The sequence below is a fragment of the Oryctolagus cuniculus genome, chromosome 16 (genome assembly GCF_051225735.1).
Source record: "Oryctolagus cuniculus isolate XC-2025 breed Fujian yellow rabbit chromosome 16, ASM5122573v1, whole genome shotgun sequence".
In the NCBI taxonomy this organism is placed as follows: domain Eukaryota; kingdom Metazoa; phylum Chordata; class Mammalia; order Lagomorpha; family Leporidae; genus Oryctolagus; species Oryctolagus cuniculus.
Genome location: NC_142882.1, coordinates 24,600,474 through 24,672,562, shown reverse-complemented (window position 1 = coordinate 24,672,562; position 72,089 = coordinate 24,600,474). Strand labels below are relative to the sequence as shown.

Sequence of the window (72,089 nt, the reverse complement as noted above, 5' to 3'; positions counted from 1 at the left end):
ACTATTAAAAAACCCAACATTTGGGTTATAGGAGTTCCTGCTCGCATGGAGAGGGAGAAAGGCTTAGAAGGCCTTTTTAGTGAGATATTAGCAGAAAAGTTCCCAGGTTTGGAGAAGGACAGAGACATCCTAGTACAGGAAGCTCCTAGAACTCCTAGTAAATATGACCAGAAGAGATCCTCATCACAACACGTTGTAATCAAACTCACCACAGTGAAACATAAAGAAAAGATCCTAAAATGTGCAAGAGAGAAACATCAGATTACTCTCAGATGATCTCCAATTAGACTCACAGCAGACTTCTCATCAGAAACCCTACAAGCTAGAAGGGAATGGTGAGACATAGCCCAGGTACTAAGAGAGAAATCTGCCAGCCTAGAATATTATATCCTGCTAAGCTCTCACTTGTGAATGAAGGTGAAATAAAGACCTGTCCCATATCAAACAGAAATTCAAAGAATTTGTTGCCACTTCTCCAGCCCTATAAAAGATGCTTAAAGATGTGTTGCACACAGAAACACAGAAACAGTCATCAATATGAAAGAAGTTAAACGAAGGAAACCTCACAGCAAAAGATCACAGGGAATTCAAAGCATATATTAGAAAATATCTTTGGAAAATGGCAGGGCAAAGTTACCACTTACCAATAGGCACATTGAACGTTAATGGCCTCAACTGTCCAGTTAAAAGACACTGATTGTCTGATTGGCTTAAGGAACAAAACCCATCTATTTGTTGCTTACAAGAAACACATCTTTCCAACAAAGATCCATACAGACTGAAAGTGAAAGGCTGGAAAAAGATATACCATGCCAACAGAAATGAAAAAAGTGCGGGTGTAGCCATCTTAATATCAGATAACATAAACTTTAACACAAAAACTGTTAAGAGAGACAAAGAGGGTTACTATATAACGATTAAGGGATCAATTCAATGGGAAGATATAACAATTATCAATGTATATGCACCTAATTACAGAGCACCGGTTTATTTAAAAGATTTGTTAAGGCACTTAAAGGGATACTTAGATTCCAATGCAATAGTACTGGGGGACTTCAATACTCCACTCTCAGAAATAGAAAGATCAACAGGACAGAAGATCAACAAGGAGACAGTAGATTTAAATGACACTATAGACCAAATGGATCTAACAGATATCTACAGAACTTTCAATCCTACAGCTAAAGATTTTACATTCTTCTCAGCAGTACATGGAACCTTCTCTAGGATTGACCACATACTAGGCCATAAAGCAAGTCTTGACTCTTATCATATTTAGACAAGGTCATAGTCAAAGTGGAAGTTCTCTCCTCCCTTCAGAGAAAGGCACCTCCTTCTTTGATGACCTGTTCTTTCCACTGGGATCTCAATCTCAGAGTTATTTCATTTAGGTCAGGTTGTTTATTTTTTTTTGACAGAGAAGACAATCATTATTATGAAAGAAATGTGAAGGCAGAGAATCTTCCAGAAAATTACAAAGGAAATATGAAGCAAAAAATAGAAATATTTACATTAAAATTGGAGGGACAATTTGTTACCTTGAATGCAAATGGTCTAACTCTTTAATTGTTAAAAAAATGTTGGGGGCTGGAACTGTGGTGCATCGGGTAAAGCTGCCACCTGCCATACTGGCATCCTATATGGGCACCAGTTCGAGGCCCAGTTGCTTCACTTCTGATCCATCTCTCTGCTATGGCCTAGAAAATGAAAGAAGGCCCAAGTGCTTGCACCCCTGAACCTGCATGGGAGACCTGGAGGAAGCTCCTGGCTCCTGGCTTCAGAATGGCTACTGGCCATTGCAAACATTTATGGAGTGAAACAACAGATGGAAGATCTTTCACTCCGTCTCTCCTCTCTGTCTATAGCTCTGCCTCTCAAATAAACTAGTCTTAATAAAAAGGTACGGGGTAGCTGAATGGACTAAAAAACAAGACCCATCTATTTGCTGCCTGTAACAAACATCTCACCAACAAAGATATATGCAAACTAAAAGTGAAATGATGGAAAAAGAGATATTCTATGCTAACAGAAAGCAGAAATTAGCTTCTGTAGCCATCCTGATATCAGACAGAATAGACTTTAAGACAAAAATTGTTAAAAAGAGAAAGAGAAAGACACTATGTAATGATGAAGGGTTCAATACAAGAGGAAGAAGTGACTATAATAAATGCATATGGGAGAAGGCAAGATGACGGAATAGGAAGGGAGCACACTGATAATCCGGGGAGAGATAGTTTAATAAAAGTGGAGATACTGCAGGTTCAAGGAAGAGTAGGGGAGGAAACAGCAGAAGAAACTCTTCCGGAACGCGTGATTCACAGCGGACCTGCGTGGAGAGCGTGGGAGCCCACAGTTCGGGACACCAGCGGCAGACTCAATACACCAGCGCTGGAATGCGAGGTGAGCCGAACCTCAATAGCCCGAGACACCGGCAGGCAAGCGGAGAGAGGAGACTAGAGGGAACGACCCCCGGGGCGGGGGGGAAGTTCACCAGGCTAACTGGAAGAGAGAGAGAGAAAAAAAAAAAGGTGACTGGTACGGACACGGGTTTCTCTCTGCTCACCTCTCAAGGGCGAGCAAGACAAAGAGCAGGCGCCATCTTGGACATACATCATAAGCAGAGAAACATCAGGTCTGCACCGGCCCTGAGCCTAGCAGAAAAACCTGACTCTGGGCAGGGCGAATTAACAGGAGATTAGGACCTAGTAAATTTGTGGTGCTACTGAACTGAGACTGTGAAAAAAGAGACGGTGGGGGAGAGAACTCACGGAATTCACGTGAGCATTCTCCAGAGATGCTACAATTCCGTAACTTTAGCAACCCAGTGAGAGACTGAAGGAGAATTTGAGCCCACTCTGAGGGCCGAACAGATTCCCTGTGTGGTCCTTGGGAAAGAGCTTCTGATCTCTGGCTCCTGTGGGTATATCATTTGCCTGCTAACTACCTCCAACTTCGTTCAGCTGTGCAGAATTACTTCCCTTTTGAATCAAAAAAAAAGAAAGAGAGAGAGAGAGAGGTTTACCACACCTAACCTGGGAGTGTCACCTTTGGCACACCAAACAGAGCTCTCAGGCCACACCCATCTCAAGCCCTAAGACTCCATCAAAAACAGATAGTCCACTTAATCTAGAGTCATAGTATAACAAGAAAAAGCACCACAGTGAAGAAACCAAATATCTCCAATATGACAAATAACAAACGCAAAAACTGAGGTAATAAAAACAAGGAAGTAACCATGACGCCCTCAAATGAAAAAGACACCCCAATTCAAGATTATGAAGATGATGAGATAGAAGAAATGCAAGAAGCAGATCTCAAAAAATTGATAAGAACATTAAGAAGTTCTCAAAAACAAATTCTTGAACTACAGAAATCCTTAATGGACAAGATAGAAAATCTCTCTCGTGAAAATGAAATATTAAGGAGGAATCAAAATGAAATGAAACAACTAGTACAACAGGAAACTGGGATAGTGACTGAAGTGAAGAATTCAATAGATCAAATGACAAACACATTAGAGAGCCTTAAAAACAAAATGGGTGAAGCAGAAGAGAGAATATCAGATTTAGAAGACAGAGAACAGGAAAGGATACAGTCAGACCAAAGAAAAAAGAGGAAATTAGAAATCTAAAACATATTGTCAGGAATCTTCAGGATACTATTAAAAAAACCAACATTCGGGTTCTAGGAGTTCCTGAAGGCATGGAGAGGGAGAAAGAATTAGAAGGCCTTTTTAGTGAGATATTAGCACAAAATTTCCCAGGTTTGGAGAAGGACAGAGAAATCCTAGTACAGGAAGCTCACAGAACCCCTAATAAACATGACCAAAAGAGATCCTCACCATGACACGTTGTAATTAAACTCTCCACAGTGAAACATAAAGAAAAGATCCTAAAATGTGCAAGAGAGAAACGTCAGATTACTCTCAGAGGATCTCCAATCAGACTCACAGCAGACTTCTCATCAGAAACTCTACAAGCTAGGAGGGAATGGCGAGATATAGCCCAGGTACTAAGAGAGAACAACTGCCAGCCCACAATATTATATCCTGCAAAGCTCTCATTTGTGAATGAAGGTGAAATAAAGACTTTTCATAGCAAACAGAAATTGAAAGAATTTGTTGCCACTCGTCCAGCCCTGCAAAAGATGCTTAAAGATGTGTTACACACAGAAACACAGAAACACGGTCATCAATATGAAAGAAGGTAAAGGAAGGAAACCAAGGAAGGAAAGCTCACAGCAAAAGATCACAGGGAATTCAAAGCATATATTAGAACTTATCTTTGGCAAATGGCAGGGCAAAGTTACCACTTATCATTAGTCACATTGAACGTGAATGGCCTGAACTGTCCAGTTGAAAGACACCGATTGGCTGATTGGGTTAAGGAACAAAACCCATCTATTTGCTGCTTACAAGAAACACATCTTTCCAACAAGGATCCATACAGACTGAAAGTGAAAGGCTGGAAAAAGATATACCATGCCAACAGAAATGAAAAAAGAGTGCGCGTAGCCATCTTAATAAAAGACAACATAAACTTTACCACAAAAACTGTTAAGAGAGACAAAGAGGGACACTACATAATGATTAAGGGTTCAATTCAACAGGAAGATATAACAATTATCAATGTATATGCACCTAACTACAGGGCACTGGTTTATCTAAAAGATTTGCTAATGGACTTAAAGGGAGACTTAGACCCCTATACAATAGTACTGGGGGACTTCAATACTCCACTCTCAGAAATAGACAGATCAATAGGACAGAAGATCAACAAGGAGACAGTAGATTTAAATGACACTATAGCCCAAATGGATCTAACAGATATCTACAGAACTTTCAATCCTACAGCTAAAGATTTTACATTCTTCTCAGCAGTACATGGAACCTTCTCTAGGATTGACCACATACTAGGCCATAAAGCAAGTCTCAGCAAATTCAAAAGAATTAGAATCATACCATGCAACTTCTCAGACCATAAAGGAATGAGGTTGGAAAATAGCAACTCAGGAATCCCTAGAGCATATGCAAACACATGGAGATTGAACAACATGCTCCTGAATGAAAAATGGGTCATAGAAGAAATCAAAAGAGAAATCAAAAATTTTCTGCAAGTAAATGAGGATAACAGCACAACATACCAAAACTTATGGGACACAGCAAAAGCAGTGTTAAGAGGAAAGTTTATATCAATAGGTGCCTACATCAAGAAATTGGAAAGGCACCAAATAGATGAGCTTTCAATTCACCTCAAGGATCTAGAAAACCTACAGCAAACCAGACCCAAATCTAGTAGGAGAAGAGAAATAATTAAAATCAGAGAAGAAATCAACAGGTTGAATCAAGAAAAACATTCCAAAACATCAGCCAAATGAGGAGCTGGTTTTTTGAAAAAATAAACCAAATTGACACCCCATTGGCCCAACTAACTAAAAAAAGAAGAGAAAAGACCCAAATCAATAAAATCAGAGATGAAAAAGGAAATGTAACAACAGATACCACAGAAATAAAACGAATCATCAGAAATTACTACAAGGACTTGTATGCCAGCAAACAGGGAAACCTATCAGAAATGGATAGATTCCTGGACACATGCAGCCTACCTAAATTGAACCAGGAAGACATAGAAAACCTAAACAGACCCATAACTGAGACAGAAATTGAAACAGTAATAAAGGCCCTCCCAACAAAGAAAAGCCCAGGACCAGATGGATTCACTGCTGAATTCTACCAGACATTTAAAGAAGAACTAACTCCAATTCTTCTCAAACTAGTCAGAACAATCGAAGAAGAGGGAATCCTCCCAAATTCTTTCTATGAAGTTAGCATCACCTTAATTCCTAAGCCGGAAAAAGATGCAGCACTGAAAGAGAATTACAGACCAATATCCCTGATGAACATAGATGCAAAAATCCTCAATAAAATTCTCGCCAATAGAATGCAACAACACATCAGAAAGATCATCCACTCAGACCAAGTGGGATTTATCCCTGGTATGCAGGGATGGTTTAATGTGCGGAAGACAATCAATGTGATACACCACATTAACAGACTGCAGAAGAAAAATCATATGATTATCTCAATAGATGCCAAGAAAGCATTTGATAAAATACAACACCCGTTCATGATGAAAACTCTAAGCAAACTGGGTTTGGAAGGAACATTCCTCAATACAATCAAAGCAATCTATGAAAAACCCACAGCCAACATCCTATTGAATGGGGAAAAGTTGGAAGCATTTCCACTGAGATCTGGTAGCAGACAGGGATGCCCACTCTCACCACTGCTATTCAATATACTTCTGGAGGTTCTAGCCAGAGCTATTAGGCAAGAAAAAGAAATTAAAGAAATATGAATTGGGAAGGAAGAACTCAACTATCCCTCTTTGCAGATGACATGATTCTTTATTTAGGGGACCCAAAGAACTCTACTAAGAGACTATTGGAACTCATAGAAGATTTTGGCAAAGTAGCAGGGTATAAAATCAATGCACAAAAATCAACAGCCTTTGTATACACAGACAATGCCATGGCTGAGGAAGAACTTCTAAGATCAATCCCATTCACAATAGCTACAAAAACAATCAAATACCTTGGAATAAACTTAACCAAGGATGTAAAAGATCTCTACGATGAAAATTACAAAACCTTAAAGAAAGAAATAGAAGAGGATACCAAAAAATGGAAAAATCTTCCATGCTCATGGATTGTAAGAATCAACATCAAAATGTCCATTCTCCCAAAAGCAATTTATAAATTCAATGCAATACCAATCAAGATACCGAAGAACTTATTCTCAGATCTGGAAAAAATGGTGCTGAAATTTATATGGAGGCACAAGAGACCTTGAATAGCTAAAGCAATCTTGTACAACAAAAACAAAGCTGGAGGCATCACAATACCAGATTTCAGGACATACTACAGGGCAGTTTTAATCAAAACAGCATGGTACTGGTACAGAAACAGATGGATAGACCAATGGAACAGAATTGAAACACCAGAAATCAACCCAAATATCTACAGCCAACTTATTTTGATCAAGGATCTAAAACTAATTCCTGGATCAAGGACAGTCTATTCAATAAATGGTGCTGGGAAAATTGGATTTCCACGTGCAGAAGCATGAAGCAAGACCCTACCTTACACCTTACACAAAAATCCACTCAACATGGATTGAAGAGCTAAATCTACAACTGGACACCATCAAGTTACTAGAGAACATTGGAGAAACACTTCAAGATATTGGCACAGGCAAAGAATTTCTGGAAAAGACCCGGGAGGCACAGACAGTCAAAGCCAAAATCAACTATTGGGATTGCATCAAATTGAGAAGTTTCTGTACTGCAAAAGAAACAGTCAGGAGAGTGAAGAGACAACCGACAGAATGGGAAAAAATATTTGCAAACTATGCAACAGATAAAGGGTTAATAACCAGAATCTACAAAGAGATCAAGAAACTCCACAAAAACAAAACCAACAACCCACTTAAGAGATGGGCCAAGGACCTCAATAGACATTTTTCAAAAGAGGAAATCCAAATAGCCAACAGACACATGAAAAAATGTTGAAGATCACTAGTAATCAGGGAAATGCAAATCAAAAGCACAATGAGGTTTCACCTCACCCCGGTTAGAATGGCTCACATACAGAAATCTACCAACAACAGATGCTGGCGAGGATGTGGGGAAAAAGGGACACTAACCCACTGTTGGTGGGAATGCAAACTGGTCAAGCCACTATGGAAGTCAGTCTGGAGATTCCTCAGAAACCTGAAGATAACCCTACCGTTCGACCCAGCCATCCCATTCCTTGGAATTTACCCAAAGGAATTTAAATTGGCAAACAAAAAAGCGGTCTGCACCCTAATGTTTATTGTAGCTCAATTCACAATAGCTAAGACCTGGAACCAACCTAAATGCCCATCAACGGTAGACTGGATAAAGAAATTATGGGATATGTACTCTTTAGAATACTATACCACAGTAAGAAACAACGAAATCCAGTCATTTGCAACAAAATGGAGGAATCTGGAACACATCATGCTGAGTGAAATAAGCCAGTCCCAAAGGGACAAATACCATATGTTCTCCCTGATCGGTGACAACTGCCTGAACACCAAAAAGGAAACCTGTTGAAGTGAAATGGACACTATGGAAACGGTGACTTTATCAGCATAGCCCTGACTGTTAATGAACAACATAATACATTATCCCTCTTAATATTTTTTTTGTCTGTTCTACTTAATATGACTGGTTTAATTCTGTAATTAATACACAGTTATTCTTAAGTGTTGAAAATTAACTGAAATGTGATCCCTGTTAAACATAAGAGTGGGGATAAGAGAGGGAAGAGATGTATAATTTGCGACATGCTCAAGCTGACTTGCCCCAAATGGTAGAGTTAGAAACATACCAGGGGATTCCAATTCAATCCCATCAAGGTGGCATGTACCAATGCCATCTCACTATTCCAAGTGATCAATTTCAGTTCACAATTGATCATAATGAAAGGACTAAGAGTCAAAGGGAGCACATAAATAAGTCTAGTACCTGCTAACACTAACCGATAGAACAAATAAAGGGGAGAGTGATCCAACATGGGAAGCGAGATACTCAGCAGACTCATAGAATGGCAGATGTCTTAAATAGCACTCTGGCCTCAGAATCAGCCCTAAAGACATTCAGATCTGGCTGAAAAGCCCATGAGAGTATTTCAGGCATGGAAAGCCAAGACACTCTGGCAAAAGATCTCTGTGAGTGAGATCCCAGTGGAAAGAACAGGTCTTCAAAGAAGGAGGTACCTTTCTCTGAAGGGAGGAGAGAACCTCCATTTTCACTATGACCTTGTCTAAACAAGATAAGAGTCCGGGAACGCAGAGGGCTTCCATATCCTTGGAAACTCATGACTGGAGCATAGGGAGATTACTGATGCCATAGACAGGAGTGTCAATTGGTAAAGTCAACAACAGGAGTCACTGTGCACTTACTCCTCATGTAGGATCTCTGTCCTTAATGTGCTGTGCATTGAGATTTAATGCTATAACGAGTACTCAAACAATATATTTCCCTTTGTGTTTCTATGGGGGTGCAAACTGTTGAAATCTTTACTTAATGTATACTAAACTGATCCTCTGTAAAAAAAAAAAAAAAAAAAAAAAGAAATTATCAACTCCCAACTTGACTCTCACTGGGATTGAACATGACAACAGGTCTGATCTGATTTCATCATCATTTAAAAAAATCATCTATTATTTTTCACTTTATGTTTCTGTGTGGGAGCAAACTGTTGAAATCCTTACTTAATGTATACTAAGCTGATCTTCTGTATATTAAGATAATCGAAAATGAATCTTGATGTGAATGGAAGGGGAGAGGGAGTGGGAAAGGGGAGGGATGTGGGTGGGAGGGACGGTATGGGGGGGAAGCCATTGTAATCCATAAATTGTACTTTGAAAATTTATATTCATTAAATAAAAGTTAAAAAAATAAATGCATATGAATCCGATTACAGGGTGCCTGGCTATTTAAAAAAATGTTTATGTCTCTAAAGGGAGATGGAAGGGTGGGTGCTGTGATATAGCAGGTTTGCCCACTGCCTGCAGTGCTGGCATCCCATATGGGCACCAGTTCAAGTCCTAGCTGCTCCACTTCCACTTCAGGTCTTTGCTATGACATGGGAAAGCAGTAGAAGATGGTCCAAATCTTGGCTCCTGGCTTCTGGTCAGGCCAGCTTTGGCTGTTGTAGCCATTTAGGGAGTAGATTAGCAGATGGAAGACCTCTGTGTGTATATGCCTCTGTCTCTGTAACTCTGCCTTACAAATAAATTAATAAATCTTTAAAAAAAAACTAAAGGGGGACAGATTCCAAAACAATAGTAATGGGAGATTTCAAGACCCTAGTTTCATCAATGGACAGATCAACCAGATAGAAATTCAACAAAGAAGCAATTGAGCTAATCTACACTATGGACCCAATAGATCTAACTGATATGTACACAACCTTTCATCTCACAGAAGCAGAATACACATTCTTTTCATCAGTGCATGGAAGTTTCTCTAGGACAGACCACATGCTAGGTCATAAAGCAAGTCTCAGCAAATTCAAGACAATCAAAATCACATTATGCCTCTTTTCTGACCACAGTGAAATGAAGCTGGAATTAACAACTCAATAGTCTCAAGAACCTATACAAACACATGGAGACTGAACAACCTGCTGCTGAATGAACAAAGAAGAAACTGAAAGAGAAAGCAAACCAATTTCTGGAAATGAATGAAGGTGACAATTCAACATTATCCAAACTTATGGGATGCAGCAAAAGCAGTGTTAAGACATTAACAAACTGAACAAAAGCCACTTGATTATTTCAGTAGATGAAGAAAAAGCATTTGATGAAATACAACATCCTATCATGACAAAAACCTTAAGCAAATTGGGTATAGAAGGAACATGCCTCAACATAATCAAGGCAATTTATGACAAACCCACAGCGAGTATGTTATTGAATGGAGAAAAGTTGGAAGCCTTCCCCCTAAGATTTGGAACCAAAGATGCCCACTCTCCCCATTACTAATTCTTTTCTCACCATTACTACTCAATATAGTCCTGGAAGTTTTATCTAGGGCCATCAGACAAGAAAGAGAAATCAAGAAGAAAATCAAACTTATCCCTAATTGCAAATGCCATGCTTCTATACATATAGGAACCAAAAGATTCCACTGATAGACTACTGGAACTCATGCAAGAGTTTGGTAAAGTGGCAGTATATAAAATTAACACAAAAATCAACAGCCTTTGTATACAGACAATGCCATGTCTAAGAAAAAACTTAGAAGATCAATCCCATTCATGTTAGCTAAAGACAGTAATTAGATACCATGGAATAAATTTAACCATGGATGTCTTAGATCTCCACAATAAAAATTACAACACATTATAGAAATAAATAGAAGAAAACACCAAAAATGGAAAAATCCCCCAAGTTCATGGACTTAAAGAATGAATATAATCAAAATGTTCATACTACTGAAAGTAACTTACAGATTCAATGCAATCCTAAGCAAAATACCAATGACATTCCTCTCAGATCAAGAAAAAACAAGGCTGAAATGCATATGGAAACAAGAGACTTCAAATACCTAAAGCAATCTTATGCATCAAAAACAAAGCTGGAGTCATCACAACACCAGATTTCAAGACATAATACAGGGCAGTTACAAACAGCCTGGTACTGGCAAAAAAAAATTAGACACATAAACCAATGAACAGAATAGGGTGTTAAACAAACACTAGAAAAAGAAAAGAATCACACTATCAAACTTGAAATATTACAGAATTTTCATATCACCCAAAAATGATGTGTTGGAAACAAATTTTCCAGGGTGATATTTTCTGTGCTTAGGAATAGATTCACACAACTTTTTAAGTGCCTGAGCGGCCAGTACTGGGGGAAACATTGTTATGCCTCTACCTGTGATGCCAGCATCTCATAAGAGCACAAGTTTGAGTTCCAGATAATTCACCTCTGATCCAGCTCTCTGGTGATGAGACTGAGAAGGCAGCACAGGATGGGCCAAGTACTTGGGCTGCTGCCACCTACATGGAACACCTAGGTGACGCTACTGGCTCTGGGCTTCAGACTGGTGCAGCCTAGGCTGTTGTGGCCAGTTGGGGAATGAACCTATGGATGGGAGATTTCTGTCTCACCCTCATTCTCTGTAACTAAGCCTTACACATAAAATAAACCTTTTTAAGCAATAAATAAAAAGGGCCTGAGTTTGTGGGTGCCACCTGTTGCTTTCTCTCACTATGAAATGCCATATGCCATGTTATGAAGCAAAAACATCACCCCTGAAAGAAACAGCCCCTTAGACTATCCAGCCTCCAGACTGTAAAAAATAATTTCCCCTTGGAACTGTTGTATGCCACATCAGGCTATGCCACTGCACTTATGCCCAAATTCCATTTGTCAGAGTAGATCTAAGTCCTTTATGCTCCGGTTTCAGTCCAACTTTCTTGCTAATGCACCTGGGAAGGTAGTGAAAGATGGCCCAAGATCTGGTTTTCTGGGTTCCTAACACAGGTGGGGGACCCAGATGTGGTTCCTGGCTTCTGGCATTGGTCTTGCCCAGCCCTAGCCTGGCTGTTGCAGCAATTTGGTGAGTCAAACAAGGTATGGAAGTTCTCTTTTCTCACTCCTCTCTCTCCACCCCTTTCTCTCTCTCTGCCTCTCCATCACATTGCCTTCAAGTAAATAAATACATAAATCTTGAAGATATTTAGTTAATATTTTTTTAATGTGAACTAGCTCTAACCATAGTCCTAACTCTGGTTCTAACTCTAAAATTTACTACAGAACTAAATCTAACCTTAATCTTAATCTTAATCGTAAACTAATTTTAAATCTCACCCCAACACTAATCTTATCTTTCTGCTTAGGCCTAACCCTAAAACAAACCAGACTTCAGCATTAATTTGACCATACTCCTGATGCTAACTTTAATGCTGTATCTAACACTAGCCTTAAACTAACCATCATGCTAACCCAAAGACTAAGCCTCACCCTGGTGATGATGACCATAACTTCAACTATAACTGTATATTATATATATAATATATAATCACAGCTCTCTATAGTATATATATATGTAACCATATTATATATGTGTATATATATATATATATATATATATATATAAGACCACAGCTCTAACTCTATCCCTAACCCTACACCTAAACTTATCCATAACCCTAGCTCTATCCCTAGGCCTCACAATAGCCTTAACCCTATCTATAACTCTAATCACAAAGCTAATCCTAAATATAACCCTAGTCCTAGACCTAATCCTTATTCTAACCCTAAAGCTAAACATAACTCTATGTGTAGCCCTAACCTTAAGCCTAGCCCTAACCATAACCCTAACCATGGCTTTTAATCTAACCCTAGACCTAAGCCAAACTTAACAGAACCCTAATCCTAAAACTAGCCCCAACTCTTGCCATAAGCCTAACACCGACACTAGACATAAACCTAGCTCTAAATCTTACCCTAACCCCAATCCTAATAATAGCCTTAATAATAACACTCATTCTAAACCTTAACACCAATACTAGCTCTCATCCTAGTCCTAATACTAACCCTAACACTCATCCTATACCTAGCCCTAAACTTACTTCTAACCCTAAATGACAGAATTTGCATTCACATGAGCTGTCAGGGTTTATGTACACTTGAGTAACTGAAATGGTTAGAGAAACAGAAAGAGAGCCCAAGCCCATTTGTGTTCGAATGGTGCCATCATTAGTCATCAATTCTGAAAACGCCCCATTTTCAAGCAAATTGCTCTTAAACTTCTAGGTGTCACTGTGGTGATACATATGGGAAGACTTGTGGGTTAGGATGAAAAAAACTGCAACTTGGCAAAAAAATTTCAGAAAACATCAGTCAGTTATTGAAGTCTAATAGAGGCTTTGTGAATAACTGCCACAGATTGGCCCTCCAGTCCTAGTGTAAAGTTTGTAACAGGAGGAAAACAGACAAAATACCGAAAATGTATCATTTGAAACATATTAAGTGGAAATATCAAATATAGAAGGCAGATCAAATGAATTGTATTGTCTACAAATGAAGAAATGAGCTGAATGCCAACAGTGGCTGTGTTTTATGATGAAAGATAATATCTGAGTAGTACTTGTGAAAATAAACTGCACCCTCTCAGGAAGGCCTGGAAAAGTGATGCTCACAGTCAAGCATGTAGATGTAATGGCTAAAACACTCCACAGAAAAAGAAAACCTTGGATTTGATCCCAAGTCCAGCTCTAGATAACTCTTCAAAACACAAAAGAGAAAATGGCATTTTACATTTTCCCCATCAGAATAGCAGCAAAATATGCAATCATCGGAGCAGAGAGGAAGTGGAGGACTGAGAAACAGTGAGCGAACCTAAATCTGTTTGTGATTTAATGGTGCTGTGGCTTTGCACCTGACCTCAAAACTGTCCATTTTGCAGGTACCATGGCTCACTAGGCTAATCCTCTGCCTGCGGCGCTGGTACTGCGGGTTCTAGTCCTGGTTGGGGTGCCAGTTCTGTGCTGGTTGCTCCTCTTCCAGTCCAGCTTTCTGCTGTGGCCCGGAAAGGCAGTGCAGGGTGGCTCAAGTGCTTGGGACCTGCATCCACATGGGAGACCAGAAGGAAGCACCTGGCTCCTGGCTTCAGATTGGCCATTTGGGGGTGAACCAATGGAAGGAAAACCTTTCTCTGTCTCTCTCACTAACTCTGCCTGTCAAAAATAAAAATTTAAAAAAACTGTCCATTTTAAAATAACTTTGTCTTTTTATCTTCTTGTGGTGCATTGGCTTTGGGAAGTAGGTTGGCATGGGGACACAGGAAGTCACCTGGTCCACTGGCCACCTTGTGGGCTGCCTTAGATGCAGGAACTGAAGGCACCAAGATCAGCAATGTGGTCCAGTTCTGAAGATAGACCTGAGGACTCTGGGGGCTGGCTGAGGTATCTCAGCTTCCTAGCAGGTCCTGGAGGCTGGGGTGTCTCATCTTGCCAGGCTCTGCCAGATTTCCCCAGGTGCCAAAGTCTGTGCTACAGGACAGGATGCTGATGCCTTCCTGCCCCCCACTCCTGGCCTATTCCCACCACTTGCCTCATAGCAAGCAGTGCTGGTTTCTTTAATGGATTCACTATTGTGTACATGGCAGTTTAATTTTCTGACTTTGTGTTGACTCTGAAACCAGATGCTATGGAATTACAGAGATTTATTATATTTACCCAGAATAACTGAAGTGCTGTTTGTAAAAATTCACCTGAGTATTTATTTTAAATACATAATTCAAGGTTTAGATGGTTTCATTTTTAGATGCTTACTTTTGGTAGCAACCACAATATTTTGACAAAAATATTTGTAGAAATTTCTTTCAACCATAAATTCATATAATATAAAATGGGTGTTGTGACTGATATTATCATTTGCTGCTGACACTGTAAGTTCATGAAAGCTGAGGAACTCAATAGCAAAATCTGCCAATTCAGTAAGAGATGGAGCTCACTTTTGCTTTTCATTCCTTTCCAGCAGATGTCTTCCAGACTGGTTTCCATTACAGAGAAGATTCCTTGTTTGCTATGTTTTATGTTTTTAGATGGGAATGCTGCTTTCATTTTACCACCACAATGCTCTTGGCAAGGGCCTGTAATGGAAAGATTGAAGAAATGCTGAGATCCCTTTCCATGCCAGCTCAGTAAAGTAGAATAAACAGGAAATCAGATGTCATTTAAGGAAATTTTTCCCAAATGTACAAGGTTTTATATATATATATATTTTTTTCTTATATTTCTATATTATATATTATATAATATTCATTATATTATTATATTAATGCATTATATAATATTTATGTTATTTCTTTTATTATATATATAATAAAAGAACAAGCACTTGCCAAAAACAAATATAGTGGTAATCTTAAGTGGTTTGGAGTGATAGTTTGTTGTGTTTTTATCTCAGCATAACAATTATATTATTTTGTATGCATCAAATATTACATAAGAATGTAAAATGATCTTTACAAAAGAGAAGTAAATACAAGAAAAGTAAGCATTACTAATATGCAGCAGTACATATTTATTCTTTTCAAATGGTTCAAAGCTTACAAAGCCCATTATTAATAGGATAACCACATATGTGAATTATGACTTAGCAATATAGAGTGAAAAGGAAATTACATATTTATATTAAAAATATACATGCAAATGCATAACAGTCTCTCAAGTGCTCAGCATACACTGCTTCAAAAGCAGGAGGCATGAAGCTGTAGAAGTTTGAATATGCACAACATACTGAAATCTCTCAACCATAAAATCTGTACCTAATTTGCCATAATAGTTTCTTTCTTCAAATATTTGGATCTGAACTCAAGCAAAGAAAATAATTGAACACCAATGATTTTAATACTATGAAAATATAAACAGGTTAACAGTTGCAAAAATCTTGAAAACTATGGAGTTTATGAGAATGAAAAATGCACTTCATAAAAAAGGCCATAGCGGATCTATTTCATTGTGGGTCTATGTTTTTTTTTAATTTAAGATCTCTCTTCTTCCCCCTCCCTCTTTGTAACTCTGCCTTTCAATTAAATAAGTAAACCAATCTTTAGAAAAAGGATGGACAGAGATGACTGCACATACCCAAAGGAATAGATACACAAAGGGAGAATGTCAGATACATGTAGTCTCCAAGTGCAGGATTAGACTGATACTGAACAATCAGTGGTAGGATGACAGCTCCACTGCAGTTATTTTCAGATCAGTGGCAACCCTCATTTCCACAATCCAACTTGCAGAAGTTAGAATTTAGAATTCTTTTTTCCCACTCAAGGATTACCTGAGCCACATGTACTGAAAAGGAACTAACAGGGAGGATCTTCAAGCACAAATAGTCATCATTCAATCTCAAACAAAGCCAGAGCTTTAAATGCTAAGGTTAGTCTGAAAAATATCAGCACTTTTAGCTTCTTAGGGAACACACCCTATATCTTTTTTTAAGAAAGCTTTTATTTAATAAATATAAATTTCATAGTTACAACTTTTGGAATATAGTAATTCATCCCCCATACCCACTCTCCCACCCCCAAGTCATCACATCTCTTACTGCCTCTCCCATCCCATTCATCATTAAGATTTTTAATTATCTTTATATACAGAAGATCAACTCTATACTAAGTAAAGATTTTAACAGTTTGCACCTACACAGACACACAAAGTATAAAGTACTGTTTGAAGCAAGTATTACCATTAACTCTCATAGAACAATTTATGAAAGACAGATGTTCTACATGTGGAGCAAGTGCACAGTGACTCCTGTTGTTGATTGAACAACTGACACTCTTATTTATGATGTGAGTGATCACCCGAGGCTCTTGTCATGAGCTGGCAAGGCTATGGAAGCCTTTTGAGCCCAAAAACTCTGTCAGTATTTAGATAGGACCATAGTCAAAGTGGAAGTTCTCTCCTCCCTTCAGAGAAAAGTACATCCTTCTTTGGTGGCCCCTTCTTTCCACTTCAATCTCACTCACAGAGATCCTTCATGTAGATCATTTTTTTTTGCCACAGTGTCTTGGCATTCCATGCCCAAAATGCTCTCATTGGATTTTCAGCAGCTCTATGTTTTTTTAATTTTATTTAGTAAATATAATTTTCCAAATACAGTTTATTGATTACAATGGCTTCCGCCCCATAACTTCCCTCCCACTCACACCCCTCCCATCTCCCACTCCCTCTCCCATTCCATTCACATAAAGTTCATTTTCAATTCTCTTTATATAAAGAAGATCAGCTTAGCATATATTAAGTAAAGATTTCAAGAGTTTGCACCCACATAGAAACACAAAGTGAAAAATACTGTTTGAGTACTAGTTATAGCATTACTTCACATTGGACAACACATTAAGGACAGAGAAACCACATGAGGAGTAAGTACACAGTGACTCCTGTTTTGACTTAACAATTTGACACTCTTGTTTATGGCATCAGAAATCTCCTTCGTCTCTAGTCATGAGTTTCTGAGGCTATGGAAGCCTCTTGAGTTTGCTGACTTAGATCTTATTAAGAAAAGGTCATAGTCAAAGTGGAAGTTCTCTGCTCCCTTCAGAGATAGGTACCTTCTTCTTTGATGGCCTGTTCTTTCTACTGGGATCTCATGCACAGAGATCTTCCATTTGGGTCATTTTTTTCCAGAGTCTATTGGCTTTCCATGCCTAAAATACTCTCATGGGCTCTTCAGCCAGATCCGAATGCCTTAAGGGCTGATTCTGAGGCCAGAGTGCTATTTAGGACATCTGCCATTCTATGAGTCTGCTGTGTATCCCGCTTCCCATGTTAGATCGTTCTCTCCCTTTTTTATTCTATTAGTATTCACAGATGCTAGTCTTGTTTGTGTGATCCCTTTGACTCTTAGACCTATCTGTGTGATCAATTGTGAACTGAAATTGATCATTTGGACTAGTGAGATGGCATTGCTACATGCCACCTTGATGGGATTGAGTTGAAATCCCCTGACACATTTCTAACTCCACCATTTGGGGCAAGTCTGTTTGAGCATGTCCCAAACTGTACATCTGCTCCCTCTCTTGTTTCCACTCTTATATTTAACAGGAATCACTTTTCAGTTAAATTTCAACACCGAAGAATAAATGTGTGTTGATTATAGAGTTCAACCAATAGTATTAACTAGAACAAAAAAAATACTAAAAGGGATAAAATATTAAATTGTACATCACCAGTCAGGAAAAGGTCTGATCAAGTCACTGTTTCTCAAAGTGTCCATTTCACTTCAACAGGTTTCCTTTTTGGTGCTCGGTTAGTTGTCACTGATCAGGGATAACATATGATATTTTCCCCTTTGAGACTGGCTTGCTTTACTCAGCATAATGTTTTCCAGATTACTCCATCTTGTTGCAAAAGACCGGGTTTCATTGTTTTTGACTGCTGTATAGTATTCTATAGAGTACATGTCCCATAATTTCTTTATCCAATCTACTGTTGATGGGCATTTGGGTTGGTTCCAGGTCTTAGCTATTGTGAACTGAGCTGCAATAAACATTAAGGTTCAGGCTGCTTTTTTCTTTGCCAATTTCATTTCCTTTGGGTAAATTCCAAGGACTGGGATGGCTGGGTTGTATGGTAGGGTTATATTCAGGTTTCTGAGGAATCTCCAGACTGACTTCCACAGTGGCTTGACCAGTTTGCATTCCCACCAACAGTGGGTTAGTGTCCCCTTTTCCCCACATCCTCTCCAGCATCTATTGTTGGTACATTTCTGAATGTGAGCCATTCACCGGGGTGAGGTGAAACCTCATTGTGGTTTTGATTTGCATTTCCCTGATTGCTAGTGATCTTAAACAATTTTTCATGTGTCTGTTGGCCCTTTGGATTTCCTCTTTTGAAAAATGTCTATTGAGATCCTTGGCCCATCTCCTGAGTTGGTTGGTTGTTTTCTTGTTGTGGAGTTCCTTGATCTCTTTGTAGATTCTGGTTATTAACCATTTATCTGTAGCATAGTTTGCAAATATTTTTCCCATTCTGTCAGTTGCCGCTTCACTTTCCTGACTGTTTCTTTTGTAGTACAGAAACTTCTCAATTTGATGCAATCCCAAATGTTAATTTTGGCTTTGACTGCCTGTGCCTCTGGGGTCTTTTCCAAGAAGTCATTGCTGGTGCCAATGTCTTGAAGGGTTTCTCCAATGTTCTCTAATAATTTGATCATGTTGGGTCATAGATTTAGGTCTTTAATTCATGTTGAGTGGATTTTTGTGTAAGGTGTAAGGTAGGGGTCTTTCTTCATGCTTCTGCATGTGGAAATCCAGTTTTCCCAGCACCATTTATTGAATAGACTGTCCTTGCTTCAGGAATTGGTTTCAGATCCTTGATCAAATATAAGTTGGCTGTAGATGTTTGGATTGATTTCTGGTGTTTCAATTCTGTTCTATTGGTCTATCCATCTGTTTCTGTACCAGTCCCATGCTGTTTTGATAACAACTGCCCTGTAGTATGTCCTGAAATCTGGTATTGTGATGCCTCCGGCTTTGTTTTTGTTGTACAGGATTGCTTTAGCTATCCGAGGTCTCCTGTATCTCCATATACATTTCAGCATCAATTTCCAGACCTGGGAAGAATGTCTTCGGTATATTGATTGGTATCGCCTTGAATCTGTAAATTGCTTTTGGGAGAATGGGCATTTTGATGATGTTGATTCTTCCGATCCATGAGCATGGACGATTTTTCCATTTTTTGGTATCCTCTTCTATTCCTTTCTTTAAGGGTTTGCAATTCTCATTGTAGAGATCTTTAACGACCTTGGTCAAGTTTATTCCAAGGTATTTGATTGATTTTGTTGCTATTTTGAATGGGATTGATCTTAGAAGTTCTTTCTCAGCTGTGGCATTGCCTTGTATACTAAGGCTATTGAGTTTTGTAAACTGATTTTATATCATGCTACTTTGCCAAACTCTTCTATGAGTTCCAATTGTCTCTTAGTATAGTTCTTTGGATCCCCTTAATAAAGAACCATATCATCTGCAAAGAGGGATAGTTTGACTTCTTCCTTCCCATTTTGTATCCCATTAATTTCTTTTTCTTGTCAATTTCTTTCTCATACCTGCCCCTTAGGTAGTCTTCTCTACTTGAGTTAATGGCAGCTTCTTCAGTTGCTCTGCTGAGATCCACGGTGCAATTCTTGATTAATATCTCTTTCACAACTCCTCTCTTGTCTGTAAAGAAATCCTATCAAGTTTACTTCAAAAATGGGTCCAGAGGCTAGAAATATCTACCTTTAATTCACCAACAGCTGCAGTATATATTAATAGGCTAATTGCTTTTCTTCATTTTTAATAAAATACTTAGTTAATTGATTTTAATGCAGGAGTCTGCTACAAGTGAATGATGAAAACTGTTTATGTGATCAGGATAAAAAAGATAAACTATAAATTCTTCATTTTCTTTTGCAAAAATGTTAGCAGTGATAACATTTGCTGGAAATAAAACAGGATTGTATCTTCCCTGGGGCATAGCAAGAAAATATTTCAGTATATCAATGACCTTGAATGGTTTACAAGTAGATAATAATTAAGTTTGTTAAGGAACCATTTCAATACATGGTTGCTATGGAATTTTGACTGGTATGGATAAGTTCAGAGAATTTAAAGTATTTTTACTAAGAAAGGCAATAGAAAAACTGGTGATAATTGAGGAATGTGGAATTCTAAGAAGTTTTCTTTTACAAATAAATCAACTACAATATGTTTTTACAGTGCTTTAAGTGATCTGGTAGAGAAGGCTGTGTTTATTCTATATATTTTTGTTTGTATGTGTAGGTACTACAAATCTTGAAACATATTTTATAAATTTACTGTGACAAAATATAATGTATGTTAGCAAAATTGAGACTTTAAAATGTCAATATTGCTTACTGTCCTTGTCTATACTCTTGAAGAACAGTGGTTTTCTTGATATCTATTGAATTCTTTACTTGGTGGTGTTTTAAAAGTATGTCATTGTAAAAATTAAAAGAAAAATCAAGAAAAGAAGGAAGAGGGAAGATGGGAGCAAGGGCGAGAGAGAGGGTTGGTGGGAAGTATTACTATGCTCCTAAATCAGTACATATGAAATGCATGGAATTTGTTCACCTTATGTAAATAAAAAATTTAAAAAAATAATTCTGTTTAGAACTTCAGTTGCTTTATAGTTCATGGTTAGACGTGGTTCATTATTAAATGGCTCAGAAATAGAATTAGTTTCATTTTTTAAATTTGGAAGGCATAGAGACAAAGATATAGGGATGTAATGAAAGAGCTAAATTCTTCATGTCCACTTGGGGTTGAGTCAGCAGAAATGGCACTCAGTCAAGGTCTCCTAGGTCGGCAGCAAGAGCAGTTATCTGTCTCCCAGGATCTGGATTATCAGGAAGCTTGAGTCAGGTTCTAGAGCCAGAAATGAAACCCAGGGACTCCTACATGGTATGCAAGCATTTTAACTGCTAGGTTACATACTTGCTCCACAAATAAAATATTCTAGCATAACTGAACATTGAAATGCTGAACTGAAAGTTGACCTCTCATAAATTTATGTGATAATAAACAGAAACACTCAGGATGCTGAATATAATTTATCCATTTCTTTCCCTCCCTAGGACTCTGAGAAAAGGATGACATGAGGCAGCTGTGGGAATCTCTTAGGTGTAGACACTTGAGAATTACCATTTTTATTGGAAAGACAATACTGGGTTATGCTGCAAATTTGGGCTTTAGGTTTCATAATTTATTTTCATGAAATTAATTTTATTTTCCATTTAGAGTTCTGATTGTTTCTTGTAGTAATAATTATTACTCTTTATGCAGAAGTGTAAGTTTACCTACTTAGAGCGTTGAATGTAGTAAATTATCCAAAGGAGATAGCTGCTGTTGAGAGCACTGCATTTCTAGTAATAATGTCTATTACTGTATGAGTGTCTCTAGAACAGTTGCCACAGAATTGGTGTTCTTTTCCTTTTGAGAATTACCCTAACAGTTGCCTTGGAAACCCCAGAGTGTCAATGAAATGATCCTAACCATCCCCAAACTTAGAGAAAGCAAATTAGGACATTGATTTCATCCTGGAAGGTTTTTATTTGTGGTGAAGAAATGAGCAGAAGTCCACAGACACTTTGGTTATTAACATCTGTTTTGTTTAGATAATTCTGATTTCACAAGCTGGGAATTTGTAGACCTGTTGCATGTGCATGTATATTTTGCTGCATCAAAGTAGCTGCTATATGTTATTCAGGTTTGATTTTTTATATTCTTAGAGTTATACTGTAGGATTTATGTCTAGTAAAATCTGAGTCTTGCCTCACTTCCATTTGGAATTGTCCTTTAATAAAGAAATAAGAATTTTAATTACTGTTTTTTGAAGGCCACTTCATATATATTTAAGTTTCATATCAGCTCTGCAAAGTAGGCGTTTTATCTTTGCAGATGAGGAGACAGATGCTGAGGAGCAAGATAATTGGCTCGAAGTCTTGTGACACACTAACATGTTGCAGGACCTGGGTTGGAACCAAGACTGGTTAGTTAAGCACATGTTGCCTCTACTACTCAAACCTGAATCACACATTTCCCCATATTTCTTCTTATTGTGCCTTGTCTTCACTTGAGTTTGGTTTACCAGTCTCTGGTCCTACAGAAGCTGGGGATGTTGAAGCAGGGCTTGGGATGGGGTATAGGCTTCAGTGCTGCTGAACAGGGAAGGGGCCAGCCAATGAATGATGATGGGTACAGTTCAGCTAGCTGGGAATTATGATGTCTGTTTGATGGCTGACATTACCAAGAGGACACCAGACCCTGGACAGATGCTTCATGAGGTACAGAGTATCCTTCAAGAATCATGTTGAAAAATGGATTTCTCTTCTTGTCTCATTGGAGTCAACCTAGCTGAATCCTTTAGCTGCCTTTCTTCCTGGGGCATCTCAGTTACTTGTTAGTTACTTGGGAAGCTTGTTTCTGAATTTTGGAAAGCAAGAACTTTTTAGTGTGGATCATCACTCCTTCAGCTAAAATTGGCTTTTCCTGCTCCAGAGCCTGCACTCTTGCCCAATCACTTTCCTTTCTCAAACTGCCAGCTACCTCCATGAAAAACGGAAAAAAAATAGCTGCACCCTAGGTTTATTTTCTTGTGCGTTCCATGATGCTGTTATCTCTTTGTCCTAACATAGTAACCAGCTTATATAATAATAAATATTAATTGGCTAACACAAATATGTTAGAGGAAGATTTTTTTTTTTTAACAGGGAACTCCATTCTGTCTGTCTTGATCTAACTCCTTGGTGAACTTAGCGATGAGAATTGTAATCTACAGGCTCTGTGAAGAGACAAACTCCATGAAGTATGAGATTTCTCTTGTCTTTTTTTAGTGCCTGTTTGTTGAAGGAGGTAACAGTGACCGTTGAATGACAGAGTGGCTGCTTTTGGAGGTAGAGGCACACAAGTATCCACAAAGCAGCATCTAAACAGGAGATGAAGTGATTTGCTCTTCACATTAGTTGGCAGGTGCATTCTCTTTTAGAGAGTGAAGATGGGCCGGCGCTGCGGCTCACTAGGCTAATCCTCCGCCTTGTGGTGCCACCACAGCGGGTTCTAGTCCCAGTCGGGGTGCCAGATTCTGTCCTGGTTGCCCCTCTTCCAGGCTAGCTCTCTGCTGTGGCCCGGGAGTGCAGTGGAGGATGACCCAAGTCCTTGGGCCCTGCACCCCATGGGAGACCAGGATAAGTACCTGGCTCCTGCCATCGGATCAGTGCAGTGCGCCAGCTGCTGCACACCAGCCGCGGTGGCCATTGGAGGGTGAAACAACGGCAAAGGAAGACCTTTCTCTCTGTCTCTCTCTCTCTCACTGTCCACTCTGACTGTCAAAAAAAAAAAAGAGAGAGTGAAGATGATACAGAATCCAAGTTAGAGAGGGTAGTTTGTAGGGAGGGAGGTGAGGTTGGGAAAATGATCTTAGGGTGAAGCCTTTCTAATAATGTTCTCACAATCATGCATCCAATAAAAGCAATTTGAAAGATGAAATTTAACCATTCCTTAGCATTATATATATGACAGTGTCATTGACACTATCATCATAAATGGCTATGATTTTTCTTTTTTTTTTTTTGACAGGCAGAGTGGACAGTGAGAGAGAGAGACAGAGAGAGAAAGGTCTTCCTTTTGCTGTTGGTTAACCCTCCAATGGACACGCTGGCCAGCGCACAGTGGCCAGCGCACCACGCTGATCCAATGGCAGGAGCCAGGTACTTATCCTGGTCTCCCATGGGGTGCAGGGCCCAAGCACTCGGGCCATCCTCCACTGTACTCCCTTTCTAGAGCAGAGAGCTGGCCTGGAAGAGGGGTAACTGGGACAGAATCCGGCACCCTGATGGGGACTAGAACCCAGTGTGGTGGCACTGGAAGGCAGAGGATTAGCCTAGTGAGCCGTGGCGCTGGCCAAATGGCTATGATTTTTCAACATGCTATATAATAGTGGTTTAAACTCTAGGGAAAATAAGAGGACTTGGTATACACACTCTAGAAAATAAACTATTGGTAATCTATCACAGATTATTATTTTTATTATAAAATTTTATAATTTAAAAGCCATGCTTCTTTCCACTGTGGCTATCATGGACATGACTTGGTTGTTCAATAATTATTTGTTGAACACAATAATAAACAATTGAACAGATGAGTATAAAAAAGCCTATTGATGAATTTCTTGAGAAAAATAAATCAGGGATTGGATTAAAATAGAGGAGTAGAGAGGGAGCTTACTGTTGTAATCTAGGAGAAGATAGTATGAAAAAATGGAGAGTACAGTCTCAAGGAAGAGGTAGGGAAAAATGGCAGAGGAAACTCCACACAAATTAGAGGGACACTGTGGACCATATGCAGGGTGTGGACATGTACAACTCAGAAACCCAGCAGCCAAGAACCTCAACAGTAGCTCAGGAGGTGAGACCAGACTGGAGCAGCCCAAGCCATTGGTAATAAAGTTGCAGAAAGATCCTGGTGGGAATCCAGCTAGGAGCCCTAGGTGGGACAGTGTACATGCCAAACTAGGCTTGTTTCTCTCTCCATGACCACCCTGAAACTGGCATCCTGTAACAAGCTGATGGAGGGCAGGCACCATTTTGGACATCTGTAACAGATGCGCCAGTTCATATCTGCACACCCGCAACCAGCAGAGCAGAGAAACCTGAATTTGGTGGGGAGGACTAATAGGGGACTTGGTGCTCATGACTGTGGGAAGCTTGTGTGCTGGGACTGTGAAAACACTGAGGCTGCTTGGGAGGGCTCAGGGTATGGCTGGTACTTTGGGCAGTCACTGTGGGAAGTTACACATACTCAAGGCTCACTGATTACCTGGTGAGGATCACTGAATATAGGTCTCCCACATATGTGCCAGGGGTCAGAATATATATAGAATCTACTGCTGCTTTCCCAGGAGCATTAACAACATGACTGGTTTGGAAGTATAGCAGACAGAATTCAAATCAGCACTCTTATAGAATGCTAGTATTGTAGGGGGTGGTTCAACCTATTATTAAACAACAGCACCCTCTCACATCTTCTGTGGTGAACTATATCTAACATGCTTACTATTTTAGAGTTAAGGGTTGTTTTGTTGGCATCTTATGTGTTGCACTATATAATTTCTTCATTTATTATGGATACCATTAATTTATCAGGTATATTTTTCCTTTTCCTTTTTTTTTTAAAGATTTATTTATTTACTTGAAAGTCAGAGTTACACAGAGGGAGAAGGAGAGGCAGGGAGAGATAGGTCATCCATCTGTTGGTTCATTCTCAGTTGGCCATAATGCCCGGAACTGTGCCAATCCAAAGCCAGGAGCCAGGCACTTCCTCCAAGTCTCCCATGAGGACTTAGGGGCCCAAGGACTCAGGCCATCTACTATTTTCCCAGGTCATAGCAGAGAGCTGGATCAGAAGTGGAGCAGCTGGGACTCAAACTGGAGCACATATGAGATACTGGAACTCTAGGCAGAAGCTTTACCCATTATGCAACAGAGCCGGTCCCATGGTATATTTTTCAAGGATTTTTTTTTTTTTTTGCTTTGACTTTCATTCTTTAAACAGTGTTTTGAAAAGAAGTTTTTGGGGCCAGTGCTGTGGCATAGTGCATAAAACTGTTGCCTGCAGTGCCAGCATCACATCTGGGTACCAATTTGAGTCCTGGCTGCTCCACATCTGATCCAGCTCACTGTTATGGCCTGGGAAAGCAGTAGAAGATGGCCCAACTGCTTGGGAAATCCAGAAGAAGCTATTGGCTTCTGACTTCAGATCACCCCAGCTCTGGCCATTGTGGCCATCTGGGGAGTGAACCAGTGAATGGATGTCCTCTTAATTTTTTCTCATATCTAGGAAATCTTTCCCTAACTTAGAGTAAAAAAAATTTTCTTCTATGATTTTTTTTCTGGAAGTATTGCAGTTTTCAGTACTATAGTTATATCTGTGGCACATTTTTTTTTCAATTTTGTAAGTAGAAGCTATTTTATTGGAAATATCTTATTGTGCTAACACTATGTGTTGAAAAGGCTATACTTCTCCACTGCATTGCAATTGAGACTCTGTATAAAACCTGTTCACTGTTTGTGTTCAGATCTTCTATGCAACCTCTTGTGTTCCATTAATCTGTTTGGCTTTCTCTGTGTCAACAGCACACTTTAGTTAGCATAAATGTATAACTCTTAAAATCATCGCTTTGATTTTATAATTTTTACAGAGTTATTTTGGTTATCCTAGATTCTTTGCATTTTCATATGAGCTTATATCAGCTTGTTACTTTAAAAATAACCAGGTAGCTTGCTGGAAAAGAGATTGAAATGTTGAGTCTGTACAATAATGTTAGGATAATTAATGTTTTAACATTGATGAATCCTGAGATTCTTGAATAAAATGTTTCCACTTAGAGAGGAATATTTAATTTCATTTAAAATTAAGTTGTTTTTGTAGGCCTGTCAGTATTTCATCAGATGTGCATTTCATATTTTAAGTGAACTAGTGGTGATTCTAAAATTTTGATTTTCATTGGTGTTATATTAAATGCAATTTTTTCTTCTGTATTGATTTTGTTTCTTCTCATTTTACTAAACTCACTTATTGCTTCATTATGTTTTGGTTTATGCCATCAGAATTTTTGTCTAGACCAATTCTTGTCAGTTGTTTTCTTTCTCAAACTACTCTCTTACTAATGAGAGTAAATATTTTTTATTTGTACCAATACGTTTTCTGTGATAACTTTTTGTCATTTTAGTGTGACAGTAGTCATAGATAAATAAATCCATGATCATAGCTGTGTTCCAATAAAACTTTATCACTAAAACCTGAAGCTGCCTACAAGTGAGAGTTTGAGGGTGGAGAATTCTCACCCCTATGTTGTGATCATATTTGTGAATAGACATCTTTCCTTCTTCCTTTCAATTTCACTACTTTTATTTATTTTTATTGCTAGAATCTTCACTACAAAGTTGAATAAAAGTAGTGAAAACAAATTACTATCTTGTTCCTGGTATTAACAGTAAAGTATTTTATTTTTTGTCATTAAATATGTTTTGGAGTTTTATTGTATATACTCTTTTTCATATTGATGGAGTATTATTGTATTCTCAATTTCCTGAGATTTTTTAAGTCAGGAGACCATGTTAAATTTGTCAAACACCCCTATCCACTGAAAAAGTATAGGGAATGAACCCCCCTATGTGGGCAGAAATAAGCTAGGAAAGCTGCCTCAGGCCTCAGCAACAACAGAAAACAGTGATACAAAATTAGGCCGACTTTATCTTTTCAAAGATTTTATTTATTTATTGGACAGATTTATAGACAAAGAGAGAGACAGACAAAAAGATCTTCCATCTGCTGGTTACTCCCCACATGGCTGGAGCTGGACCAATCCAAAGCCATGAGCTTCATTCCAAGTCTCTCACATGGGTGCAAGGGCCTAACACCTTGGGGCATCTTCCACTGCTTTCCCAGGCCAAAGCAGAGAGCTGGATCAGAAGTGTAGCAGCTGAGACTTGAACTGGAGCCCATATAGGATGATGGCACTGCAGGCAGAGGCTTAGGCCACTACAGCACAGTGCTGACTCCCAGACTTTATCTTGAAACTTAACTTTACTTTGAAGTTATCCCATCTCACAGATGTTCATCTGCATGTTCAGGCTGTTGAAACAGGATGTGGTATTCAATGCTAATGGCCCAAATGATTTGTGAGCTCATTTCCTTTTAGAAATTAAATTTTTTTGTATGAGATATTATGTCCAGTTCAATTGTCCCCAAAGACCACCAAGGAGCCTATACCGCTATGAAACACACGAGAATTTTATTGCAGGTCTGGGCCTGGGCTCTCAAATATCATTGATGCCACGGGTCTGGTTGAAAGCCCCAACTCTTCAGTTAACAGGGTTTTTATAGGGTTTTCAGAGACAATCTATACATTATAGCACCATTCAGCAAATCATCTCATTCCACGGGAAATTCAAAGAACATCTCTTAAAATTGGTTAGTGCATCCAGGGGCAGGAATGGACCTAGTAAAGGTGGTGGGATGGCTTTTCAGGTTGATGCCTTTTAAAATTATTGGCTAAAGTATAGGGTCCAAGCCGCTAGGGTGCACGTGCCAAACTGCAGTGTCTCGGGATGTTATCAATCACCTTAACAGCCTGAAAAGACACCTGAAACTTCAGGTATTTCCCTGCTATCTGCCGATTGGCTGTTGCTAGGTGGGTTTATTGCAAGGGAGTTCATTTATTTCTTTTTTCTTTCATGAGCTGTAGGGTTCAGGGCCCTGTCAGGCCTGAGTTAAAAGATGGAGGCCTATTCTAAAAGAGCTGTGCCTTGATCCCGGCTCAGGTCTCTCAGATACAACACAGTTTACTCATACATTCACCTATTGAAGAATATCCTGTTTCAAAATTTAGTTTGATTTTTTATTATTGCTCATGTGGAAATTTGATTTCTTCAATCATTGAAGTTGGATAATGTTTGCATTATAAATTAGTCCAGATGTATTCCTCCTCTTCATCTTTTGAAAAGTGTATAGAATTACATTAGTTTTTCCCACTTTTTCTCCAGGTTTATTGACTTCTTTATCTTGTCACAATGAAATTGATTATGAAAACAGGCTGGTGTTCAGATGCTGGGACAGACAACTGCTTTTGGGTGGTTGGCTCAGGGGCAGTGGTGCAGCTTCTTTTTGTTGACACTATGCTCACTGACAAAGGCCACGCCATGCACTGAGCAGTGCTGTAGGGCCTGCTTGGCCATATCTGGATTAATTCTGGGCAGCCAATGGAGGAGCAAAGTTTTGCCTGGAGCTAAGGCCTCACAGCCAGCATGATTCACATAGTAACCAGTCCTCAAGTGGGGATTGCAGATGAGCAATCCTCTGCCTGCAACAAGAAGTCCACCAGAGGCACACTCACTGTCTTCTGTGAGATATGGGGAACACCTGGCCACATTGCCATGGGTCCTTGCCCCTCATTGAGACTCAGGCTCCACCTCTGTCTCTGTGGGACTCTCCTTGTTCTCTTCAGTGATGCTGGCAATCCAGTTTCCTGTAACAGAGTATGGGGAGCTGTGCCAGTGTCATGCTGAGGTCAAGGTGGTCAAAGTCAGAGGGGCCTCTGGGTCCATGCAGGAGGTGCTGCAGATCCTCAGGCTACATTTTACTGATTTTCAAGTTCAAATGAGCTATGCCCTGACCAGAGTCACTCCTTTTTGTCCCCTGATTGTCCTCTATTTTTTTCTAAGCAGTCCCACAACTGCTAGCTTCTCAAAAACTAATCTTGTGAGAGGTGATCTGTAAGTTTATTTACATTAACTGCTGGGAAACTTGTTGATGCCCACAAGATAAGCATAATGTTGCTTGCTCTAGCTTCTGTAACAAAGGCTTGCCTTTGTAATTAACTTCAACAAGATATGGTTTGGGCCTTTATAAGCTCACCCTGGAGCTCTATCAGGGCTGTTTGATTTGGAGAGCACATGCCCCTGTGCAGCTGCCGGCTTTCAGAAATAAAAGACTCCGTAAGTTGGCCCTGAGACTTCAGCACTTATTAATATTTCTGAAATTAATAAACTGTGTAGGTTCTCGCAATGAATTCAGAGACAAATTCTGAATACTGGCTCAAATAGACCAGATGATAAGCTAAGCCTTTAAGCTTTTATTCAGTGAGAGAAATGCATAGGAGAGTGAGAGCTCTATCTAAAGGAGAAAGGAAAGTCTGGAAATTAAGTAGGGGCCATATCAAGCAGGGAGCAGGCCAAGAGTTGTGGACTTGTCCTGTGAGGCCCACAAACCATCAGGGAGAGTGGGGCAATGGTGTTCTTCCATAGGAAGTGCCGGGGACAGGCTTCAGTGGACATGTCCACCTTTATTAATGACTACATACATTTTTAAAGGGCAGGCAGAAGGGGTGTAACTAATTCAGGGCAACACTAACTCTACTGGACAGAACTGACACTGGCACCAATATGCATCTCCAATTAGCTTGAAAGTCTCATAACTAGGGTAGCTTTCCAGGTGGGCCTGGACCACCCCCAGCAGCAGTTTACCTGATTGGCAGAAGGTGGGGGTGGGAGGAATGTGCCTGAGGCTCCCACCTCCCACCATCAGTCAGGCTAGCCACATGGGCTAGGCAGAAAGTCTCACAGGATCACCCATATCTCCCCGCTTTGTTTTAGGGCAAGTATGACTGTGCTTAGCATGACATGGCAACAAGCCACAACCACAATAAGCTTTAAATGAAATTGAAGAATGCCTAGCACAGGGATTAAGGGCAGGGAGGAAAAGAAGGGCAAAGGGAAAAAGGCCAGGCCCACCATGTTTCAGGCCTTTGTAATAGGCAGGCGGGTGCACAGGTATGGGAAAGCAGGGGCATGAGATCACACAGGGGGCATGGGGGAAGTGTGATGAAGGCATAGTCTTCCAGCTCTCAAGGCTAATGATATATGACTGCCTACATCATTCCCCCTTCAGAGACTCCATTCCCTTAATCCAAGGGATATTGAAGGGTGTAGAATCATCACATCTTCTATAGCTGCTTCCTGTTTACGAGGGATGTAGTGCAGGCCCTGCTGGTCCTGGGTCTGGAAGTCTCTGCCTATCTCATCTAACAAATTCTCTTTGTGAGCTGGAGCAATCTTGGTCACCACCAATGTCTATGTCCCCTGCCTGGTCAGTTACTCCCAGAAGTTGTTGAGTTCTGGAACATATAAGTTTGTTAATCAGTGTGAGCAAAACTGGAACATAACCACTTGTAAGTGGAGTGTCCTTTTAAGATGAAAAGACCACATCCTACAGACTCCCAGATAGTCGGTGGTGATGCATTATAAAACCATTTAGCTTGAGTATAGAGAATTATAATAGAAGAACACATTAGGAGTTTTATCATTAATAACAGAGAGAATTAAAAGCAGCAGGTACGCCATGCCTGCCTTCATGTGCAGCACTCTTGATGTGAGGAAAGCAAAGGCTTTACTTTTCTTTTTGCTTAAGATCTCTGATTGGCTTATAGGAATAATCAGGCATGTTTTTGAGCACACCTGTGAGGACTTGAGAGGTAGACATTTAATCCTAATTTTACTGATGTAGTCATGTTCAATAGCACCTGGGTGTAGCTGATCTGAAGAGGATCTTTCTAGGAATGGCTTTTTCAAGGAAAGGCACTGAAGTTGGTTTGTCAGAGGGTCAGCTTTCAGAGACTGTGTCCAGGGTTTGGCATTTCAAGCTGATAGCCACACAGTTGAAACCTGTAGTGCATTATTGACTTCATCTGTTTACAGAGCCATTCAAAACTACTGAATACAATAGAAGTGGCTGGAAAAAGTCCTTCAGAACCTAGGAGGGCAGCTAAACACAGAAGCAACAATGTTTTAGTTTAACGAGCAGCAAATTTGATATACAAAACTGTGGATGAGAAAAGACTTATAGCCATGTTTAAAATGATAAACTCATTAACCAATAAGAGGCATTTGCTTACTTCACACAGTATTTTCAAAAGCACCTGTAGGATTTTATAAAACATTTAACTCTTTTAGGCCCCTGGGCCTTTCTCAATAAGATAACCATCATGTCTAGTAACACAAGATCATTAGACTTTTTCACTTTCAGACATTTGTATCAATGGCATTTTATATTATTGAAACTTAAAATTTAGCACTTCACATTTTGACAGTACCTGTAATATAACCCAAGTGGCCTGATTGATTAGCTGGTGTTTCTCCAAGATGAGAGACATATATCCTTTGACATTTCCAGGGACCCAACTGGAAATATCAAAGTCCAAATTCTTTGGAACTTTGATTTTTTGAATGCCTGTCAAAGATGACAAGAAGGCTTAAAATATCTGGTTGAAATAAGATCCCTTAACATCATGACAAAGTATAGAACTGATTTGATCAAATCATAACTCCTTTAAAATTCAGTTTTTTAAACAATTAGAACTTAAGAGGCATTAAGAGAACATAATAGATTACTTTAAAATAACACAGAATCTGTCTCTTTGGTTGTTAAAAAGTCAGAAATAAAACCTTAAATTTAAGACCTGGTGCATTGAATCAAATCCCATAATTTGGAACAGCTTTAACAGAGTCAGAACTAGGGAAGAAAGAATAGCACCCACATGGGAGACCAGGAGGAAGCACCTGGCTCCTGGCTTTGCATCCACGCAGTGTGCTGGCTGCAGTGTGCCAGCTGCAGCGCAGCAGCCATAGTGGCCATTTGGGGGTGAACCAATGGAAGGAAGACCTTTCTCTCTGTCTCTCTCTCACTAACTCTCTGTCCAAAAAAAAATGAACAGTGACAAAACTGATGAGGATGTGGGGAAAAAGTTACCCTGGTCCACTATTGGTGGGAATGTAAACTGGTGCAAGCCACTGCGAAAGACCGTATGGAGATATCTTACAAATCTGATTGTAGACCTATCATATGATCCAGCCATCCCACTCCTTGGAATTTACCCAAACCAAAATAAATTAGCATATGAAAGAGTTATCTATAACCCCATGTTCATTGCAGCACAATTCACAATAGCTGAGATCTGGGAACAATCCAGATATCAATCAATTGTTGACTTGATAAGAAAATTATGGTATGTGCACACTATGGCATACTACTCAGTTATAAAAAAGAAAGAAAGAAAAGGAAACCCTATCTTTTGCAACAAGATAGATGCAACTGGAAACCATTATACTTAGTGAAATAAGCCAGACCCCAAAAGACAGATATCATATGTTTTCCCTGATCTGAGGTAGCTAATAGAGTACCTCAAATGTAATGTATTGGAGTTAGATACGCATTTTGAGATTTGATGATTGTTTACAGCCCTTGTCTCTTCCATTGAGGAACAGTGATTTTTTTAATTTATTTTTTCTTCATACTATTTGCTGACTTGCTGAACTCTTACTTAGTGTAAGGTTAACTATACAATCATTAAATAAACTGAAAACATATTTTGTAAAAGTTAAGTGGGAATGTGAGAGGGAAGAGGAGAAAGGGTTGGAGTGTGTGTGGGAGGGAGGGTATTGGGGGAAGTGTCACATTCATTAATCTGTATATGAAATATATCAAATTTATATTACTTAAATTAAATTTTAAAAAGAAGTAAACATTTAAAATTCAAAAAAATTATACCAATAACCAGGAGAATTTTAATGGTGTTTATATATAATCATATGTGTGTGTGTGTGATTTATGACATTATAATGTAAATGTACGTATATATAATTTGTAATATAAATGTATATAGAGCAACACTTTGAAATTTTTATAATGTATTTATCATCAGCAAAGGATAGCTCAGATTTCTGTAATAAACCAGTTTCTGATCATTACAAGAATGAAGAGTAAGCTACCAAGTTGTAGCTCATAATCTGTTTCTCTGTGTCTCCAAGTCTACCAACCTCTAAAATTAAATAAACATACACAATTTTAGGATAAAAATAACATTAAGATCTCACTATTTTCCCGCATAATTTTCAGGAAATATACTAGTATCTAGACACAGTGGTAAGTTTATATATATATATATATATATATATATATATATAATATATGTATGTTATATATGTTACATATATTCATATATATTTTACACTGAGGAGAAAAAAATATTACCCTTGGCTAAAATGGCCCTGAGACACTGTGTACCTGACAGTTTCCAGGGCAACTTACAGAATGTTGGGGGTGATGATCTTACAATAAAAGTTAAATCACCCTGGCTACAGATTCACAGTGCTGGGATTGGCCTAGCCTAAAATATTTGTGCAAAAGAGTGACTCCAGTGAATTTAAAAATTAACTTAAATTTTCATAATTAAAGGTTAACTTCAAGTTCCATGAATGTCTCTAAGGCTAAGAATGAAATCTGCTAATGAGTGATGGAACTGTCCCTAAATTGTTCTCATATACTGTGAAAATGAAATTTGGACATCTTCCAGAATTTAGATAGTTGATGGCCTTACAATGATAAAGTAAATCATGGTAGCCTGAAGTTCCCTGCACTAGAATTTGCACAAATTAGTTTATTGACTATTTATTGAGGTGGTAATAATAAATTTGAATCAACATGAAAAAGAAATGTATTCAGTTCAATATATGTTGCATATTGACAGTTGTGTGTACAAATGGTAAATTTAGTAGAAGCAGGAATAAGATTACAAGGAGATGTAACAGATATTAATAAAAATAGCCCTAAGTACACATTTAAATACAGAAAATTTGTGCTCTCTTAAATCAAAGAAAGCTTATGCCATTGAATTCAGTAATTTTAAAACCAAGATAAAATTGTCTCAATCTAATGCATGGAAATTTTAAAGAGAATGACAATTTTGATTCTCTAAATATAAAGAAGCTATATAAAAGTGTCCTTGAAAGTGTAAAAGAATGCTAACACTCTGAAATTATTTGATAGGCCATAAAAATGGAGATTGCTAAGACAACTTGAACATTATTTAGTGCATTTATGACATGAAAATGTAAGTGCCCAAAAGAATCATCATACCTTGGCAGTGCTAAGATTGGTTTCCATGTGGATATTGACATACTCAGTTGAAATTAATAAAATGAAAGGCAAAATAAAAAATAGAAACCTGATGCACATGGAAGTTAAAACTTTGCTTTGCCCTTGGTAACAATGTGTATTTTAATGTGAGCCATAATTAAAAAACAAATTTGTGGATGAATATTTGGTGAAAAACAGTCCAGAATAAACTGGAAAAGTTAAAGTATGATACAGACTTATAGTTTAGAAAATTTCCACAATCAGAAAATAATTTAAAGCTCCAGGAGCATCTAGAAACATTAAGAATGTACCCCATGCTGATGACCATGATGATGCTGGCACTGCAATATACTCAAATCCTATACACATGACAGTTGCTGGGACAACTCCCAGCATTTAGAGTGAGTTGATGACCACACAATTATAAACCAAACCATGGTACCCATCATGTCCCTGTGTTAGGACTGTCACAAATCAGGTTACTCATTACACATGCAGGTGAGAGTAGTAAATGACAAAATAAATATGCATTCCATGGAAGGCATTTAATTTTGATTATATGGTGTATAAATTAGTAATTCAGCAGAAACAGAGTCATAATCATATAGAGATGAGCCAATAATTGGATGGTGGAGTAGGCAGGGAGCTTACTGCTCTAAACAAGGAAAGGATAGTTTTAAAAAAGTGGAAAGAGAGTAGTCTCAGGGAAGAGTTAGAGAAAAAATGACAGATGAAATTCTCAGACATTAGAGGGACATGGTGGACCCACATGGAGGGCATGGTGTCCACGGCTCACGACTCCAACAGCTAGAGCCTATGCACCAACAGTGGAAAGTGAGGTGAGACAAGAATGCAGTAGCCTGAGCCACCAGCAAGAAGTGGCAGGAACCTAGAGGGAATGAGGCTTAAATCTCCATGGGAGAAAGTGTGCCAGCCAAACTAGAGGAGAGGAAAAAAGGGACAGTACAGACATCTTTCTCTCTCCAATCACCTCAGAAAGGTGTGCAAGCTGATAGAGCAAGAGCCATGATGGACATGCATAACAACTATGCCAGCTTGTGTCTGCACCTGGCAAGTAGCTGAGAAGAGACTCCTGTCTCTGGTGGGGAGAAATAACATGGAATTAGGAACTTGTGACTGTGTGAAGCTTCTGAAGCAGGAATGAGAAAAAAAATGAAAAAAAAACTGAGCATGTGTGGGAAGACTCATGGTGTGGCTGGGACTTTGAGCACTCTCATTGTTTCACTGTGGCAGTTTGATTACAATGTGTCATGGCAAGGATGTTTTCTGGGCATGTCTATTGAAAGTTCTGTGTGCTTCCTGTACTTGGATGTATCTCTTTTTCCAAACTTGGAAAGTTTTCTGCTAGCATTTCACTAAAAATGCCTTCTAATCCTTTCTCTCTCCCCATGCCTGCAGGAACTCCTAGAATCAGAATGTTGCCTTTTTTATAGTATCCTGTAGATTCCCAATAGTCTTTTTTCTAATCTCCTCTAATTGTGTTTGGTTTGACTGTATACTTTCCTGTGCTCTGTCTACTAAGTCTGATATTCTCTCTTCTGCCTCACTGATTCTATTTTTAAGGCTCTCCACTGCATTTTTTATTTGTTCTATTGAATTCTTCATTTCAATTTGATTTCTCCTGAATATCTCAGTTTCTTGATTCCTCCTTATAATTTCAATTTCATGGGAGAGATTTTCTTTCATGTCCTTCATGGATTTCAGTAGTTTGTGCATTTGCTTTTGATTACTTCTATGTAATCATATGATCAAATTTTTGAGTTCTATTTCTTGCATTTCTTCTATCTCATCACCTTCATGATCCAGTATGGAAGTGTCATGTTCTTTTGGGAGTGTCATGATGTCTTCCTTATTTTTGTTTCTCATATTGTTGCATTTATTGATTAGCATTTTTGAGATACTCATCTTTTTTTCTGCTGTGACGGTTTTTATCATTGTATTATCACTGTAGATAAATGGACTTTCTGCTTTCAGTGAATCTCCAGAGGCTTATAGTGGGTATGGCCAGAGAGCTCTGTTCAGTTCTCAAGGGTAAAGGGTATGCCTAAGGTGACACATCCAGGTTTGGCATGGTAAATCTCTCTTTTTTTAATCAGAAGGGAGTTATATTCTGTTCAGCTGAGCTCTTCTCCTTGATGGAGCCCAGTGCCTGAGTACTAAATCAAGTGTGTATAATATTTACTCTGTGCCATGGACCACATAAGGATCTGTGCTCCCAATTGGGACCTCTGTCCTTAATGAGTTGTACTATGAGAATTAATAGTAAATCTAGTCCTCAAACACCTGTTTAGCTGGGAGCCTAGAAAAAGTGCTCAGGCAAGCAATATTGTGAAAAATTAGTTCTAAGTAATATGAAAGATAACCCAGACAAAACAGCAGTCCAGCAAATCATTCAACCTCACTGAAACTACCATCAGACACACCATTCATTTTCTATTAAATCTGTTTATATAAGACTTAATTTGATGAACACTTGTAAGAAGCCATGGGGACTTAGACAGGGATGAAGAGCTATTTCTAATGGGTAGTAATGGAGGTGGAATGGATTACTTGCACAGCTATTCTCTAGATAGGAAATAAAAGAGCTACTGCAACTAGATGCATCATAGCATTTGTAGCCCTGTTATCATGGGATAGCCATGCAACCTAGGAAAAGTGTTCCTCCTGAGGGTATCCTGAGGAATTAACTGAATGTACATCAGGTTTATATAAATCAAGAAATGACATTGTCAATTGGAAGGGATAAAACACACATTTTCAGTAAAAATGAGAGCCACCTGTAGGAGCAGGGAATAATACAACAATAAAAGTTTATAAAAATTATAGTAAAGTTAAATTAATACAAAAGTGCACTACAGGGGCCAGTGCTGTGTCACAGCAGGTTATCGCCCTGATCTGAAGTACCGCCATCCCATATGGGTGCTGGCTCGAGACCCGGCTGCTCCACTTCCAATCAAGCTCTCTGCTATGGCCTGGGAAATAGTAGAAGGCCCAAGTCCTTGGGCCCCTGCACCTACATGGGAGATCTGGAGGAATCTCCTGGCTTTGTATCAGCACAGTTCTGCCCATTGTGGCCAATTGGAGAGTGAACCATTGGATGGAAGTTCTCCCTCTCTCACTTCCTCTGCTCTTTCTGTGTAACTCTTTCAAATAAATAAATAAATCTTTTTTTTTTAAAGTGTACTACATTTATGCTCCTGCTTTTCTGTTGCAATGGGTACCACCTGGACAGACTTCATTCCATATTCTTGTCTCAAGGCAATTAGGAATAGAATGAAGACATGTAGAATAGGGGGATCATGAATGAAAAAGGTATTATGCACTCAGTAATACAGGAAAATTCAGATGAGTGTTGCAACTTATAGTGTTTGAGGTTGTCCCTTTAAAGAATGAGGGTGATGTATGGGACAACATCTACTTGCATATTCAAATAGACCTTGGATAGTGGAGTCTAATCCAGATGTGCACACAGATAAGTTGAAATTTCTCATGGGTATATAGGTCACCACAAACACATTCCCTTGTGCTGCACACAACACTTATTATCCAGGGTCAGGGTACACTATTATGGCTGGAACATGTGTCACTTCATATGCCTATGATTTGCACTACAATAATGTGGGGAAAGAATCCTGGGTGGCCAACAAAGCAGCTATAAACAAATAACTTTGTAATTGGTGAAGATGGTATTCCAAATAACTGTTGCAATAACTGTTACTCAACTTTGAAATATTTATTAACAAAATTTACACAAGAGAGCACAGTTCAATTCATATACTTGATCCCACTCTCAATGAGAAACCAAAACTGCAGGTTGTATAAGAGAAAAATGTCTGAAGAACGGTTAACCACTCTCTGTCACAATTCATCATGAAAACTGCCCAATACCTACTAAGGTGTGATTCCACCAAAGAATTCTTCCAGACAAATTATATTTCAGGGACTTCTCTCTGTAATCTTGCTATGTTTTGTGGAAGTTCACCTAATAATAAAGGTATTTCCCATCACAATACAGTCATAGGCTTTTTTCTTTCTGTGAGTTGTCAGGTAACCATTGAGAGATGACGTATGGTACATGACTTTCCTATGCATGTATGTTTTCTCATTTCTGAGTCTCTTCATGTGAATTGATTAATGGCAGAAGAATTTTTCACATTCATTGACATTTTACTATTTGAATTCTCTTGTTTGTTGATGTTTAATTTCTTGTTTTTTAAGATTTTTATTTATTTATTTGACAGGTAGAGTTACAGACAGTGAGAGAGACAGAGAGAAAGGTCTTCCTTCTGTTGGTTCACTCCTCAAATGGCTGCAATGGCCAGAGCTGCACTAAACCAAAGCCAGGAGCCAGGGGCTTCTTCCTGGTCTCCCATGTGGGTGCAGAGGCCCAAGCACTTAGGCCATCTTCTACTGCTTTCTCAGGCCACAGCATACAGCTGTACTGGAAGAGGGGCAGCTGGGATAAGAACTGGCACCCATATGGGATGTCAGCATTGTGGGGGGAGGATTAACCTACTGCTCTACGGTACCAGCCTGATGTCTAATTTCTGGCTATGGTTTGTTCAAATCTACTGCACTGGAAGGATATCACCTTTTTTGAGTTGCATATTTATTCAAGCCTGAATTCCATGAAAATATACTTCCACATTCATTACACTCCTAAGAAATCCCTTATGTGAATTCTCTGATGTATAATGATCGATTTCTGACAAATGGCTTTTTGTCACACTAATAATATTTCTGAACTTCTTCATTTTTTAATGATTTACTTTATTTATTTGAAAGATAGTTACAGAGAGACAGGGAAGCATAAAGAGGTCTTCCATCCACTGGTTCACTCCCCAGATGGATGCAATGGCTGGAGCTACAGAGATCCAAATCCAGGAGTCAGGAGCTTCTTCTGGGTTTCCCACCTGGGTGCAGGGCCATCTTCTACCACTTTCCCAGGCCATAGCAGAGAGTGGCATCAGAAGAGGTGCAGTTGGGACTAGAACCAGTGCCCACATGGCATGCTGGCACTTCAGGCCAGGGCTTTAACCTACTGTGCCACAGCGCTGGTCCCCAACTTTCTTCCTTATGGGATTTCCAGCAAAAGGCTCTGTCACATGGTTATGTTGATTTTGGAAAAAGTCCTTCACATTCATTATATTCAAGTTCACTCCCTCATTTGAACTGCATGTGTTATGAGGTATTCCTTCTGAAAAAAGTCTTTCTCACATTTATTACAAGATTTCCACCATGTACTAAATTCTCTGCTGTTATATTGTGTGATTTTGGCAGTTTCCAACACTCATTCTATTCATAAGGTTTCTCCCCGATGTGAATTCTGATGTTTCATGAGGTGTTACTTGAGGATAAAAGCTTTTCCATATGCATTATATCCAAAGTGTTTTCCCCCATATGAATTAGATGATGTGCAATGAGGGCTGAATTATGGGAAAAAGCTTTCCAAGTCATTATGTTCAAAAGGTTTCTCTTCATGTGAATTTTCTGATGCATTCTGAGATGTGACTTATTCCCAAGGAATTTTCTACAGTCATTGCATTCATGAAGTTTCTCCCTGGTGTGAAGTCTCTGGTGTGATATGAGCTATGATTTATAACATATGATTTATAAAGGCTTTTCCACACTCATTAGATTCATAAGGTTTATGCCCTGTGTGAATTCTGTTTGATATGAGGTATAATTTATAGAAAAATGCTTTTCTGCAGTCATTACATTTATAAGATTATTTCCCTGGGTGAATCCTCTGATGCATTTGGAGTTGGAACCAAAAGTTTTTCCACAGTCATTATACTCATGAAGTTTCAACACTGTGTGCATTCTCTGGTGCATTATGAGGGTTGACTTTTGTCCAAAGGGTTTTCCAGTCATTAAATTCATAAGGTTTCTGCCCTGTGTGAATTCTCTGATGCACGATGAGGGTTGACTTATGGCTAAATGCTTTTCCACAGTTATTCCATTCATGAGTTTTCTACCCTGTGTTAATTCTCTTCTATGATATGAGGTTTGTCTTTTGTCCAAAGGCTTTTCCACAGTAATTACACTCATGAGGTTTCTCACCTGTGTGAATTCTCTGATGTTTCCAAAGGACTGACTTTTATCAAGAGGCTTTCCCCTGGTCATTACATTCATGGGTCTCCCCTGTGTGAATTCTTTAGTGTGATATGAGGTGTGACTTTCATAAAAAGGTTTTGCCACAGTCATTACACTTATGAGGTTTCTGCCCTGTGTGAATTCACTGATGTATGAGGAGGTCTGACTTTCATCCAATGGCTTTCCCATAGTCATTATATTGATAGGACTTCTCATCTGTGTGAATTTTCTGGTGCTTTATGAGGTGTGACTTTTGTATAAAGGCTTTTCCACAGTCATTACATTCATGAGGTTTCTCCCCTGTGTGAATTGTCTGGTGTATGATGAGGTCTGAAGTTCTTCCAAAGGCTTTTCCACAGTCATTACATTCATGAGGTTTTTGTCCCATGTGAATTTGCTGGTGTTTGATGAGGGCTGATTTTCGTCCAAAGGCTTTTCCACAGTCATTACATTTATGAGGTTTCTCCCCTGTGTGAATTCGCTAGTGTATGATGAGGGCTGACTTTTGCCCAAAGGCTTTTCCACAGTCATTACATTTATGAGGTTTCTCCCCTGTGTGAATTCGCTAGTGTATGATGAGGGCTGACTTTTGCCCAAAGGCTTTTCCACAGTCATTACATTTATGAGGTTTCTCCCCTGTGTGAATTCGCTGGTGTATGATGAGGGCTGACTTTTGCCCAAAGGCTTTTCCACAGTCATTACATTTATGAGGTTTCTCCCCTGTGTGAATTCGCTGGTGTATGATGAGGGCTGACTTTTGCCCAAAGGCTTTTCCACAATAATTACATTTATGAGGTTTCTCCCCTGTGTGAATTTGCTGGTGTACGAGGAGGGCTGACTTTCGTCCAAAGGCTTTTCCACAGTCATTACATTTATGAGGTTTCTCCCCTGTGTGAATTCGCTGGTGTATGATGAGGGCTGACTTTCGTCCAAAGGCTTTTCCACAGTCATTACATTTATGAGGTTTCTCCCCTGTGTGAATTCGCTGGTGTATGATGAGGGCTGACTTTCGTCCAAAGACTTTTCCACAGTCATTACATTTATGAGGTTTCTCCCCTGTGTGAATTCGCTGGTGCATTATGAGGTGTGACTTTTGTATAAAGGCTTTTCCACAGTCATTACATTTATGAGGTTTCTCCCCTGTGTGAATTCTCTGGTGCATTATGAGGTTTGACTTTCGTCCAAAGGCTTTTCCACAGTCATTACATTTATGAGGTTTCTCCCCTGTGTGAATTCGCTGGTGTATGATGAGGGCTGACTTTCGTCCAAAGGCTTTCCCACAGTCATTACATTTATGAGGTTTCTCGCCTGTGTGAATCTGCTGATGTTTCCTGAGGACTGACTTTTGTCCAAAAGCTTTTCTGCAGTCATTACATTCATAAGGTGAATTAAAACTGATTGATTTTCCACAAGGTTTACATGTGTAGAGTTTTTCCCTTGTATTTAATCTCTGATTTATTGCAGGATGTGACTGGTGAATGACAGGTTCAACATACCTAAGGTACTTATAAAGTTTCTCTCTTGTGTAGGTTTGTTGGTACATATTGAGGCTAAAATTTTCATGTTTAGCTTTTTCTATTTGAGTTGCTTTTCCAAAAGTGACAGTTGATTTATTATAGTTTTCTGCCATATGAATCCTCTCAGATTTATAAAACATCGTTCTTGTGGAGACATTAGCTTGTCCAGTAGGTCCAAATGGCTGCTTCATGATGTGAATATTGTCATGCTGACCAAGAGGCTCACAGAACTGGAGAGAATTTCCAGGTATCTTAGTGTTATCAAATTTCTCTCCAGCCTGTAGTTGATCAGGCCCACTGGGGGGATACACAGTGTGACATTTACTGCATTCCTCAGGCTTCAATCCTGTATAGCTTCCCTTTTTAATAATCAGTGTTGGAATATGGCTTGAATTTAAACTAAGTGTTTTTCTTAATTCAACTCTCTTGAGAGCTGATGTCTTATTATTTTTCATAAAATCCTGATTCAGATTTTTGTCATGACTTTCCTGGTTGATCCTAATCAGGTCATCCCTTTTCATGACCACTGAAATGAGAAAAAAGCAATCATGTTACTGAATCGCATGTAACTATTTCTCCTGGCATACTCATGTAAAGGGAATGAAGTCACTTGTTATGCAAGTGGCATAATATTTTCACAAAATCAATATGAGGTACTTATTTATGACCATTATATGGCTTTTCTCCTTAATACATTCATATATTAAATTGTACCGTGAGGTTTCCCAATGTTGAAATATGATTCTTTTTACTATGAGAATTTTTCAAGGATGGTAGAATTTCATTTGTGCTATGATGTGTGTGATCCCTGCATCTCAAAACAGTGTCAGTTTCAGCCCTGGCTACTCTGCTTTCAGTACAGCTCTCTACCCATGTAAACAGGGAGGAAGTAGAAAATGGTTCATGTGCCTGGGAACCTGTGAGACACCAGGGAAGACTAGATGAATTCTAGAGTTTTGGCTTCAGACTAATTAGACCTAAGTGTTGCAGGCATCTGGGAAGTGAGCTAAGAGAGGACCTCTTTCTCTCTCTTTCTCCTCTCACTATCACACTGCCTTTCACAAAGATGAAATAACTATAAAGTATTCTAAAGAATGGACAAATGTTTAATAAAAATATTCACCCACTACCTAGCAACCATTTTTCCCTGTCCTTTTTCTCCAGTTTATTTTTATAAAAACTGTGTGTTTTGTGCTTCTCTGATATTTCAAATATAAACATGAAAAAGTTTTACTGATCACTTACTTTTAGGTGGAGAAGAGTGAAATGTTCCTGTACTTTAAGCAAGACAACATTTAAGGAGTATGATTGGAATCTATGATTGTCTTACATTCAGTCTTCCTAGGTAAACATCATTTGTGGGATTTTTCAAATGAAAAAAATACTTTGTCTCTACTCTAGGACAGCTTCCCCAAATTCCTAAGGACACCCAACACCTTTAGCTTCTCAGAAGTACAACAGGTAGAGAAAAGTCACAATATACCACTGTGGTTAAGCACTTCCAATCAGTTTGAAGAATGTGTTTCTGCAAACTGGGATGTGCTCATCTTCTTTAAAAGCGTTTTTTAGCTCATTCTGAAATCATCAGTGCTGGTTACCTCCTCTAAATTCTTTCTATAAACATTCCCGTGTGATAATTTGAATTTCTGGAGGCTTTTGATCAATTGCCTCCTATTTGCACAGAAAGATTCATTTCCTATGCATTTCTCATCTTTTTGTTTGCATATTTTTCAATGATACTGAAAAATAGGAGAGAAATCATACTTCAAACTCCAACCTTAAAGAAATCTGAACCACTCAACATAAACCCACGAGGCTACTTGACCTTGGTCTCAACATCTCATTACTTTTTTGGTTAGTCTAGGATCACTTATTTTCATGTTTTATATAAATTCATGCTTAGTTTATGATTTCTTTTTTCAAAGATTTACTTTATTTATTTGAAAGCTAGAATTATAGAGAGAGGTAGAGACAGAGAGAAGTGGTTCACTCCCTATATGGACACAACAACCAATACTGGGCCAAGATGAAGTTAGGAGCCAGGAGTGTCTTTCTTGTCTCCCACATGGGTACAGGGAGCCAAGGACTTGGGCCAACCTCTGCTCCTTTCTCAGGTGCATTAGCAGAGAGCTGGATTAGAAGAGGACCAGCTGGGACTTGAACTGGCACCCATATGCAATGCTAGTGCTGCAGGCTGGAGCTTTAACACACTGCGCCACAGTGTCATTCCTAGCTTCCTAATTTCTGATGTCACAGCACAGAGGCTTATTCATGACCATCTTTTTTGAAAGATTTATTTATTTATTTGAAAGTCAGAGTTACAGAGAGAGGAGAGGCAAAGAGAGAGTATGGTCTTCCATCCAATGGTTCACTCCCCAATTGGCCTCAATGGCCAGAATTGTGCTGATCTGAAGCCAGGAGCCAGTAGCTTCTTCTGGGTCTCCCTTGGGTGCAGGGGTCCAAGGACTTGGACCATCTTCTACTGCTTTCCCAGGTTATAGCAGAGAGCTGGATTGGAAGTGGAGCAACTGGGTCTTGAACTGGTGCCCATATGGGATGCCGGCACTTCAGGCCAGGGTGTTAACTCGTTGCACCACAGCACCGGCCCCGTGACCATATTTTAGCATTTACTCATTTACTTACTTGAGAGTCAGAGACACAGAATGAGAGATAAAGACTGAACAGAGGTTTGCCAGCTATAGGCTCACTCCTCAAATGTTTCCAACAAACTATAATTTTCTTATTTATTTGAGAGGCAAAGAGGAAAAAAAAGGAAAGAGACTAAGAGATAGAGAGAGTTCACATTTATTGATTCCATCCTGAGAAAGTTCTATTCCTGGGGAAAATCATGAGTGGGTACTCAATTTGAGCGATGAGTTAGAAATAAGTTTCTGGGGGCCAGCGTTGTAGCATAGCAGGTAAAGCCACCATGGGCACCAGTTCAAGTCCTAGCTGATCCACTTCTGATCCAGCACTCTGCTATGGCCTGGGAAAGCAGTAGAAAATGGCCCACATCCTTGGACCCCTGTACCCATGTGGGAGACCTGGAAGAAGCTCCTGGCTCCTGGCTTTGGATCAGTGCAGCTCCAGCCATGACAGCCAATTGGGAAGTGAACCAGTGGATGGAAAACCTCTCTCTCTCCCTCGCCTTCTTCTCTCTCTGACTTTCAAATAAATAAATAAATCTTTAAAAAAAACAGAAACATTAATCTTTAAAAAAAAGTTTCTGAACATTACCTAATTAACAAGCACTGAAGGAACTAATAAGTGCATGAAGGAAAAGGTATGAAAGTTTAGAGAAGGACAAGTTAGAATTTGGGGAATTATCACACCTAGATAAAAGCCTTAGTAACATCAGAAAATGATTGGATTTTTTTTATTCAAAGAACATCTTCACTAAGAACAAAAGTTAGAAAGACACTGGTATCACTAAATACTCTAGAATGCCTGTGTCTGATGCACAAAACCAGCTGTCATCAGGAGTAAGGCTTGAGAAAAATTCATGGAAAGAGCACCAGTCACCATCTGCACAATTTCTGCCTTGGTCTCCCTCTCTCTTATGTGCAGACTGACCTGGAAGGCTCTGATTCAGGCATTCTTCCACTATCCATGGCTCTGCTCCTTGCTCCAACTTGAAGATCAAGTCAGGTTTGGTAATGCAGTGCCCTATTAATGGAAACATGTAAGACTTTGTGAAATCACTATCTTGGGTTATTTAAAGGACTATAGCTTGGTCCAGGAGCTATGCAACAAATGTTCCAATTTGAATCTTTTATTAGAGGGTAGATATTCAGATCATTCCTGGACTCAAATTCTACACCAGCCCAATATTAAACATTATAAAGTGTTCCCTTATTTGTCAAATAGCAAGAAAATATTATCACTGGGTATGTGATGGGTGTTACTCACCCAAGGAGAACAGGCTGCTGTAGGTCTCCAGCATCACATCTCTGTACAGGATTTTCTGAGCATTGTTCATTTTCTGCCATTCCTCCCAAGTAAAGTACACAGCCAGGTCTTCAAATGCTATCATCACCTGTAATATTACATTTCCAGTCAACATATTAATTCTGTCACAAAATAAACACCGACAGTTTTGTGTGGATACAAAGGAAAAAAGAAAGGATGTGGTTTCTCATTAAACTTGTTGAGTGTTAAGAAATCCACACAGAAGCATTCAACAGAGTCAAACCCATGATCTACAGGCTGTGAGAAATGCCTAAGCTGGAGGGAAACAAGAGGTTCAAATCACAAAGGCCACATCTGTCAAGGGGAATTGCACAGCAGGCTAACAGAGGGGCAATATTGACTCTTGAATGGGCAGGGTTAAGGAGAAGTATGTAGAAGCATTGAGGAAAAAAGGCAAGAAAACATCCATGAAACTATGATAGGAATGAACAGAAGATAATTTCCAGGAAAACACCATGCCTATCATTTCCAATATGTCAGAGAAAAAATACATTAAAAGACAGGGCAGACATTTAGCTTAGTGTTTCTGGTGCCACCTCAGAGTGTCTATGTTTGATTTCCAATGCCAGCTGCAGTTTTTAGCTCACAGATAATGCAGACCTGGGGAAGCAGTTGTGATGTCACCAATGAAGGAGGCCTAGATTCCATTTCTTAATTCTGGCTTCAGTCCTGCCCCAACTATGTTTGGTATGGTTATCTAGGGAGTGAATTAACGTGTCAAAGCTCTCTATCTCTCAGTCCATCAACTTCTTTCTCTATCAAGCTAATAAATATTTTTAAGTAAGAGAGAAAATACAGGTAAGACAAAGAATAAAAATTAGCTTTTGCCCTAGTCTATGATTATTCTACTGATAAACAATTGAAATAACATTATACCTAATTAAAGTGAAAGCAATGGTGGCCAGCTCCATGGCTCACTAGCTTAATACTCTGCCTTGCGGCGCTGGCACACCGGGTTCTAATCCCGGTCGAGGTGCCGGATTCTTTCCTGGTTACCCCTCTTCCAGGCCAGCTCTCTGCTGTGGCCCGGGAGTGCAGTGGAGGATGGCCCAAGTACTTGGGCCCTGCACCCCATGGGAGACCAGGAGAAGCACTTGGCTCCTGCCTTCAGATCAGTGTGGTGAGCCTGCCACAGCGTGCCAGCCATGGCGGCCATTGGAGGGTGAACCAATGGAAAAAAGGAAGACCTTTCTGTCTCTCTCTCTCACTGTCCACTCTGCCTGTCAAAAAAAAAAAAGAAAGAAAGCAATGGAATTACTTGCCCAAAACATTCAAATGATAAACATTTGAAATAACATTATACATAATTAAGGTGAAAGCAATGGAATTATTTGCCCCAAAAGAGAACCTGGGAATGTCTGCAGTACAATCTGCACTTGTGACTCACTGAGAAAAATGCTTAGAGATTTGTTTAAGAACCTGCAATAGTCACCAGAATTGTGATGCAGCAGCCTAAGCCTCCACCATCACTGCTGGCATCCCATGTAAACAGAGGATTTGAGTCCTGGCTGCTCCACTTCCAATCCAGTTCCCTGCTAATCTGACTGAAAGAGAAGTGAAAATGGCCTGAGTATTTGGACCCTTCCACCAATATGGGAGACCTAGATGGAGTTCCAGGCTGCTGGCTTTGGCCTGGTCCAGTCCCAGCCATTGCAGGCATTAGGGGAAGGAAACAGTAGATAGAAGATATCTCCTTTTGTCTCCCTGTCTCTCCCAATCTCTGTAAGTCTGCCTTTCAACTAAATAATCTTAAAAAATAAATGAGCCTCTAGTAGATTCTCTTCTCCACACATTCCTTATCCTATTCCCAAATCCAATTAAGCTTCTCAAAGATATTAAGGACTCCATTACTCTAAAAATTCAAAAACAAACTTAACTGATTTGTGCTTTAGCACTCGGTAACTCTTCCTCTTGCAGAATGCTAAGTGTTAACTTCATAGATAGCACTAAAACACTCCTCAGTACATCATCTATGTGACAATAAAGACTGATTCAGACCACATGACCCCCAAAATGTAGCATATTGTGCTTAGTTTCAACTCAATTCGTGTAACAAATATATATTTTGCTATAGCAACAGAAAAACAAGAGACCAAACTGCATTATTAAAGATGATGGTAATGTTTCACAGTCATGCCAAATTCATCATTCATTTCTGCATATTTCATGAGAACAAATTTTATGTCTATTTTTCTATTTTTCTATTTTAAAAATTTTTAAAGATTTATTTATTTATTTGAAAGGAAGAGTTACAGAGAGAGGGGTGGGTCTTCCATCTGCTGGTTCAGTCCCCAATTGGCTGCAGTGGCTGGAGCTGCACCAATCTGAAGCCAGGAACCAGGAGCTTCCTCTGGGTCTCCCACATGGGTGAAGGGGCACAAGGACCTGGGCCATCTTCCACTGCTTTCCCAGGCCATAGTAGAGAGCTGGAGCAGAAGTGGGGCAGCCGATTGCAAACTGTTGCCCATATGGGATGCCGATACTTCAGACCAGGGTGTTAATCCACTGAGCCACAGAGCCAGCCCTGTATTTTTCCATTTTAATTAACTAGTATACTGGGACCAGCACTGTGGCATAGCAGGTAAAGCCACTATCTGCAATGCTGGCATCCCATATTGGTGCCAGTTCAAGTCCCAGTGGCTTTGCTTCCAATCCAGCTCTCTGCAACGGCCTGGAAAAGCAGTAGAAGATGACCTAAATCCTTGGGACCCTGTACCCATGTGGGACACCCAGAAGAAGCTCTTCACTTCTAGCTTTGGATCAGTGCAACTTCGGCCATTGTGGCAAACTGGGGGGTGAACCAGTGGATGGAAGACTCTCTCTCTCCCTCTGCTTCTCTGTAACTCTGACTTTCAAACAAATAAAAAAAATCTAAAAAAAAAAAACTAGCATTAAACACCTAAAATGAGTACTGCCAAGCTGGGGAATAATTTGAGAAGAAAAAACACTTACAAGTGATATATTAATTTTCCTTCCTCCTAGAATCATGTGGAGGGCCTAGAATCATACCTGGGAGAGAAGGTGAATGGCAGGAGTTCAAAGAAAACTCGGGAGGCCAACGCTGTGGCATAACGGGTAAAGTTGCTGCCTGCAGTGCCAGCATTCCATATGGGGGCTGGTTCAAATCCTTCCTGCTGAATGTACAATCTAGCTCCCGGCTATGTCCTGACAAAGCAGTGGAACATGGTCCAAGTCCTTGGGCCACTACACCTGCATGGGAGACCCAGAAGCTCTTGGGTCTTAGCTTTGGATCAGCTCAGCTTTTGGCCTTTGCAGTAATTTGGAGGGTGAGACAGCAGATAGAAGGCTTTCTTTCTCTCTCTCTCACTGCAACTCTTTCAATAAATAAATGAAACTTTAAAAAAACCCTCTGGTTTCCTTCTGCACTGAACAGTGGGAAAAAAGAATATGATAGAATGAATAAAGAATAAGAGGGATAACATATTAAGCTGCTTATCAACAGTCAGGATGAGGGCTGGGCTGGCGCACTGTGCTGATCTGAAGCCAGGAACCAAGTGCTTCTCCTGGCCTCCCATGCGGGTGCAGGGCTCAAGGTCTTGGGCCATTCTCCACTGCACTCCTGGGCCACAGCAGAGAGCTGGACTGGAAGAGGAGCAACTGGGACAGAATCTGGCACCCCAACCTGGACTAGAACCAGGGGTGCCAGCACCTCAGGCAGAGGATTAGCCTATTGAGCCATGGTGCCGGCCCTGATTTGCAGTTCTGACCCCATGTTATGGGCTGCACTCAGCTGGGCAGTTCCTGTGATCACTCCAGGAGCAGAAATGAGAGTTTAGTCACTTGGAGAACTTATTGAGGCTTCACTTAAGTGTCTTGGGTTTGTGGTGAATCTTGGCTACATATTATCATTTTTTTTGACAGGCAGAGTTAGTGAGAGAGAAAGGTCTTCCTTCTGTTGGTTCATCCCTAAATGGCCACTATGGCTAGCATGCTGTGCCAATCCAAAGCCAGGGCCACATGCTTCCTCCTGATCTCCCATGTGTGTGCAGGGGCCCAAGCACTTGGGTCATCCTCCACTGCCTTCCCAGGCCACAGCAGAGAGCTGGACTGGAAGAGGAGCAACCAGAACAGAACCAGCACCCCAACTGGGACTAGAACCTGGAGTACTGGTGCCACAAGTGGAGGATTAGCCTAGTGAGCTGCAACGCCAGCCTACATACTATCTCTTCAACAGGCAGGCCCCAGGGTTTTTCAGAAGATAACAACAGTCAGAAAAAGAAAATCTGAAAAGGCCAATACTTTAGAAATTGTCTATTTCTGGTGCTGGTTCTGTGGCATACCAGGTAAGGCCACCACCTGCAGTGCCAGCATCCCATATGGGTGTCAGTTCAAGATTCGGCTGCTCCACTTCCGATCCAGCTCTTTGCTATGGCCTGGGAAAACAGTAGAAGATGGTGACCCATTCTTTCCACTGGGATCTCACTCGTGGAGATCTTTCATTTAGGTTTTTTTTTCCCCTCCAGAGTGTCTTGACTTTCCATGCCTGAAATACTCTCATGGGCATTTCAGCCAGATCCGCATGCCTTAAGGGCTGATTATGAAGCCAGAGTGCTGTTAGGACATTTGCCATTCTATGGGTCTGCTGTGTATCTCACTTCCCATGTTGGATCATTCTCTCCCTTTTTGATTCTATCAGCTAGTATTTGCAGTGTCAGCTAGTATTTGCAGACACTATTCTTGTTTATGTGATCCCTTTGGTTCTTAGTCCTATCATTACGATCAATTGTGAACAGAAATTGATCACTGGGACTAGTGAAATGGCATTGGTACATGCCACTTCGATGGGATTGAATTCGAATCCCCTGGTTTGTTTCTAACTCTACTGTTTGAGGTAAGTCAGCTTGAGCATGTCCCGAATTGCACATCTCTTCCCTCTCTTATTCCCACTCTTATATTTAACAGCGATCACTTTTCAGTTAAGTTTCAGCACTTAAGAAGAATTGTGTATTGATTACAGTATTCAACCAAAAGTATTAAGTAGAACAAACAAAAAAAATACTAAGAGGGCCACAGCACACCTGCCGCAGCAGCCACTGGGGAGTGAACCAACAGAATTTCTCTCTCTCTCTCTCTCACTGTCCACTCTGCCTGTCAAAAAATAAATAAATAAAAGAACTGCAAATCAAATGGCTATTTGTTAAGCCATTGTGTTTTCTGATTTGTCTTACTTCAAATGCTGATACATATCAGTAAGTATGGCAGAAAGTTGAATTACATGCAAACTACAATGCATACAACTTCAAAATTTCATTTAGAAGTTGCATTAAAACAAGGCCAGCATTGTCACATAGCAAGTAAACCTGCTGTCTGCAATGCAAGCCCCTCATATGAGCACTGGTTCATGTTCTGGCTGTTCTGCTTTTGATCTAGCTTCCTGCTGATGGCCTGAGCAAAGCAATGAAAGATGATCCAAATACTTGGGCAAATGCTACCAATGTGGGAAATCCAGATGAAGATCTTGGTTCCTGGCCTCATTCTGTCCCAGCCCTGCTCAATGAGGCCATCTCTGACGTGAAAAAGCAGAAGGAAGATCTCTCTGGGTCTCTCCTCTATACACAATATTTTCAAATAAATTTTTTAAAAGCTTAGAAAAAAGCTCCTATAAACACGATCTTTGTCTATCAGTTAGAACTTAGGAAAGCTGCTGACACTAAAAAAAAAAATTCCTGGGATTCATACAAATAAATTATCTGGAGATCATATGGTTGTGCTTCACATTTCGGCTTATATATGGTCATTGTGTTCTTTTGGTTTATATTTTAATAAGCTTATTATTGCATGAAATTTAGTTAATATAATTTTACTATTTCAGAAAGCAGGATAAAGGTTCAGAGTAGTTTTCTGTAGCTGCATGTATACTGCATATTGTTCAAGAAGAAATAACTGAAAGGGGGAAAATTTTTATGATATGCTTTTTGGTTTTTTTAAAGATTTATTTATTTATTTGAAAGTCAAAGTTACACAGAGAGAGGAGAGGCACAGAGAGAGAGAGAGAGAGAGAGGTCTCCCATCCAATGACTCACTCTGCAAATGGCTGCAGTGGCTGGAGCTGAACCAATCCAAAGCCAGGAGCTTCTTCCAGGTCTCCCACATGAGTGCAAGGACCCAAGTACTTCAGCCATATTCTACTGCTTTCCCAGGCCATAGCAGAAGTGGAACATCCAAGCCTTGAGCCCATACCCATATGGGATGTCGGTGCTTCAGGACAGGGCATTATCCCACTGTGCCACAGCACCGGCCTCATGATATGCTTTTTGAAGTCACACACTCCAAACATAGCATTAGTAGCAAAAGGGAAGACATGCTCAGGAAAATTTTCTAAAGCAATACTATGTGAACTGGTGACAATTTCTGAAATGGATCTGAAAAATAAATGTTTTTTAATTAAGTGTGGCAAAGTGGAGAACATTAGACAGAAGTTAGGGTGCCAGGTATTTACAAATCATGTGACACTACACAAAGCACTTTTCTCCTGAAATACAATATGTTTCATCTTTTTTACAAAGATCCTGGCAAAACTTCCTTGAGCTACCAGGGAGGAATATTAGAATACAGGGGGAAGGAGTCCTCCAAGATGGTGGAATAGGGAGGGAGCACACTGATAATCCAGGAAAAGATAGTTTAATAAAAGTGGAGATACTGTAGTTTCAGGGAAGAGTTACAGGAAAAACTCAGAGGAAACTCTTCCAGAAGTAGTAGGACATGGTGAACCTATGTGGAGGACACAGGTGCCCATGGCTCAGGACCCCAGCTGCCAAGTCTATGCACCAGCTCTGGAAAGGGAGGTGAGGTGAAACCTCAGTAGCCTGAGACACTGGTGGGGAAGCAGCAGGAAGAGCCTAGAGGGAATGAGGTTTGAAGCCCCATGGGGGAAAGTCCACCAGTCTAACTAGAGGAGAGAGAAAAATAAATAAAATAAAGTAAAATAAAATAAAATGGACCAGTATGGACACAATTCTTTTTCTCACTCACCTTACAAAGGTGAGCAAGACAAAGAGCAGGCACCATTCTGGATATACATAAAAGCTATGCCACCTCAGGGCTGTGCCTGCCCTAAGCCAAACAGAAAAACCTGACTCTGGTGGGGAGAAATAACAGGAGGTTAGGACCTAGTGAATGTGTGGAGCTTATGAACTGAGACTGTGAAAAATAATAACAAAGATGAGGGTGTGTGAGAGAACTCATGGAGTGCCTGAGACGTGAGTACTCTCGGGAGATGCCACAAACTTGGTAAACTTGGCAACCTTATGAGAGATTGCAGGGAAATGTGAGCTTACACTGAGGACTGCACAGATCCTTTGGGTGGTCCTTGTGACAGAGCAGACAAATATTATACCCACAGGGGCCAGAGCTCAGACAATGACTGCCTTCAATTCCGCTCAGCTGTGTGGAATTAATTCCCTTCTGAATTAAAAAAAAAAGAGAGAGAAAGAGAATATCTAGCATGCCTAACCTGGGTGTGTCACCATTAACCCTGAAGAACCAAACAGAGCTCTGTGGCCACACCCATCACAAGCCTCTAAGGATCCATCAAAAGCAGACAGTCCACTTAATCTAGAGTCAATGTATAAGAGAAAAACCACCAAAGCAAAAAAAAAAAAATAGAGAGAGAAACCAAAGAATATCTTCACAATGCCAAGCAATGAATGAAGAAACTGAGGAAAGAAGAAAAAAGAAGACATCATAACACCCCCAAATGAACAAGACACCCCAATTCAAGATTGTGAAGATGATGAGATAGAAGAAACGCAAGATACGGATTCAAAAAATTTATGAAAACAACATTTAGAAGTTCTCAAAAACAAATTCTTGAACTTCAGAAATCCTTAATGGACATTTTCTCTCTCATGAAAATGAAATCTTAAGGAGGAATCAAAATGAAATGAAAAACTAGTAGAACATGAAACTGTGATAGTGATGAGAAATCATAATGAAATGAACAATTCAATACATCAAATGACAAACATATTAGAGAGCCTTAAAAGCAGAATGAGTGAAGCAGAAGAGAAAATTTCGGACTTCAAAGACAGAGCACAAGAAAGTATACAGTCAAACCAAAGAAAAGAAGAGGAAATTAGAAATCTAACAAATATTGTTGGGAATCTACAGAATACTATTAAAAAAAAAAAATTCGCGTTCTAGGAGTTCCTGAAGGCATGGAGAGAGAGAAAGGATTAGAAGGCCTTTTCAGTGAGATACTAGCAGAAAACTTCCAGGGTTTGGAGAACAGAGACATCCTAGCACAGGAAGCTCATAGAATTCCTAGTAAATATGACAAGAAGAGATCTCATCACAACACGTTGTAATCAAACTCACCACAGTGAAATACAAAGAAAAGATCCTAAAATGGGCAAGAGAGAAACGTCAGATTACTCTCAGAGGATCTCCAATTAGACTCACAGCAGACTTCTCATCAGAAACCCTACAGCATAGCAGGGAATGACAAGATATAGCCCAAGTACTAAGAGAGAAAAACTGCCACCCCAGAATATTACATCCTGCAAAGCTCTCATTTGTGAATGAAGGTGAAATAAAGACCTTTCATAGCAAACAGAAATTGAAAGAAATTGTCATCACTCATCCAGCCCTGCAAAAGATGTTTAAGCTGTGTTACACACAGAAACACAGAAACACAGTCATCAATATGAAAGAAGGTAAAGGAACAAAACCTCACAGTAAAAGATCATAGGAAGTTCAAAGCACATATTAGAAAATATCTTTGGCAAATGGCAGGGCAAAGTTACTACTTATCAGTAGTCACATTGAATGTTAATGGCCTCAACTGTCCAGATAAAAGACAGACTGGCTGAGTGGATTAAGGAATAAAACCCATCTATTTACTGCTTAAAAGAAACACATCTTTCCAACAAAGATGCATGCAGATTGAAAGTGGAAGGTTTGAAAAAGATATTCCATGCTAACAGAAATGAAAAAAGAGCTGGTGTAGCCATTGTAATATCAGATAAAATAAACTTTAACAAAAAACTGTTAAGAGAGACAAAGAGGGGCTTTATAAAATGATAACAGATCAATTCAACAGGAAGATGTAACTATTATAAATGTGTATGCACCTTATTACAGGGTACTGGTTTATTTAAAAATTTGTTATGGGACTTAAAGGGAGACTTAGACCCCAATACAATAGTATGGGGGACTTCAATACTCCACTCTCAGAAATAGACAGATAAACTGTACAGAAGATCAAAAAGGAAACGCAGACTTAATTGTTCAGCATAGCCCTGACTGTTAATGAACAACTTAATACATTATCCCTCTTAGTATTTTTTTTGTCTGTTCTACTTAATATGACTGGTTTAATTCTGTAATTATCACACAGTTATTCTTAAGTGTTGAAAATTAACTGAAATGTGATCCCTGTTAAACATAAGAGTGGGAATAAGAGAGGGAAGAGATGCATAATTTGGGACATGCTCAAGCTGACTTGCCCCAATTGGTAGAGTTAGAAATATACCAGGGGATTCCAATTCAATCCCATCAAGGTGGCATGTACCAATGCCATCTCACTATTCCAAGTGATCAATTTTAGTTCACAATTGATCATAATGAAAGGACTAAGAGTCAAAGGGACCACATAAACAAGTCTAGTACCTGCTAACACTAACTGATGGAATAAATAAAGGGGAGAGTGATCCAACATGGGAAGTGAGATACTCAGCAGACTCATAGAATGGCAGATGTCCTAAATAGCACTCTGGCCTCAGAATCAGCCCTAAAGCCATTCGGATCTGGCTGAAAAGCCCATGAGAGTACTTCAGGCATGGAAAGCCAAGACACTCTGGCAAAAAGATCTCTGCGAGTGAGATCCCAGTGGAAAGAACAGGTCTTCAAAGAGGGAGGTGCCTTTCTCTGAAGGGAGGAGAGAACCTCCACTTTGACTATGACCTTGTCTAAACAAGATAAGAGTCGGAGAACTCAAGGGGCTTCCATATCCTTGGAAACTCATGACTGGTGCATAGGGAGATTACTGATGCCATAGACAGGAGTGTCAATTGGTAAAGTCAACAACAGGAGTCACTGTGCACTTACTCCTCATGTACGATCTCTGTCCTTAATGTGCTGTGCATTGAGATTTAATGCTATAACGAGTACTCAAACAATATATTTCACTTTGTGTTTCTATGGGCGTGCAAATGGTTGAAATCTTTACTTAATGTATACTAAACTGATCTTCTATATAAAAAAAGAAATTATCAATTCCCAACTTGACTCTCACTGGGATTAAACATGACAATAGGTCTGATCTGATTTCATCATCATTTAAAAAAAAACTCATCTATGATTTTTCAATTTATGTTTCTGTGTGGGAGCAAACTGTTGAAATCCTTACTTAATGTATACTAAGCTGATCTTCTGTCTATTAAGATAATCAAAAATGAATTTTGATGTGAATGGAAGGGGAGAGGGAGTGGGAAAGGGGAGGTTTGTGGGTGGGAGGGACGGTATGGGGGGGAAGCCATTGTAATCCATAAGTCGTACTTTGGAAATTTATATTCATTAAATAAAAGATAAAAAAATACTCCACTCTCAGAAATAGACAGATAAACTGTACAGAAGATCAAAAAGGAAACAGCATATTTAATTGGCACTATAGCCCAAGTGGATCTAACAGATATCTACAGAACTTTTCATCTTACAGTTCCAGAATATACATTTTTCTCAGCAGTGCATGGAACCTACTCTAGGACTGACCACATACTAGGCCATAAAGCAAGTCTCAGCAAATTCAAAAGAAGTAGAATCATACCATGCAGCTTCTCAGACCATAGAGGTATGAAGTTGGAAATTAGCAACTCAGGAATCCCTAGAGCATATGCAAACACATGGAGATTGAACAACATGCTCCTGAATGAACAATGGGTCATAGAAGAAATCAAAAGAGAAATCAAAAACTTTCTGGAAGTAAATGAGGATAACACAACACACCAAAACTTATGGGATACAGCAAAAGCAGTGTTAAGAGGAAAGTTTATATCAACGGGTGCCTACATCAAGAAATTGGAAAGGAACCAAATAAATGAGCTTTCAATGCATCTCCAGGATCTAGAAAAACTGAAGCAAACCAGACCCAAAACTAGTAGGAGAAGAGAAATTATTAAAATCAGAGAGGAAATGAATAGCATTGAATCTAAAAAAAAAAAAATTACAAAAAATCAGCCAAACGATGAGGAGCTCGTTTTTTTAAAAAATAAACAAAATTGACACCTCGTTGGCCCAACTAACTAAAAATGAAGGGAAAAGACCCAAATCAATAAAATCAGAAATGAAAAGGGAAATGTAACAACAGATACCACAGAAATAAAAAGAATCATCAGAAATTACTACAAGACCTGGTATGCCAGCAAACAGGGAAACCTATCAGAAATGGATAGATTCCTGGACACATGCAACCTACCTAAATTGAACCAGGAAGACATCGAAAACCTAAACAGACCCATAACTGAGACAGAAATTGAAATAAAGGCCCTCCCAACAAAGAAAAACCCAGGACCAGATGAATTCACTGCTGAATTCTACCAGACATTTAAAGAAGAACTGACTGCAATTCTTCTCAAACTAGTTAGAACAATAGAAAAAGTGGGAATCCTCCCAAATTCTTTCTATGAAGCCAGCATCACCTTAATTCCTAAGCCGGAAAAAGATGCAGCACTGAAAGACAATTACAGACCAATACCCCTGATCAACATAGACACAAAAATCCTCAATAAAATTCTGGCCAATAGAATGCAACAACACATCAGAAAGATCATCCACCCACACCAGGTGGGATTCATCCCTGGTATGCAGGGATGATTCAGTGTTTGCAAATCAATAAGTGTGATACACCACATTAACAGATTGCAGAAGAAAAACCATACGATTATCTCAAAAGATGCAGAGTAAGCATTCGATAAATACAATACCCTTTCATGATGAAAACTCCAAACAAACTGGTTATATGAGGAACATTCCTCAATACAATCAAAGCATTTTATGAAAAACCCATGGCCAGCATCCTATTGAATGGGGAAAAGTTGAAAGCATTTCCACTGAGATCTGGCACCAGACAGTGATGCCCACTCTCACCACTGCTAGTCAATATAGTTTGAAAGTTTTAGCCAGAGCCATTAGGCAAGAAAAAGTAATTAAATGGATACAAATTGGGAAGGAAGAAGTCAAACTATCCCTCTTTGCAGATGATATGGTTCTTTATTAAGGGGATCCAAAGAACTCTACTGAGAGACTATTGGAACTCATAGAAAAGTTTGGCAAAGTAGCATGATATAAAATCAATGCACAGAAATCAACAGCCTTTGTATACACAGGCAATGCCACAGCTGAGAATGAACTGGTAAGATCAATCCCATTCAAAATAGCCACAAAAACAATCAAATACCTTGGAATAAACTTAACCAAGGACATTAAAGATCTCTACGATGAGAATTACAAAACCTTACAGGAACAAATAGAAGAGGATACCAAAAAATGGAAAAATCTTCCATGCTCATGGATTGGAAGAATTAATATCATCAAAATGTCCATACTTCTGAAAGCAATTTATAGATTCAATGCAATACCAATCAAAATACTGAAGACATTCTTCTCAGATTTGGAAAAAATTATGCTGAAATTCAAATGGAGACACAGGAGACCTTGAATACCTAAAGCAATCTTGTACAACAAAAACAAAGCTGGAGACATCACAATACCAGATTTCAGGACCTGTCTTAATTATTACAAAAGTGGAAAATGTGTTTTGCTCAAAGCTTTTCCAACAGCTCCTCAGTCTAGTTTGCCTTCACTTTGAAAAGATACTTTTTCTAGGGTATACATGAGCATTTCATTGACTTTTCCATCAAACATAATCTTTGCAAAGAATTTAACTGTACCCAGCTTTTATCAGGAGAGCAAGAAGTCATCACATTGATGACTTCCTCCCTGAATGAGACTATTTGACATGCCTTTGAAGAACATACAATGCTAATGCCTTTTAGTCCTTCCTGGGTTTTGGTGCAATGCATGCCTCCTTTAAAAAATTATTTGTCATGGATGCTACAAATCAGCCCAGCTTATATGGCCCCCCTTCCAATGAAAAGTACTAAAATCAGTCAAATTGAATTCTGTAGGCACTCTCATTAGTGCTCTCAGTGACTTCTTCACTTGTGGAGCTCATATGCCTTCTAAATTCTTTGGATCAGTTATGATATCCATTACTTCTCAAGGGCTGTGATGCAAGGAATAGCCTCTCTTGGAACCTTGCTATGTGCCAGTAAAATTAAATTAGATGGCTATTAACTGTGCTCTACTGGAAAAACAGTCACCTACACACCTTGAGCCTGTGATTCTCCAAACCTTGTTGTCTAGTAGGACTTTGGCCATGGATATAGAACAGTAAAACAAGAGAATGGCTACTATGGCCTCCTTAATATATGATGGACCCAAACTTGACATACTGCATTTGGCAAAGGGGATGGCTTCCAATGTCTACTGTCTACATCGAGATGCCAGGGTACTGCAGGAGGTCACTATTCTAACAATAAAATAGAAAAACCATTTAAGTTCAGCTGGACACCATTCTGCTGACTGTTGATCTCATTACTGTTAATCGGAATGCCTTCACTGGTGACAAAGCAGAGACCCAAAGTAGTCACAGCCATTATCTGCTAACAAAAGCTTAAACCAAGAGTTATGGATTAATATCTATTATAACACAATATCTCAGAACCCATCTAGTCCATGTGTTGAGAGTTGGAAGCTGTTATAGTTGGCCCATACATAAATAGGATGCTAATTGTGCCAGATGGGTTCTATATCCTTGTACTGCAAGGAAGATGTCATAGATATTGATGATCCAAACTTATCCAGCTCCCTGCTAATGTGTCTGGGAAAGCAGCAAAGGCTTGCCCAAATGCTTGGGCCCCTGAACCCATGTGATATCTGGAAGAAGCTCCTATCTTATGAGATCAGCCTGGTCTAGCCCCAGTCATTGTAGCCATTCTGGAGGAGAACAAAGCAGAGAGATTAGTCTCTCCCTTTCTCACTCTAACACTACTTTTCAAATATATAAATAAATCTTTTAAAATGTAATCATTTCAATAGATTCCTCAGTGCTCAGTCATGATGACTTTTACTGTCTTAAGGACATTTTCATTTCTTTTTTTATTTATTTTTTTAACTTTTATATAATGAATATAAATTTCCAAAGGATTACAATGGCTTCCCCCCATATCTTCCCTCCCACCCACAACCCTCCCATCCCCCGCTCCCTCTCCCCTTCCATTCACATCAAGATTCATTTTTGATTCTCTTTATATACAGTAGATCAGTTTAGCATATATTAAGTAAATATTGCAACCGTTTGCACCCACATAGAAACACAAAGTGAAAAATACTGTTTGAGTACTAGTTATAGCATTAAATCTCAATGTACAGCACACTAAGGACAGAGATCCTACATGAGGAGTAAGTGCACAGTGACTCCTGTTGTTGACTTAACAATTTGACACTCTTGTTTATGGCATCAGTAATCACCCTAGGCTCTAGTCATGAGTTGCCAAGGCTATGGAAGCCTTTTGAGTTCACTGACTCTGATCATATTTAGACAAGATCATAGTCAAAGTGGAAGTTCTCTCCTCCCTTCAGAGAAAAGTACCTCCTTCTTTGATGACCTGTTCTTTCAAATGGGATCTCACTCGTGGAGATCTTTCATTTTTTTTTTTTTTGACAGAGTGTCTTGGCTTTCCATGCCTGAAATACTCTCACAGGCTTTTCAGCCATATCTGAATGCCTTAAGGGCTGATTCTGAGGCCAGAGTGCTGTTTAGGACATCCGCCATTCTATGAGTCTGCTGTGTATCCCACTTCCCATGTTGGAATATTCTCGCCTTTTTAATTCTATCAACTAGTACAGACCTTTGACTCTTAATCCTATCATTAGTCATAAAAATTCTGCTCTAAGCAAGACACACATAAAGCCAATCTCATCCCTTTCTCAACAAAAATTTAATGCTAACTGCATATTTAGGAGTGTTCTATTGCATTGAATTACAGTACTTTTCTATATCTTATTTTTTCACATTTTATTTATTTGAGAGGTCAAATTATAGACAGTGAGAGGAAGAGACAGAGATAAAAGTCTTCCATCTGCTGGTTCACTCCCCAAATGGCTCTCACAGATGGAGCTGCACTGGTCTGAAACCAGGAGCCAGGAGCTTCTTCTCTGTCCCCCCTTGGGTAAAGGGGCCTAAGTACTTGAGCCATCTTCTACTATTTTCCCAGTCCATAGCTGAGAGCTTGATCAGAAGATTAGCAGCTGGGGCTAGAACTGATGCCCATATGGGGTGCCAGTGCCACAGTACCATCCCCTCTACATCTTATAAACACATCTTATCTGTAAGAAGAAAACTGAAAAGTGAGTCAAGTATATCACAAATTATGTTAGAAATTATCTCTAATTTGAAAAAAGGAAAACCCTAAAATAGAAATGGTTCATTTTGGCAATCTGCACAAATAACCTGTGTCCTATTACTTTATTCTTTGGAGTACTTTTCCAGATTTCTTCTGGCCTTCCTGCCTTCCCTTGTTCCTCATACCCTTTCAATATCACTGCCTCTCTGTCCCTGCAGTTCTCTCCCTTTCAAACCAGTCTTGTAGACTGTCAATCATTATTTCAAAATGTTTTGTAGGAAGGGCCTGAATGGCCTTCTAATATCCCTTAAATATATATTTCCATAAAACAGGCAATAGAGGGGCTGGTACTGTGTCCTAGCAGGAAAAGCTGCTGCCTGCATTGCTGGCATCCCTTATGGGTGCTGCTTTGAGTCTCGGCTGCTCCATTTCTGATCCAGCTCTCTTCTAAGGTCTTGGGAAGCAGTAGAAGATGACCCAAGTCCGTGGGCCCCTGAACCCATGTGGGAAAACTGGAAGAGTCTCCCAGCTCTTGGCTTCAGTTTGGGGTAGCTCCAGCCATTGCAGCCATCTGGGGAGTAAACCAGAAGATGCTTCCATCTTTCTCCCTCTCTCTCTGCCTCTGCATCTCTCTAACTCAAAGAAAACAAAACAAAATAAATAATAATAATAATAATAAAAATAATTTTAAAAACAGACAGTAGAGCATAGTGGGAAAGCCATTGCCTGTGATGCTGGTATTCCATACTGTGCATGAGTTCATGTCCCAGTTGCTCTATTTCTGATCCAGCTCCTCCATGTGCCTAGGAAAACCACAAAGAATGGTGCTTGTGCTCCTACTCCCACATGGGAAATGTGGAAGAAGATACTGGCTCCTGACTTTAATCCAGCTCCAACCCCAGCTGTTGTGGCCATTAGGGGTGTGAAATAGTGGATAAATGATTTACATCTCTCTCTCTCTCTCTCTCTCTCTCTCTCTCTCTAACTCTGCCTTTGAAATAAATAATATTTTTAATTTTTTTTAAAAAATTAACAAATGGCCCTAAATATTCTGACTCATCTTGACATGTAACAGGAGCCAAGAAAGTTGCTGCTGACTTTATGTAGTGTCTCCTCAATCCATTCTATAAGAAAAAAATATTTATTTCTTTTGCTATCCAAACATTCAAATCCAAAAGAAATAATACTACCCAGTACAGCTCTGTTTAAGGCTGCTCCTGCACTGAGGAAAAGTAAAGGAGCAAGGGGCCCAAACCCTGTGTGGCAGGGTGACAGTCCCCTCCCCACTTTGCATCTGAGTTTCTGATTAGAGAGGGAGACAAAGGCAACTCCAGATACTGCAGTGGTACACAAACAGCCTCAATCACAGACACGCCTTGTGTGTGTGCAACAGAAGGAGAGCACAGAGCACTATGTAAGGGAGGAATACATTGAACACAAAAGGAAAAGGTGTGAATGGAGATAGCTAAGAATTTCCCCACTCTGCTAATCACGATCTCAAAGATGTCCAGGCCAGAATTCCATTTCACTTTGGAAAACCCACTCCATAAACTTTTCTCCACCTAGGTGTATTCTTCTGTGAGGAATCTGTCTTCCTGTGAGAGATGGCACCACCACAAACTGAAAACCAGTCAAAAAGCAGAGTGATGGCTTTAATTCTCAGAGGTGAATGGACAACCACATCTATGAATTCTGCCTTAAAAAATAAGCTTCCTTCTGCTCTAGAAATCGGATATAGATTTGGGCTAAAATGAGGACCACAGAGACCAGTTGAGTCTGTTAGGTGAGAAGGAAGGAAGCTTGATTTCCAGTTGTTACTTTGTAGCATGTTAGTTTTGAGACGATTTCATATTCCACTTCTATTTGAAGAGATAGAAAGGTAGAATCAGTGCCAGCCTAACACATGGCAGCTTTAGCCACTGATGACATCACAGCTTGCTACCCAAAAGGGACAGCCAAAATAAACTCAACAAATGAGAACCAAAATAAAACAGAACAGTCTAACATAATACCAACATTTGTTCAGCAGATATTACCAAGATCTTGACACACAAGTCATCAGAAAGATAAAGGGTGGGGCTGGCTTTGTGGCACAGTGGGTTAAGCCACCACCAAATAAAATGCTGGGATCCAATATGTGTGTCCACCCTTTAAAAAAGATTGATTTATTTGAAAGTCAGAGTTTTGGGGGCTGGTGCTGTGGCACAGCTGGTTGAGGCCCTGGCCGGCATCCCATATGGTCACCGGTTTGGGTCTTGGCTGCTCCACTTCCAATCCAGCTGCCTGCTAATGTGCTTGGGAAAGTGGCACAGCATGGCCCAAGTCCTTGGCCCCCTATATCCACATGGGAGATCCAGAAGAAGCTACTGGCTCCTGGCTTCAGATTAGCTCAGATCTGGCCACTGCGGTCATTTGGGGAGTGAACCAGCAGACTGAAGACCTCTCTATCTGTCTCTATCTCTATCGGTAACTGTCAAATAAATAAAATCATTCTTAAAAAAATCAGTTATGGAGAGGAGGGAGAGTCAGATGGGATGGCATTGTGGATTAGCAGGTACAGCTGTTCCCTGCAATGCTGGCATCCCATATAGGCACCAGTTCATGTCCTGGCTGCTCCACTTCTGATCTACTTCTCTGCTAGTGGCCCTGGAAAAGTAGAAGATGGTCCAATACCTGGGTTCTTGACACCCAAGTGGGAGACCTGAATGAAGCTCTTGGCACCTGGCTTGGGCCTGGCCCAGTTCTGGCCATTGCAGCCATCTAGGAAGTAGACCAGCAGATGGAAAATCTCTTTCTCATTCTCTCCCTTTCTCTATCTTTGCCTTGCAAATAAATGCTAAAAGAGAGAGAGATCTTCCATCTTAGATGGCTGCCATGGCCAGGGCTGAACCACACAGAAACCAGGAGCCAGGCACTTCATCTGGGTCTCTCACATGGCTTACAATGGCCCAAACACTTAAGTCATCCTTTGCTGCTTTTCTCAGGCCATCAGAAGGGAGCTAGGTTAGAAGTGGAGCAACTGGGACATGAACTGCTGCTCATCTGGGAAGCTGGCAATGCAGATGGTGGCTTCCCCCATTGTGCCACAATGTCAGCCTCACAAGTGTCAGTTTGAGTCACAGCTGTTCCACTTCTGGTCCAGCTCCCTGCTAATGCAACTGGGGAAGCAGAAACAGATGGCACAAGTACTTGGGTCCTTGCACCAACATGCAACACTTGGTTGGACTTCCAGGCTGGGTCAGCATTATTCATTTCAGTCTCTTGAATGAACCAGCAGATGCAAGATCCCCATCCTTCTGTCTCTGCCTCTTTCTCTTTAACTCTGCCTTTAAACTAAAATTTTTAAATCTTAATAAAATAAAGGGAAAGGGTGAAAGAGTAGCCATAGTAAAGTAATAGAGCAAAGCTACAGTTGTGCTGTCCCTCAGCAGCCTTCTGCCTTAAGTGGGAAGTCTCCAGCTTACAGACACTGACATAAAAGACACATTCACAAGATACTTCAAAACAACAGATGAGAGGTTTACAAAGCATATTTGTTTTATGATAACTTTCATTCAATAGGTACACTGGGTTTAGATATAAGCCTTTTGTGCAGCCAAGTTAACCCAGGGTCTAAATCAAAGAGACATACTGAGGAAGATGTGCTGCCAGGGGAGAGAGCTGCATTGTCTCATTGCTCTTGTAGCATCATAAAGAGAATGAAAAGAGCTACTCATGTGCATGGTTATAAGGAGGACAGAAGCACAAACATTTCAGAAGGGGGGAGCAAATTTCAAATATAGTTATTTTAAGAAAATGAAATGAAGTCAATTTCAGAATATAATGTGGAGTAGAAAAACACCATCAGTTCATCAATTCTCACAGGGATCCAGGAAAACTGCCCTGCCTATCCATAGACCAAATGTTTCAAAACCCATTTTCTGATTAAATTCAGAAGATTACAGGAATCAGCACTCTGGGTGTTCAAATGCCAAATTAAGTTTTAGTTTCCACTATGGGCACATGTAGCCCAATCACTCAGAACATGAGAAAAACTTTACCATATGAAGGAACATGAAATATTCAGGCACACAGAATAACTGTGCTTAGTGCTCAAAGTGAACCCCAGAATAAGCACCCAGAAAACCTGTTAGGTCTTGGGTCCAGTGCAGTGGTGTAGCATGTAAAATTTTATTTGTTTATTTAAAAGGCAGAAATACAGAGAGGCAGAGGCACAGAGAGTGGTCTTCCATGCACTGATTCATTCTGAAAATGGCTGCAATAGCCAGAGCTGGATCTATCTGAAGCCAGGAGCCAGAATCTTCTGTCAGATATCCCATGCAGGTGCAGAACCCAAGAACTTGAGCCATCTTCCACCGCTTTCCCAGGCCACAGCAGAAAGCTGGATCTCAAAAAAGCACCCATATGGGATGCCAGCACTATAGGTGGCAGCCTCACCTGCCATGCCACTGTGCCAGTCCTCAAAATAAACCTATTTTAAAAAGCATTTTAAATGAGGGATGGGAGAGAGTTTGTTTATCCAAAGCAAGGATAACAAGATAATACCACACAGAAGAAGCTCCTGGCTCCTGGCTTTGGATCGGCACAGCTCCGACCACTGTAGCCAATTGGGGAGTGAACCAGCAGATGGAAGACTTCTCTCTCTCTACCTCTCCTTCTCTCTGTGTGTAACTCTGACTTTCAAGTAAAATAAATAAATCTTTAAAAAAATAACTACTAGTACTCATTAACTTCAAAAATATAGAAATTTAATGAAACTCAAAATATAACCAAAATAATCTACTACAAATTATAATCTTTGAGTCATGTTAGAAAAAAATTAACCCCTCCCACACTTTGAAAAAATGCACATGGGGCTGGTGTTGTAGGTTAAGCAGACCCTGGCAGTGCCAGCACTCACATGAGCACTGGTTCAAGACCTGGCTGCTCCTTTTCCAATATAGCTCCCTACTAATTCACCTAGGAAAGCAGAGGGTGGTGGCCCAAGTGTTTGGGCCCCTGAAATCAAGTGTGAGAACCAGAAGAAGCTCCTAGCTCCTGGGTTCACCTGGCCCAGCCCAAGTCATTGTGGCCATCTGAGGAGTGAACCAACAGATGGAAGACCTCTCTTTCAATCTCTCTGTAAATCTGCCTTTCAAGTAAATAAAATGAATCTAAAAAATACACTGTATACAATGTATATTTTGGTTATTCTCTCATACAAAGAAAGCTCAGATAAACTGTAGATGAATTCTCCTGGCTTGATGCAATTCAGAGGATGATTGCCTTCTGCCACCCTGTGGTAGACATCAATGAAAGTTATTAGTGGGAAGATGAATGGGCCAGTGCCAAAGCTCCCTAGGCTAATCCTCCACCTGCAGCACTGGTACTCTGGGTTCTAATCCCAATTGGGGCACCAGTCCTGTCCTAGTTGCTCCTCTTCCAGTCCAGCTCTCTGCTGTGGCCCAGGAAGGCAATGGAGGATGGCGCAAGTGCTTGGGACCTGCCCCCACATGTGAGACCAGGAGGAAGCACCTGGCTCCTGGCTTCAGATCAGTGCAGCACTCCGGATGTGGTGACCATTTGAGGGGTGAACCAATGGAAGGAAGACCTTTCTGTCTCTCTCTCTGTCTAGCTCTGCCTGTCAGAAAAAAAATGGGAAGATGAATGGATACCATCAGACTGCTTCCTCACATGGCACATTTTCTTAAAGACATCACTGCTACATTAACAGATTATGTCTCTCATGTGAAACATATCTCTCCTAAAAATTTGAAAGAACTTGCCAGAAACCTAGAGCAGAGCAGGGAATGATGTGCTAAGAACAGTCAGTTAGCCTGAGTAGTCTAGGAATCCTGTTCTTGGCTGTTTTCAAGTTTGTATTAATGTACACACAACATAGTTGCTGAGAAAGTGTCTTACAGCTGTTTCCTGGGTGTGAAGAAACTCTTTTCAGCAGAAACACATAACTGCTTGTCCACTCACAAGCACTGTGATAGGGAGTACATGGGGGAAAAGGTCAAAACACACTGGGTTTGACAGGAAGAATGCTGTTACTCTAACAACCTCTATCCAGGATTCCCTTTCTATTTTTACTTCCTGTTTTTACTATGGTAAATGAGTTTTACAGGTTATTAATCTTGTGACAACAGGACTCTAACAGAATCTATGAAACACTCAGTTAATCAAGTGAAAACTTCATTATACTGAAAGTCTATAGCAATAGTTTTTAGGGCCACATCTCTCTTTTTGTAAAAATGATTTATTTATTTATTTGAGAGGTAGAATTACAGATACTGAGACAGATAGACAGAGAGAAAGGTCTTCCTTCTGCTAGTTCACTCCCCAGTTGGCTAAAATGGCCAGAAGAAATGCACTGATCTAAAGCCAGGAGCCAGGAGCTTCTTCTGGGTCTCCCACATGGGTGCAGAGGCCAAAACCCTTGGGCCATCTTATACTGCCTTCCCAGGCCACAGAAGAGAGCTGGATCAGAGGAGGAGCAGCTGGTACTTGACCAGTGCCTACCCATATAGGATGCTGGTACCACAGGCAGAGGATTAACCTGCTGAATCACAGTGCCAGCCCAAAGCCACATCTTTTACTGTACTGTTTGTGCATCTCTTGGAAGGAAGGGGCATATTTTCTCTTTTCTTCCTTACTCCTCCTCATGTTAACACCTTGTACAAAGGCTTACACAGAACACAGTCATTATGAAAATCTATCATTAATATCCTCCCATGTTGAAAATGTCATGGGGTTAAACACAGAACCCAGAATAAGAAAAGTAATTGGAAGCTGGTGTTCTGGCTGAGCGGGTAAAACCATAAGGGTGCTGGTTCGAGACCTGGCTGCTCCACTTCTGATCCAGCTCTCTGCTATGGCCTGGGAAAACAGTGGAAGATAGCCCAAGTGCTTGGTCCCCTGCATCTGTGTAGGAGACCTGGAAGAAGTTCCTGGCTCCTGACTTCAGATCCATGCAGGTCTGGCCATTGTGAACATCTGGGGAGTGAACCAGCAGATGGGAGACCTCTCTCTCTCTCTCTCTGTGCCTTTGCCTCTCTGTAACTCTGCCTTTCAAATAAATAAATGTTTTCTTTTTAAAAAGTAATTGGCCCTCTTAATTAAAACTGTATGGACTGTAAGATAACCAGCTTGGTGGAGCATTGAGTGACTGTAAAGAACCAGAAGAGAAAAATTGCACTTTTCTGTATTTATGTTTTCATAGCTCTCCACTTTATGAATATCCATATTAAAGTAGCTCATTATTAACACACACAGTAGACTTGCATTAATTTCAGTTCACGCCAGTGCCGCGGCTCAATAGGCTAATCCTCCACCTAGCGGCACCAGCACACCGGGTTCTAGTCCTGGTCGGGGTGCACTGGCCTCAGCATGCCCACTGCGGCAGCCATTGGAGGGTGAACCAATGGCAAAGGAAGAACTTTCTCTCTCTCTCTCTCTCTCTCTCTCTCTCACTGTCCATTCTGCCTGAAAAAAAAAATCAGTTCACTTCTCACTTTGCAAAGAGATTAGCAGCAGGTAATAATAGTTGACATCCCTAATAACATAAGCAAGAAGGGGTGAAGACAGAAATTGAATAGCAGGAAAATAAATCAGCTATGTTTCCATGGCCTCAAGCTCCAGATTGAAAAAGGGTCTGTTAATTAAACACAGAGGAGAGATCAATGCACATAGCTACTGCACAAGCTTCACATTGCCGCTGGGAAATACATCCAAACACAAGGTGCCCCAGCTGTCAGATGTGTCCACGGGGTCCAGCATGGGGGCCATGAGCCAGATCCTACTCTGATCTTCTCTCTCCACCTCTCTGCTGCCTCAGGCTCCCAGCTGAAGGCCACCAAGCCTGCCCAGCTGGAACTACCATGGGATATAACAGGAGGCCCAGCCAGAAAACATTCTTTGACCCACCCAAAGTGAGAACTGGGCTTATTTAAATATAGGGAATGGGACTCCGTCCTTCGCCTTGCTCTCAACTGCCCTGCTTGTGCTGTTACTCGTCCTGTGTACTTTAAGAATTTGAGTGAGGCAGCCCATGGGACTGGCCGAGCATTGGGAGACTGGGAAGCGGCGGTGGGAGACACAACACCTGGGCCCCAGCCTTGACTCTGCTGGAGAAGCTCCCAGAATCACTGAGAAGCTAGTGATCAATGCCTGGGAGCCGACATCCACCATCACACCCACCCCTCTCCCACACATGCATAGATGCCCCTTCCTATTCTCCATACTTGCCGTGGAAAATCTTAGGAGCACGTCCCCTTTCTTCAGGACACCTGGAGGGCAAAGTGGAGAGTGTGGGACAGGAGAAGTCACTTGAATTTGGGACCCACGGGTGGCAGATGCAGAAGCACAGAAGCAGTGGGTGGTAGGTCTGGGGTGTGTGCTCCCCAAATGCCTGCAATTGCACTTGCAGAGCAAGACGCCCCAGTGAATGTGGGAGAAAGAGCAAAGCAGCCTCTCAGGGAACACTCTGACCAGTAAATGAACTTCATCTGTTCCCAACCCTGAGCCACAGGGAAAGGCACGCGCATGCGCACGTTCTCCCACATTCACACGCACAGGCATTCAGAGAGGAAAACGTTAGAGCACCGGGTGACTCTGGGAAATGGAGTCCAGGCCAGGGCATTCCTAGATAGACTTACTGGCCCTCTCCTAGGGCTTCAGTGTGGGGTGGGTGGAGACAGGCTGGGAACCAGAGGGCGTTTGCTTTTGTTTACATCCCTCCTTCCCTTCCTTCCCACCCCAAATCTCAAGGGTCAGGTGCTGTTCTTCCTTTCTTGAACAAAATCTTAAGAACTGACAGCCACTGCTGCTGAGTCCCAAATGCCAGTTCCCTCACACATGCTGTTTCCCTCAGAAAAATCCCCCTGCTGCTTTATTCCTGGGCAGCTTCTCTCAAGTAATAAATGACAATGATTTCAATGTAACTCTTAGCACAGGTGTAGACAGCATAGTTTAACATATAGATTTCAGAATACAATTTTTATTTGTGTCTTGTTGATGTTTGTTGTTCTTTTCAAAGCATTTCACACCACCCTCTAATTCACCAAGTACAAAAAAAAAAAAAAAAAAAAAAAAAAAAAACCAGGAGAGCTGGATACAGGACTAACATTGCCAAGTATCTTCTAGGGGCCAGATTAACAGAGTAAATGCCTTACTTTGTATCATTTATACCTTACGTCAATTCTGGAGACAGTATTATCAATTTACAAAGAGAAAGCCGAGGTGGAAAGAGTTCAGAATTGAATTTGCCCACGGAAATATGGTTAAAAAGTCTAGGTTAAAAGCCAACTAAAGTTAAATATAGGCATTCGGATCTGGCTGAAGAGCCCATGAAATTATTTTAGGCATGGAAAGTCAAGACACTCTCAAAAAAAAAACATAAATGAAAGATCTCTGTGAGTGAGATCCCAGTGGAAAGAATGGGCCATCAAAGAAGGGTACTTTTCTCTTAAGGGAGGAGAGAACTTCCACTTTGACTATGACATTGTCTAAATAAGATTGAAGTCAACAAACTCAAAAGGCTTTCATAGCCTTGGCAACTGATGACTAGAGCCTAGGGAGATTTCTGACGCCATAAACAAGAGTGTCAATTTGTTAAGTCAACAACAGGAGTCGCTGTGCACTTACTCCTCATGTAGGATCTCTATCCTTAATGTGTTGTACAAGGTGAATTAATGCTATAACTAGTACTCAAACAGTATTTTTCGCTTTGTGTTTCGGTGTGGGTGCAAACTGTTGAAATCTTTACTTAATATATACTAAGTTAATCTTCTGTATATAAAGATAATTGAAAATGAATTTTCATGCGAATGGAATGGGAGAGGGAGTGGGAGATGGGAGGGTTGCGGGTGAGAGGAAAGTTATAGGGGGGGAACTATTAACATCCAAAAACTGTACTTTGGAAAATTATATTTATTAAATAAAATTTAAAAAAAGAAATATTTTTGGACCAGCACTGTGGCATAGTGGGCTAAGCC

At 40.0% G+C, this 72,089-nt stretch overlaps 1 protein-coding gene across 3 annotated transcripts; it reads right to left on the bottom strand.

Annotated features, from left to right (window-relative positions):
- Positions 1 to 39,878: 39,878 nt before the first annotated feature.
- On the bottom strand, positions 39,879 to 70,742 carry LOC149121609 (zinc finger protein 248-like). 3 transcript variants are annotated; one of them, XM_089316562.1, is made up of 4 exons: positions 70,342 to 70,740; positions 46,628 to 46,754; positions 46,292 to 46,384; positions 39,879 to 43,244 (listed from the first exon to the last, which is right to left on the bottom strand). In XM_089316562.1, the coding sequence occupies exons 1-4, from the start codon at positions 70,672 to 70,674 to the stop codon at positions 41,767 to 41,769; spliced, it is 2,031 nt and encodes a 676-aa protein (XP_089172688.1). In that variant the 5' UTR covers positions 70,675 to 70,740; the 3' UTR covers positions 39,879 to 41,766. The 3 variants fall into 3 exon arrangements, with proteins under 3 accessions (XP_089172688.1, XP_089172690.1, XP_089172689.1); XM_089316564.1 differs by having other exon boundaries at positions 70,338 to 70,476; XM_089316563.1 differs by lacking the exon at positions 46,292 to 46,384 and having other exon boundaries at positions 70,342 to 70,742.
- Positions 70,743 to 72,089: the final 1,347 nt, after the last annotated feature.

Coding starts and splice junctions, on each gene's coding strand:
- LOC149121609 (XM_089316562.1), bottom strand. CDS start 70,674: ATGCCTGTGCGTGTGAATGTGGGAGAACGTGCGCATGCGCGTGCCTTT. Junction 46,755..70,341: donor TGCTCCTAAGATTTTCCACG/GCAAGTATGGAG, acceptor GTAATATTACAG/GTGATGATAGCATTTGAAGA. Junction 43,245..46,291: donor CCTGAATCAGAGCCTTCCAG/GTCAGTCTGCAC, acceptor TTCTCATTTCAG/TGGTCATGAAAAGGGATGAC.